The 64,153-nt window shown below is 45.2% G+C and overlaps 1 protein-coding gene across 1 annotated transcript; it reads left to right on the top strand.

The window, feature by feature from the left end:
- Window positions 1-4,214: 4,214 nt before the first annotated feature.
- Window positions 4,215-60,583, top strand: AP2S1 (adaptor related protein complex 2 subunit sigma 1). The gene is made up of 5 exons (XM_053688810.1): window positions 4,215-4,287; window positions 14,356-14,505; window positions 35,035-35,148; window positions 35,544-35,603; window positions 60,000-60,583. The coding sequence occupies exons 1-5, from the start codon at window positions 4,285-4,287 to the stop codon at window positions 60,099-60,101; spliced, it is 429 nt and encodes a 142-aa protein (XP_053544785.1). The 5' UTR covers window positions 4,215-4,284; the 3' UTR covers window positions 60,102-60,583.
- Window positions 60,584-64,153: the final 3,570 nt, after the last annotated feature.

Below are 64,153 nucleotides of genomic sequence, written 5' to 3' on the forward strand. Positions count from 1 at the left end.
ATTGACCAGCTTCAGAAATGTCCCAAATAGGACATGGGTGCATGATGACCGATGTGAAAATTCCAAGTTGAAAAACTGGAATGCGCTTCCTAAAATTAAGGCCTTTTAGCCCCCAGAGAACCCGACACACCTATACATGGGTGGTATCACTGTACTCAGGAGATGTTGTTGAACACATATTGAGGTTTTTTTTGGCAGTAACACATAACAGGAACTGAGAATCCATGCCTAAAGTACAATGTGTGTGAAAAATAACACAAAATAATGACTACCCAAAAGTTTGACAAAGACTGGTGGTTGAATTAGTGCATGGAAAGTGTTAAAATACAAGCATTTGAAATACCCTAGGGTGTCTACTTTTCAAAAATATATGGTTTGATGGGGGTAAATTCCATTGACCAGCTTCAGAAATGTCCCAAATAGGACATGGGTGCATGATGACCGATGTGAAAATTCCAAGTTGAAAAACTGGAATGCGCTTCCTAAAATTAAGGCCTTTTAGCCCCCAGAGAACCCGACACACCTATACATGGGTGGTATCACTGTACTCAGGAGATGTTGTTGAACACATATTGAGGTTTTTTTTGGCAGTAACACATAACAGGAACTGAGAATCCATGCCTAAAATACAATGTGTGTGAAAAATAACACAAAATAATGACTACCCAAAAGTTTGACAAAGACTGGTGGTTGAATTAGTGCATGGAAAGTGTTAAAATACAAGCATTTGAAATACCCTAGGGTGTCTACTTTTCAAAAATATATGGTTTGATGGGGGTAAATTCCATTGACCAGCTTCAGAAATGTCCCAAATAGGACATGGGTGCATGATGACCGATGTGAAAATTCCAAGTTGAAAAACTGGAATGCGCTTCCTAAAATTAAGGCCTTTTAGCCCCCAGAGAACCCGACACACCTATACATGGGTGGTATCACTGTACTCAGGAGATGTTGTTGAACACATATTGAGGTTTTTTTGGCAGTAACACATAACAGGAACTGAGAATCCATGCCTAAAGTACAATGTGTGTGAAAAATAACACAAAATAATGACTACCCAAAAGTTTGACAAAGACTGGTGGTTGAATTAGTGCATGGAAAGTGTTAAAATACAAGCATTTGAAATACCCTAGGGTGTCTACTTTTCAAAAATATATGGTTTGATGGGGGTAAATTCCATTGACCAGCTTCAGAAATGTCCCAAATAGGACATGGGTGCATGATGACCGATGTGAAAATTCCAAGTTGAAAAACTGGAATGCGCTTCCTAAAATTAAGGCCTTTTAGCCCCCAGAGAACCCGACACACCTATACATGGGTGGTATCACTGTACTCAGGAGATGTTGTTGAACACATATTGAGGTGCTTTTTGGCAGTAACACATAACAGGAACTGAGAATCCATGCCTAAAGTACAATGTGTGTGAAAAATAACACAAAATAATGACTACCCAAAAGTTTGACAAAGACTGGTGGTTGAATTAGTGCATGGAAAGTGTTAAAATACAAGCATTTGAAATACCCTAGGGTGTCTACTTTTCAAAAATATATGGTTTGATGGGGGTAAATTCCATTGACCAGCTTCAGAAATGTCCCAAATAGGACATGGGTGCATGATGACCGATGTGAAAATTCCAAGTTGAAAAACTGGAATGCGCTTCCTAAAATTAAGGCCTTTTAGCCCCCAGAGAACCCGACACACCTATACATGGGTGGTATCACTGTACTCAGGAGATGTTGTTGAACACATATTGAGGTTTTTTTTGGTAGTAACACATAACAGGAAATGAGAATCCATGCCTAAAGTACAATGTGTGTGAAAAATAACACAAAATAATGACTACCCAAAAGTTTGACAAAGACTGGTGGTTGAATTAGTGCATGGAAAGTGTTAAAATACAAGCATTTGAAATACCCTAGGGTGTCTACTTTTCAAAAATATATGGTTTGATGGGGGTAAATTCCATTGACCAGCTTCAGAAATGTCCCAAATAGGACATGGGTGCATGATGACCGATGTGAAAATTCCAAGTTGAAAAACTGGAATGCGCTTCCTAAAAATAAGGCCTTCTAGCCCCCAGAGAACCCAACACACCTATACATAGGTGGTATCGCTGTACTCAGGAGATGTTGTTGAACACATATTGAGGTGCTTTTTGGCAGTAACACATAACAGGAACTGAGAATCCATGCCTAAAATACAATGTGTGTGAAAAATAACACAAAAAAATGACTACCCAAAAGTTTGACAAAGACTGGTGGTTGAATTAGTGCATGGAAAGTGTTAAAATACCAGCATTTGAAATACCCTAGGGTGTCTACTTTTCAAAAATATATGGTTTGATGGGGGTAAATTCCATTGACCAGCTTCAGAAATGTCCCAAATAGGACATGGGTGCATGATGACCGATGTGAAAATTCCAAGTTGAAAAACTGGAATGCGCTCCCTAAAAATAAGAGCTTTTAGCCCCCCGAGAACCCGACACACCTATACATGGGTGGTATCACTGTACCCAGGAGATGCTGCTGAAGACATATGAGGGTGTTATTTGGCAGTAACCCTTAATATTATCAGTAAATGTATTCTTAAATTGCTATTTTGTCAAAAAATCAAATTATTTTTTTTCCCCCCCCAAACTTTGGCATAGATTGGTGGTAAAATGGTTGCATGAAAAAAGTCAAAATACCCCAAGTTTAATACCTTAGGTTGTCTTCTTTTAAAAAATATATACATTTGAAGGGTTATTCAGGGATTCATGACAGATATTGGTGTTACAATGTAACTATCGCCAATTTTGAAAAAACATGGTTTTGAAATAGCAAAGTGCTACTTGTACTTATTGCCCTATAACTTGCAAAAAAAGCAAAGAACATGTAAACATTGGGTATTTATAAACTCAGGACAAAATTTAGAAACTGTTTAGCATTGTTATTTTATGTTGGTTGTAGATGTGTAAGAGATTTTGGGGCTCAAAGTTAGAAAAAGTGCATTTTTTTTCATTTTTTCCTCATATTTTATATTTTTTTTTATAGTAAATTATAAGATATGATGAAAAAAATGGTATCTTTAGAAAGTCCATTTAATGGCGAGAAAAACAGTATATAATATGTGTGGGTACAGTAAATGAGTAAGAGGAAAATTACAGTTAAATACAAACATCGCAGAAATGCAAAAATAGCCTTGGTCCCAGATGGTCAACAAATTGAAAAGTGGTCTGGTCACTAAGGGGTTAAACGGATACTGAATCCCAATTTTTTTATTTCACGATTCAGATAGAGCAGCAATTTTAAGCAACTTTATAATTTACTTCTATTATCAGTTTGTCTTCGTTCTCTTGGTATCTTTATTTTAAAAAGCAGGAATGTAAGCTTAGCAGCCGGCCCATTTTTAGTCGAGCACACTGGATAATGCTTGCTGATTGGTGGCTATATCTAGCCAGGTGCGAAGCCAAAGTTGGGTCGGCTCGTAAGCTTTTATTTCTGCTTTTTCAAATAAAGATACCAAGAGATTAAAGACACATTTATAATAGTAAATTAGAAAGTTGCTTAAAATTGTATGTTCTGTATAATGCATGAATATCTCAATATCACTTTACTGTCCCTTTAATATTTCATTTAATAATACAATACTGACATTCATTTTCACTTAACATATATATTGGTGTAAAATGATATAAAGTGTATTAGTTAAATGCATAATACTAACAATAAATAATAGTGTTATTGGTTTATAATAATAACATATATTATATAAAATAACAATAATAATAATAATAATAATAATAATAATAATACTAAATAATAATCATAATACTAAATAATAATAATAATAATAATAAATAATAATACTACTACTAAATAATAATAATAATAATACTCAATAATAATAATTATACAAAATAATAATAATTATAATACTAAATAATAATTACAATTGTAATAATAATACTAAATAATAATAATACAAATAGAAATTGCTATTTAGTAGAACTGTTGTTGGTATAAATAAAGTTGTTCCCATCATATAACAAATAATAAGAATCATATTACAATATAAAAGATAAATATGAGTCATCCAAGGGAAAACTCAAGCAGTACCTATCTAATATTATTTGCAGTTCCTGTATATTCCAATAATAACGGTAGTAACTAAAATCTCGGTCACGCCCACTGGCATTGATAGTCTTCCTGTATGACGTCCCACAGCACTCTGGGTATTGTAGTTCTTAGTACGGAAATCCTGTGCTTGTGACCGGAAGTGAAGGAAAAGGGAGAGACTAGAACCATGGTGAGTCTATAATGTAATTATAGAGCGGCAAATAGCGGTAATAATGTGATGTACCTGTGCATATGACATGTGACACTGCGTATAGTGTGTGTGACATTGTGTATAGTGACACCTGGTGATGTGTGTGTTACTAGCTAATATACTAATACTATAGGGTATATATATGTACTATACAGGGTGTACAGTGTGTGTATAATGTGTGTGACACTGTGTATAGTGACACCTGGTGATGTGTGTGTAACTAGCTAATATACTAATACTACAGGGTATATGTATGTACTATACAGGGTGTGTAGTGTGTGTGACACTGTGTATAGTGATACCTGGTGATGTGTGTGTAACTAGCTAATATACTGATACTACAGGGTATATATATGTACTATACAGGGTGTACAGTGTGTGTATAATGTGTGTGACACTGTGTATAGTGATACCTGGTGATGTGTGTGTTACTAGCTAATATACTAATACTACAGGGTATATGTATGTACTATACAGGGTGTACAGTGTGTGTATAATGTATGTGACACTGTGTATAGTGACACCTGGTGATGTGTGTGTAACTAGCTAATATACTGATACTACAGGGTATATGTATGTACTATACAGGGTGTGTAGTGTGTGTGACACTGTGTATAGTGATACCTGGTGATGTGTGTGTAACTAGCTAATATACTGATACTACAGGGTATATGTATGTACTATACAGGGTGTGCAGTGTGTGTATAATGTGTGTGTGACACTGTGTATAGTGATACCTGGTGATGTGTGTGTGTAACTAGCTAATATACTGATACTACAGGGTATATGTATGTACTATACAGGGTGTGTAGTGTGTGTGACACTGTGTATAGTGATACCTGGTGATGTGTGTGTAACTAGCTAATATACTGATACTACAGGGTATATGTATGTACTATACAGGGTGTATAATGTGTGTGTGTGTATGACACTGTGTATAGTGATACCTGGTGATGTGTGTGTAACTAGCTAATATACTGATACTACAGGGTATATGTATGTACTATACAGGGTGTATAATGTGTGTGTGTGTGTATGACACTGTGTATAGTGATACCTGGTGATGTGTGTGTGTGTGTGTAACTAGCTAATATACTGATACTACAGGGTATATGTATGTACTATACAGGGTGTGCAGTGTGTGTATAATGTGTGTGTGTGACACTGTGTATAGTGATACCTGGTGATGTGTGTGTAACTAGCTAATATACTGATACTACAGGGTATATGCATGTACTATACAGGGTGTACAGTGTGTGTATAATGTATGTGTGACACTGTGTATAGTGACACCTGGTGATGTGTGTGTGTAACTAGCTAATATACTGATACTACAGGGTATATGTATGTACTATACAGGGTGTACAGTGTGTGTATAATGTATGTGTGACACTGTGTATAGTGATACCTGGTGATGTGTGTGTAACTAGCTAATATACTGATACTACAGGGTATATGTATGTACTATACAGGGTGTACAGTGTGTGTATGACACTGTGTATAGTGATACCTGGTGATGTGTGTGTAACTAGCTAATATACTGATACTACAGGGTATATGTATGTACTATACAGGGTGTACAGTGTGTGTATAATGTGTGTGTGTGACACTGTGTATAGTGATACCTGGTGATGTGTGTGTAACTAGCTAATATACTAATACTACAGGGTATATGTATGTACTATACAGGGTGTATAATGTGTGTGACACTGTGTATAGTGACACCTGGTGATGTGTGTAGCTAATATACTGATACTACAGGGTATATGTATGTACTATACAGGGTGTACAGTGTGTGTATAATGTGTGTGTGTGACACTGTGTATAGTGATACCTGGTGATGTGTGTGTAACTAGCTAATATACTGATACTACAGGGTATATGTATGTACTATACAGGGTGTACAGTGTGTGTGACACTGTGTATAGTGATACCTGGTGATGTGTGTGTAACTAGTTAATATACTGATACTACAGGGTATATGTATGTACTATACAGGGTGTGTAGTGTGTGTGACACTGTGTATAGTGACACCTGGTGATGTGTGTGTAACTAGCTAATATACTAATACTACAGGGTATATGTATGTATTATACAGGGTGTACAGTGTGTGTACAGTGTGTGTATAATGTGTGTGACACTGTGTATAGTGACACCTGGTGATGTGTGTGTAACTAGCTAATATACTAATACTACAGGGTATATGTATGTACTATACAGGGTGTACAGTGTGTGTATAATGTGTGTGACACTGTGTATAGTGATACCTGGTGATGTGTGTGTTACTAGCTAATATACTAATACTACAGGGTATATGTATGTACTATACAGGGTGTATAATGTGTGTATGACACTGTGTATAGTGATACCTGGTGATGTGTGTGTAACTAGCTAATATACTGATACTACAGGGTATATGTATGTACTATACAGGGTTTACAGTGTGTGTGACACTGTGTATAGTGATACCTGGTGATGTGTGTGTAACTAGCTAATATACTGATACTACAGGGTATATGTATGTACTATACAGGGTGTGTAGTGTGTGTGACACTGTGTATAGTGACACCTGGTGATGTGTGTGTAACTAGCTAATATACTAATACTACAGGGTATATGTATGTATTATACAGGGTGTACAGTGTGTGTATAATGTGTGTGTGTGACACTGTGTATAGTGACACCTGGTGATGTGTGTGTAACTAGCTAATATACTAATACTACAGGGTATATGTATGTACTATACAGGGTGTACAGTGTGTGTATAATGTGTGTGACACTGTGTATAGTGATACCTGGTGATGTGTGTGTAACTAGCTAATATACGGATACTACAGGGTATATGTATGTACTATACAGGGTGTACAGTGTGTGTATAATGTGTGTGACACTGTGTATATTGATACCTGGTGATGTGTGTGTAACTAGCTAATATACTGATACTACAGGGTATATGTATGTACTATACAGGGTGTACAGTGTGTGTGACACTGTGTATAGTGATACCTGGTGATACGTGTGTAACTAGCTAATATACTGATACTACAGGGTATATGCATGTACTATACAGGGTGTACAGTGTGTGTGACACTGTGTATAGTGACACCTGGTGATGTGTGTGTAACTAGCTAATATACTAATACTACAGGGTATATGTATGTACTATACAGGGTGTACAGTGTGTGTATAATGTGTGTGACACTGTGTATAGTGACACCTGGTGATGTGTGTGTAACTAGCTAATATACTGATACTACAGGGTATATGTGTGTACTATACAGGGTGTACAGTGTGTGTGACACTGTGTATAGTGATACCTGGTGATGTGTGTGTGTGTGTAACTAGCTAATATACTAATACTACAGGGTATATGTATGTACTATACAGGGTGTACAGTGTGTGTGACACTGTGTATAGTGATACCTGGTGATGTGTGTGTAACTAGCTAATATACTAATACTACAGGGTATATGTATGTACTATACAGGGTGTACAGTGTGTGTATAATGTGTGTGACACTGTGTATAGTGACACCTGGTGATGTGTGTGTAACTAGCTAATATACTGATACTACAGGGTATATGTATGTACTATACAGGGTGTACAGTGTGTGTGACACTGTGTATAGTGATACCTGGTGATGTGTGTGTAACTAGCTAATATACTGATACTACAGGGTATATGTATGTACTATACAGGGTGTACAGTGTGTGTGACACTGTGTATAGTGATACCTGGTGATGTGTGTGTAACTAGCTAATATACTGATACTACAGGGTATATGTGTGTACTATACAGGGTGTACAGTGTGTGTATAGTGATACCTGGTGATGTGTGTGTAACTAGCTAATATACTGATACTACAGGGTATATGTATGTACTATACAGGGTGTACAGTGTGTGTGACACTGTGTATAGTGATACCTGGTGATGTGTGTGTAACTAGCTAATATACTGATACTACAGGGTATATGTATGTACTATACAGGGTGTACAGTGTGTGTGACACTGTATAGTGATACCTGGTGATAAGTGTGTAACTAGCTAATATACTGATACTACAAGGTATATGTATGTACTATACAGGGTGTACAGTGTGTGTGACACTGTGTATAGTGATACGTGTGTAACTAGCTAATATAATGATACTACAGGGTATATGTATGTACTATACAGGGTGTACAGTGTGTGTATAATGTGTATGACACTGTGTATAGTGACACCTGGTGATGTGTGTGTAACTAGCTAATATACTGATACTACAGGGTATATGTATGTACTATACAGGGTGTACAGTGTGTGTATAATGTGTGTGACACTGTGTATAGTGATACCTGGTGATGTGTGTGTAACTAGCTAATATACTGATACTACAGGGTATATGTATGTACTATACAGGGTGTACAGTGTGTGTATAATGTGTATGACACTGTGTATAGTGACACCTGGTGATGTGTGTGTAACTAGCTAATATACTGATACTACAGGGTATATGTATGTACTATACAGGGTGTACAGTGTGTGTATAATGTGTGTGTGACACTGTGTATAGTGATACCTGGTGATGTGTGTGTAACTAGCTAATATACTGATACTACAGGGTATATGTATGTACTATACACGGTGTACAGTGTGTGTGTGACACTGTGTATAGTGACACCTGGTGATGTGTGTGTAACTAGCTAATATACTGATACTACAGGGTATATGTATGTACTATACAGGGTGTACAGTGTGTGTATAATGTGTGTGACACTGTGTATAGTGATACCTGGTGATGTGTGTGTAACTAGCTAATATACTGATACTACAGGGTATATGTATGTACTATACAGAGTGTACAGTGTATGTGACACTGTGTATAGTGACACCTGGTGATGTGTGTGTAACTAGCTAATATACTGATACTACAGGGTATATGTATGTACTATACAGGGTGTACAGTGTGTGTATAATGTGTGTGTGTGACACTGTGTATAGTGACACCTGGTGATGTGTTTAACTAGCTAATATACTGATACTACAGGGTATATGTATGTACTATACAGGGTGTACAGTGTGTGTATAGTGTGTGTGTGTGACACTGTGTATAGTGATACCTGGTGATGTGTGTGTAACTAGCTAATATACTGATACTACAGGGTATATGTATGTACTATACAGGGTGTACAGTGTGTGTATAATGTGTGTGACACTGTGTGTGTAACTAGCTAATATACTGATACTACAGGGTATATGTATGTACTATACATGGTGTACAGTGTGTGTATAATATGTGTGTGTGACACTGTGTATAGTGATACCTGGTGATGTGTGTGTAACTAGCTAATATACTGATACTACAGGGTATATGTATGTACTATACAGGGTGTACAGTGTGTGTATAATGTGTGTGTGACACTGTGTATAGTGATACCTGGTGATGTGTGTAACTAGCTAATATACTGATACTACAGGGTATATGTATGTACTATACAGGGTGTACAGTGTGTGTATAATGTGTGTGACACTGTGTGTGTAACTAGCTAATATACTGATACTACAGGGTATATGTATGTATTATACAGGGTGTATAATGTGTGTGTGTGTGTATGACACTGTGTATAGTGATACCTGGTGATGTGTGTGTAACTAGCTAATATACTGATACTACAGGGTATATGTATGTACTATACAGGGTGTGCAGTGTGTGTATAATGTGTGTGTGTGTGTGTGTGACACTGTGTATAGTGACACCTGGTGATGTGTGTGTAACTAGCTAATATACTGATACTACAGGGTATATGTATGTACTATACAGGGTGTGCAGTGTGTTTATAATGTGTGTGTGACACTGTGTATAGTGACACCTGGTGATGTGTGTGTAACTAGCTAATATACTTATACTACAGGGTATATGTATGTACTATACATATACAGGGTGTGCAGTGTGTTTATAATGTGTGTGTGACACTGTGTATAGTGACACCTGATGTGTGTGTGTGTAACTAGCTAATATACTGATACTACAGGGTATATGTATGTACTATACAGGGTGTACAGGGTGTGTATAATGTGTGTATGTGACACTGTGTATAGTGACACCTGGTGATGTGTGTGTAACTAGCTAATATACTGATACTACAGGGTATATGTATGTACTATACAGGGTGTGTAGTGTGTGTATAATACTGTGTATAGTGATACCTGGTGATGTGTGTAACTAGCTAATATACTGATACTATAGGGTATATGTATGTACTATACAGGGTGTACAGTGTGTATAATGTGTGTGTGTGTGACACTGTGTATAGTGATACCTGGTGATGTGTGTGTGTGTAACTAGCTAATATACTGATACTACAGGGTATATGTATGTACTATACAGGGTGTACAGTGTGTGTATAATGTGTGTGACACTGTGTATAGTGACACCTGGTGATGTGTGTAACTAGCTAATATACTGATACTACAGGGTATATGTATGTACTATACAGGGTGTATAGTGTGTGTGTGTGTGACACTGTGTATAGTGACACCTGGTGTGTGTGTGTAACTAGCTAATATACTGATACTACAGGGTATATGTATGTACTATACAGGGTGTACAGTGTGTGTATAGTGTGTGTTTGTGACACTGTGTATGTGTGTAGCTAGCTAATATACTGATACTACAGGGTATATGTATGTACTATACAGGGTGTGTAGTGTGTGTATAATGTGTGTGTGACACTGTGTATAGTGACACCTGGTGATGTGTGTGTAACTAGCTAATATACTGATACTACAGGGTATATGTATGTACTATACAGGGTGTGCAGTGTGTGACACTGTGTATAGTGACACCTGGTGATGTGTGTAACTAGCTAATATACTGATACTACAGGGTATATGTATGTACTATACAGGGTGTAGAGTGTGTGTATAATGTGTGTGTGACACCTGGTGATGTGTGTGTAACTAGCTAATATACTGATACTACAGGGTATATGTATGCACTATACAGGGTGTACAGTGTGTGTATAATGTGTGTGTGACACTGTGTATAGTGACACCTGGTGATGTGTGTGTAACTAGCTAATATACTGATATTACAGGGTATATGTATGCACTATACAGGGTGTACAGTGTGTGTGACACTGTGTATAGTGATACCTGGTGATGTGTGTGTAACTAGCTAATATACTGATTCTACAGGGTATATGTATGTACTATACAGGGTGTACAGTGTGTGTATAATGTGTGTGTGACACTGTGTATAGTGACACCTGGTGATATGTGTGTAACTAGCTAATATACTGATACTACAGGGTATATCTATGTACTATACAGGGTGTACAGTGTGTGTGTGTGACACTGTGTATAGTGACACCTGGTGATGTGTGTGCGTGTAGCTAATATACTGATACTACAGGGTATATGTATGTACTATACAGGGTGTACAGTGTGTATAATGTGTGTGACACTGTGTATAGTGACACCTGGTGATGTGTGTGTAACTAGCTAATATACTGATACTACAGGGTATATGTATGTACTATTCAGGGTGTGTAGTGTGTATAATGTGTGTGACACTGTGTATAGTGATACCTTGTGATGTGTGTCTAACTAGCTAATATACTGATACTACAGGGTATATGTATGTACTATACAGGGTGTGTAGTGTGTATAATGTGTGTGACACTGTGTATAGTGACACCTGGTGATGTGTGTAACTAGCTAATATACTGATACTACAGGGTATATGTATGTACTATACAAGGTGTACAGTGTGTGTTTATAATGTGTGTGACACTGTGTATAGTGACACCTGGTGATGTGTCTAACTAGCTGATATACTGATACTACAGGGTATATGTATGTACTATACAGGGTGTACAGTGTGTATAGTGTGTGTGTGTGACACTGTGTATAGTGACACCTGGTGATGTGTGTGTAACTAGCTAATATACTGATACTACAGGGTATATGTATGTACTATACAGGGTGTACAGTGTGTATAATGTGTGTGACACTGTGTATAGTGACACCTGGTGATGTGTGTAGCTAATATACTGATACTACAGGGTATATGTATGTACTATACAGGGTGTGTAGTGTGTATAATGTGTGTGTGACACTGTGTATAGTGACACCTGGTGATGTGTGTAACTAGCTAATATACTGATACTACAGGGTATATGTATGTACTATGCAGGGTGTACAGTGTGTGTATAATGTGTATGTGACATTTTGTATAGTGACACCTGGTGATGTGTGTGTAACTAGCTAATATACTGATACTACAGGGTATATGTATGTACTATACAGGGTGTACAGTGTGTATAATGTGTGTGTGTGTGACACTGTATAGTGATACCTGGTGATGTGTGTGTAACTAGCTAATATACTGATACTACAGGGTATATGTATGTACTATACAGGGTGTACAGTGTGTATAATGTGTGTGACACTGTGTATAGTGACACCTGGTGATGTGTGTGTGTGTGTAACTAGCTAATATACTGATACTACAGGGTATATGTATGTACTATACAGGGTGTACAGTGTGTGTATAATGTGTGTGTGACATTTTGTATAGTGACACCTGGTGATGTGTGTGTAGCTAATATACTGATACTACAGGGTATATGTATGTATTATACAGGGTGTGCAGTGTGTGTATAATGTGTGTGTGACACTGTGTATAGTGACACCTGGTGATGTGTGTAACTAGCTAATATACTGATACTACAGGGTATATGTATGTACTATACAGGGTGTATAGTGTGTGTGGCACTGTGTATAGTGACTCCTGGTTATGTGTGTGTAACTAGCTAATATACTGATACTACAGGGTATATGTATGTACTATACAGGGTGTATAATGTGTGTGACACTGTGTATAGTGATACCTGGTGATGTGTGTGTGTAACTAGCTGATATACTGATACTACAGGGTATATGTATGTACTATACAGTGTGTATAATGTGTGTGACACTGTGTATAGTGATACCTGGTGATGTGTGTGTATCTAGCTAATATACTGATACTACAGGGTATATGTATGTACTATACAGGGTGTACAGTGTGTGTGTATGATGTGTGTGTGACTCTGTGTATAGTGACACCTGGTGATGTGTGTGTGTGTGTGTGTGTGTGTAACTAGCTAATATACTGATACTACAGGGTATATGTATGTACTATACAGGGTGTACAGTGTGTATAATGTGTGTGTGTGTGACACTGTGTATAGTGACACCTGGTGATGTGTGTGTAACTAGCTAATATACTGATACTACAGGGTATATGTATGTACTATACAGGGTGTGCAGTGTGTTTATAATGTGTGTGACACTGTGTATATTGACACCTGGTGATGTGTGTGTAACTAGCTAATATACTGATACTACAGGGTATATGTATGTACTATACATGGTGTGCAGTAGTGATACCTGGTGATGACTGCTCCTGTTAAGCCTTTCTGTCACGGAAGGGGTTGGCGACTGCTCCTGTGAAGCCTGTCTGTCAGGGAAGGGGTTGGCGACTGCTCCTGTTAAGCCTTTCTGTCAGGGAAGGGGTTGACGACTGCTCCTGTTAAGCCTGTCTGTCAGGGAAGGGGTTGGTGACTGCTCCTGTTAAGCCTGTCTGTCAGGGAAGGGGTTGACGACTGCTCCTGTTAAGCCTTTCTGTCAGGGTAGGGGTTGGTGACTGCTCCTGTTAAGCCTTTCTGTCAGGGAAGGGGTTGGTGACTGCTCCTGTTAAGCCTGTCTGTCAGGGAAGGGGTTGGTGACTGTTCCTGTTAAGCCTGTCTGTCAGGGAAGGGGTTGGCGACTGCTCCTGTTAAGCTTGTCTGTCAGGGAAGGGGTTGGCGACTGCTCCTGTTAACCCTGTCTGTCAGGGAAGGGGTTGGCGACTGCTCCTTTTAAGCCTGTCTGTCAGGGAAGGGGTTGGCGACTGCTCTATCTATTCTTGATGTGCTTTGTACCTCGCATTGGTGGGTTCTGTGTTTGACAATAAAACAGTTTATTGTGTTAGATTTCTACTGGCAAACACAAATACCAATATAATTTTCCCGGCATTTCTAGATCCGTTTCATACTCATTCAGAACCGTGCCGGTAAGACCCGCCTTGCCAAGTGGTACATGCAGTTTGACGATGACGAGAAGCAGAAGCTGATTGAAGAGGTTCATGCTGTGGTAACCGTGAGGGATGCCAAACATACAAACTTTGTGGAGGTACACACCTTGTCTGTGCCAACTCATAAGCACCACAAGCTTGTGCCGACTTATAACCACCAGAACGGTGTGCCAACCTATATTTATGACTCCCACATATATGGGCCAACTCACACTAATAACTCCCTTGTGTGTCTGCAACCTGTTATTTACCTACATCCTATACATATCCTGCTCCCTCGTGTTATTTACGTACATCCTATACATATCCCGCTCCCTCGTGTGTCTGTAACCTGTGTTATTTACCTACATCCTATACATATCCTGCTCCCTCGTGTATCTGTAACCTATTATTTACCTACATCCTATACATATCCCACTCCCTCGTGTTATTTACCTACATCCTATACATATCCCACTCCCTCGTGTGTCTGTAACCTGTTATTTAACTACATCCTATACATATCTCGCTCCCTTGTGTATCTGTAACCTGTTGTTTACCTACATCCTCTACATATCCCGCTCCCTTGTGTGTCTGTAACCTGTTATTTACCTACATCCTATACATATCCTGCTCCCTCGTGTTATTTACCTACATCCTATACATATCCCACTCCCTCATATTATTTACCTACATCCTATACATATCCTGCTCCCTTGTGTATCTGTAACCTGTTATTTACCTACATCCTATACATATCCTGCTCCCTCGTGTTATTTACCTACATCCTATACATATCCCACTCCCTCATATTATTTACCTACATCCTATACATATCCTGCTCCCTTGTGTATCTGTAACCTGTTATTTACCTACATCCTATACATATTCCGCTCCCTTCTGTGTCTAACCTGTGTTATTTACCTACATCCTATACATATCCCACTCCCTCGTGTGTTTGTAACCTGTGTTATTTACCTACATCCTATACATATCCCACTCCCTCGTGTGTTTGTAACCTGTGTTATTTACCTACATCCTATACATATCCCACTCCCTTGTGTGTTTGTAACCTGTGTTATTTACCTACATCATATACATATCCCGCTCCCTTGTGTGTCTGTAACCTGTTATTTACCTACATCCTATACATATCCCGCTCCCTTCTGTGTCTAACCTGTGTTATTTACCTACATCCTATACATATCCCACTCCCTTGTGTGTTTGTAACCTGTGTTATTTACCTACATCCTATACATATCCTGCTCCCTTGTGTATCTGTAACCTGTTATTTACCTACATCCTATACATATTCCGCTCCCTTCTGTGTCTAACCTGTGTTATTTACCTACATCCTATACATATTCCGCTTCCTCGTGTGTCTAACCTGTGTTATTTACCTACATCCTATACATATCCCACTCCCTCGTGTGTTTGTAACCTGTGTTATTTACCTACATCCTATACATATCCCACTCCCTTGTGTGTTTGTAACCTGTGTTATTTACCTACATCATATACATATCCCGCTCCCTTGTGTGTCTGTAACCTGTTATTTACCTACATCCTATACATATCCCGCTCCCTTGTGTGTCTGTAACCTGTTATTTACCTACATCCTATACATATCCCACTCCCTTGTGTGTCTATCCTGTGTTATTTACCTACAACCTATACATATCCTACTCCCTCGTGTGTGTGTAACCTGTGTTATATACCTACAACCTATACATATCCTACTCCCTCGTGTGTCTGTAACCTGTGTTATTTACCTACATCCTATACATATCCTGCTCCCTCGTGTTATTTACCTACATCCTATACATATCCCGCTCCCTCGTGTGTCTGTAACCTGTGGTATTTACCTACATCCTATACATATCCTGCTCTCTCGTGTTATTTACCTACATCCTATACATATCCTGCTCCCTCGTGTTATTTACCTACATCCTACACATATCCCGCTCCCTCGTGTATCTGTAACCTGTGTTGTTTACCTACATCCTATACATATCCCACTTCCTCGTGTGTCTGTAACCTGTGTCATTTACCTACATCCTATACATATCCCGCTCCCTCGTGTGTCTGTAACCTGTGTCATTTACCTACATCCTATACATATCCTGCTCCCTTGTGTGTCTGTAACCTATTATTTACCTACATCCTATACATATCCCACTCCCTCGTGTTATTTACCTACATCCTATACATATCCTGTTCCCTCGTGTGTCTGTAACCTGTGTTATTTATCTACATCCTATACATATCCCGCTCCCTCGTGTTATTTACCTACATCCTATACATATCCTGCTCTCTCGTGTTATTTACCTACATCCTATACATATCCTGCTCCCTCGTGTATCTGTAACCTGTGTTATTTGTCTAAATCCTATACATATCCCGCTCCCTCGTGTTATTTACCTACATCCTATACATATCCTGCTCTCTCGTGTTATTTACCTACATCCTACACATATCCCGCTCCCTCGTGTATCTGTAACCTATTATTTACCTACATCCTATACATATCCCACTCCCTCGTGTTATTTACCTACATCCTATACATATCCTGTTCCCTCGTGTGTCTGTAACCTATTATTTACCTACATCCTATACATATCCCACTCCCTTGTGTGTCTGTAACCTATTATTTACCTACATCCTATACATATCCTGCTCCCTCGTGTTATTTACGTACATCCTATACATATCCCGCTCCCTCGTGTGTCTGTAACCTGTGTTATTTACCTACATCCTATACATATCCTGCTCCCTCGTGTATCTGTAACCTATTATTTACCTACATCCTATACATATCCCACTCCCTCGTGTTATTTACCTACATCCTATACATATCCCACTCCCTCGTGTGTCTGTAACCTGTTATTTAACTACATCCTATACATATCTCGCTCCCTTGTGTATCTGTAACCTGTTGTTTACCTACATCCTCTACATATCCCGCTCCCTTGTGTGTCTGTAACCTGTTATTTACCTACATCCTATACATATCCTGCTCCCTCGTGTTATTTACCTACATCCTATACATATCCCACTCCCTCATATTATTTACCTACATCCTATACATATCCTGCTCCCTTGTGTATCTGTAACCTGTTATTTACCTACATCCTATACATATCCTGCTCCCTCGTGTTATTTACCTACATCCTATACATATCCCACTCCCTCATATTATTTACCTACATCCTATACATATTCCGCTCCCTTCTGTGTCTAACCTGTGTTATTTACCTACATCCTATACATATCCCACTCCCTCGTGTGTTTGTAACCTGTGTTATTTACCTACATCCTATACATATCCCACTCCCTTGTGTGTTTGTAACCTGTGTTATTTACCTACATCATATACATATCCCGCTCCCTCGTGTATCTGTAACCTGTGTTATTTACCTACATCCTATACATATCCCGCTCCCTTGTGTGTCTGTAACCTGTGTTATTTACCTACATCCTATACATATCCCACTCCCTTGTGTGTCTGTAACCTGTTATTTACCTACATCCTATACATATCCCGCTCCCTTGTGTGTCGGTAACCTGTTATTTACCTACATCCTATACATATCCCACTCCCTCGTGTGTCTAACCTGTGTTATTTACCTACAACCTATACATATCCTACTCCCTCGTGTGTCTAACCTGTGTTATTTACCTACAACCTATACATATCCTACTCCCTCGTGTGTGTGTAACCTGTGTTATATACCTACAACCTATACATATCCTACTCCCTCGTGTGTCTAACCTGTGTTATTTACCTACATCCTATACATATCCCACTCCCTCGTGTGTTTGTAACCTGTGTTATTTACCTACATCCTATACATATCCCACTCCCTCGTGTGTTTGTAACCTGTGTTATTTACCTACATCCTATAATATCCCGCTCCCTTGTGTGTCTGTAACCTGTTATTTACCTACATCCTATACATATCCTGCTCCCTCGTGTATCTGTAACCTGTTATTTACCTACATCCTATACATATCCCGCTCCCTCGTGTGTCTGTAACCTGTTATTTACCTACATCCTATACATATCCCGCTCCCTTGTGTGTCTGTAACCTGTTATTTACCTACATCCTCTACATATCCCGCTCCCTTGTGTGTCTGTAACCTGTGGTATTTACCTACATCCTATACATATCCCGCTCTCTCGTGTTATTTACCTACATCCTATACATATCCTGCTCCCTCGTGTTATTTACCTACATCCTATACATATCCCGCTCCCTCGTGTGTCTGTAACCTGTGGTATTTACCTACATCCTATACATATCCTGCTCCCTCGTGTATCTGTAACCTGTTATTTACCTACATCCTATACATATCCCGCTCCCTTGTGTGTCTGTAACCTGTTATTTACCTACATCCTATACATATCCCGCTCCCTTGTGTGTCTGTAACCTGTTATTTACCTACATCCTATACATATCCCGCTCCCTTGTGTTTCTGTAACCTGTGGTATTTACCTACATCCTATACATATCCCGCTCCCTCGTGTGTCTGTAACCTGTGTTATTTACCTACATCCTATACATATCCTGCTCCCTCGTGTGTCTGTAACCTGTTATTTACCTACATCCTCTACATATCCCGCTCCCTTGTGTGTCTGTAACCTGTGGTATTTACCTACATCCTATACATATCCCGCTCCCTCGTGTTATTTACCTACATCCTATACATATCCTGCTCCCTCGTGTTATTTACCTACATCCTATACATATCCCGCTCCCTCGTGTGTCTGTAACCTGTGGTATTTACCTACATCCTATACATATCCTGCTCCCTCGTGTTATTTACGTACATCCTATACATATCCCGCTCCCTCGTGTGTCTGTAACCTGTGTTATTTACCTACATCCTATACATATCCTGCTCTCTCGTGTTATTTACCTACATCCTATACATATCCTGCTCCCTCGTGTATCTGTAACCTATTATTTACCTACATCCTATACATATCCCACTCCCTCGTGTTATTTACCTACATCCTATACATATCCCACTCCCTCGTGTGTCTGTAACCTGTTATTTAACTACATCCTATACATATCTCGCTCCCTTGTGTATCTGTAACCTGTTGTTTACCTACATCCTCTACATATCCCGCTCCCTTGTGTGTCTGTAACCTGTTATTTACCTACATCCTATACATATCCTGCTCCCTCGTGTTATTTACCTACATCCTATACATATCCCACTCCCTCATATTATTTACCTACATCCTATACATATCCTGCTCCCTTGTGTATCTGTAACCTGTTATTTACCTACATCCTATACATATCCTGCTCCCTCGTGTTATTTACCTACATCCTATACATATCCCACTCCCTCATATTATTTACCTACATCCTATACATATTCCGCTCCCTTCTGTGTCTAACCTGTGTTATTTACCTACATCCTATACATATCCCACTCCCTCGTGTGTTTGTAACCTGTGTTATTTACCTACATCCTATACATATCCCACTCCCTTGTGTGTTTGTAACCTGTGTTATTTACCTACATCATATACATATCCCGCTCCCTCGTGTATCTGTAACCTGTGTTATTTACCTACATCCTATACATATCCCGCTCCCTTGTGTGTCTGTAACCTGTGTTATTTACCTACATCCTATACATATCCCACTCCCTTGTGTGTCTGTAACCTGTTATTTACCTACATCCTATACATATCCCGCTCCCTTGTGTGTCGGTAACCTGTTATTTACCTACATCCTATACATATCCCACTCCCTCGTGTGTCTAACCTGTGTTATTTACCTACAACCTATACATATCCTACTCCCTCGTGTGTCTAACCTGTGTTATATACCTACAACCTATACATATCCTACTCCCTCGTGTGTCTAACCTGTGTTATTTACCTACATCCTATACATATCCCACTCCCTCGTGTGTTTGTAACCTGTGTTATTTACCTACATCCTATACATATCCCACTCCCTCGTGTGTTTGTAACCTGTGTTATTTACCTACATCCTATAATATCCCGCTCCCTTGTGTGTCTGTAACCTGTTATTTACCTACATCCTATACATATCCCGCTCCCTTTTGTGTCTGTAACCTGTTATTTACCTACATCCTATACATATCCTGCTCCCTCGTGTATCTGTAACCTGTTATTTACCTACATCCTATACATATCCCGCTCCCTCGTGTGTCTGTAACCTGTTATTTACCTACATCCTATACATATCCCGCTCCCTTGTGTGTCTGTAACCTGTTATTTACCTACATCCTCTACATATCCCGCTCCCTTGTGTGTCTGTAACCTGTGGTATTTACCTACATCCTATACATATCCCGCTCTCTCGTGTTATTTACCTACATCCTATACATATCCTGCTCCCTCGTGTTATTTACCTACATCCTATACATATCCCGCTCCCTCGTGTGTCTGTAACCTGTGGTATTTACCTACATCCTATACATATCCTGCTCCCTCGTGTATCTGTAACCTGTTATTTACCTACATCCTATACATATCCCGCTCCCTCGTGTGTCTGTAACCTGTTATTTACCTACATCCTATACATATCCCGCTCCCTCGTGTGTCTGTAACCTGTTATTTACCTACATCCTCTACATATCCCGCTCCCTTGTGTGTCTGTAACCTGTGGTATTTACCTACATCCTATACATATCCCGCTCCCTCGTGTTATTTACCTACATCCTATACATATCCTGCTCCCTCGTGTTATTTACCTACATCCTATACATATCCCGCTCCCTCGTGTGTCTGTAACCTGTGGTATTTACCTACATCCTATACATATCCCGCTCTCTCGTGTTATTTACCTACATCCTATACATATCCTGCTCCCTCGTGTTATTTACCTACATCCTACACATATCCCGCTCCCTCGTGTATCTGTAACCTGTGTTGTTTACCTACATCCTATACATATCCCACTTCCTCGTGTGTCTGTAACCTGTGTCATTTACCTACATCCTATACATATCCCGCTCCCTCGTGTGTCTGTAACCTGTGTCATTTACCTACATCCTATACATATCCTGCTCCCTCATGTTATTTACCTACATCCTATACATATCCTGCTCCCTTGTGTGTCTGTAACCTATTATTTACCTACATCCTATACATATCCTGTTCCCTCGTGTGTCTGTAACCTGTGTTATTTATCTACATCCTATACATATCCCGCTCCCTCGTGTTATTTACCTACATCCTATACATATCCTGCTCTCTCGTGTTATTTACCTACATCCTATACATATCCTGCTCCCTCGTGTATCTGTAACCTGTGTTATTTATCTACATCCTATACATATCCCGCTCCCTCGTGTTATTTACCTACATCCTATACATATCCTGCTCTCTCGTGTTATTTACCTACATCCTACACATATCCCGCTCCCTCGTGTATCTGTAACCTATTATTTACCTACATCCTATACATATCCCACTCCCTCGTGTTATTTACCTACATCCTATACATATCCTGTTCCCTCGTGTGTCTGTAACCTGTGTTATTTATCTACATCCTATACATATCCTGCTCTCTCGTGTTATTTACCTACATCCTATACATATCCTGCTCCCTCGTGTTATTTACCTACATCCTGTACATATCCTGCTCCCTCGTGTGTATTTAACCTTTATTTACCTACATCCTATACATATCCCGCTCCCTTGTGTGTCTGTAACCTATTATTTACCTACATCCTATACATATCCGCTCCTTCGCTTAATTTACCTACATCTTATACACATCCCGCTCCCTCGTGTGTATTTAACCTTTATTTACCTACATCCTATACATATCCCGCTCCCTTGTGTGTCTGTAACCTGTGGTATTTACCTACATCATATACATATCCTGCTCCCTCGTGTTATTTACCTACATCCTATACATATCCCGCTCCCTTGTGTGTCTGTAACCTATTATTTACCTACATCCTATACATATCCCACTCCCTTGTGTGTCTGTAACCTATTATTTACCTACATCCTATACATATCCTGCTCCCTCGTGTGTCTGTAACCTGTTATTTATCTACATCCTATAATATCCCGCTCCCTCGTGTTATTTATCTACATCCTATATATATCCCGCTCCCTCGTGTTATTTACCTACATCCTATACATATCCTGCTCCCTCGTGTTATTTACCTACATCCTATACATAGCCGCTCCTTCGCTTAATTTACCTACATCTTATACACATCCCGCTCCCTCGTGTGTCTTTAACCTTTATTTACCTACATCCTATACATATCCCGCTCCCTCGTGTGTCTGTAACCTGTTATTTACCTGCATCCTATACATATCCTGCTCCCTCATGTTATTTACCTACATCCTATACATATCCTGCTCCCTCGTGTTATTTACCTACATCCTATACATATCCTGCTCCCTCGTGTATCTGTAACCTATTATTTACCTACATCCTATACATATCCCGCTCCCTCGTGTGTCTTTAACCTTTATTTACCTACATCCTATACATATCCCGCTCCCTCATGTGTCTGTAACCTGTGTTATTTACCTACACCCTATACGTATCCTGCTCCCTCATGTTATTTACCTACATCCTATACATATCCTGCTCCCTCGTGTTATTTACCTACATCCTATACATATCCCGCTCCCTCGTGTATCTGTAACCTGTGTTATTTACCTTCATCCTATACATATCCTGCTCTCTCGTGTTATTTACCTACATCCTATACATATCCTGCTCCCTCGTGTTATTTACCTACATCCTATACATATCCCACTCCCTTGTGTGTCTGTAACCTATTATTTACCTACATCCTATACATATCCCGCTCCCTCGTGTTATTTACCTACATCCTATACATATCCTGCTCTCTCGTGTTATTTACCTACATCCTATACATATCCGCTCCTTCGCTTAATTTACCTACATCTTATACACATCCCGCTCCCTCGTGTGTATTTAACCTTTATTTACCTACATCCTATACATATCCCGCTCCCTTGTGTGTCTGTAACCTATTATTTACCTACATCCTATACATATCCCGCTCCCTTGTGTGTCTGTAACCTATTATTTACCTACATCCTATACATATCCCACTCCCTCGTGTTATTTACCTACATCCTATACATATCCTCCTCCCTCGTGTGTCTGTAACCTGTGTTATTTATCTACATCCTATATATATCCCGCTCCCTCGTGTTATTTACCTACATCCTATACATATCCTGCTCTCTCGTGTTATTTACCTACATCCTATACATATCCTGCTCCCTCGTGTGTCTGTAACCTGTTATTTACCTACATCCTCTACATATCCCGCTCCCTTGTGTGTCTGTAACCTGTGGTATTTACCTACATCCTATACATATCCCGCTCCCTCGTGTTATTTACCTACATCCTATACATATCCTGCTCCCTCGTGTTATTTACCTACATCCTATACATATCCCGCTCCCTCGTGTGTCTGTAACCTGTGGTATTTACCTACATCCTATACATATCCCGCTCTCTCGTGTTATTTACCTACATCCTATACATATCCTGCTCCCTCGTGTTATTTACCTACATCCTACACATATCCCGCTCCCTCGTGTATCTGTAACCTGTGTTGTTTACCTACATCCTATACATATCCCACTTCCTCGTGTGTCTGTAACCTGTGTCATTTACCTACATCCTATACATATCCCGCTCCCTCGTGTGTCTGTAACCTGTGTCATTTACCTACATCCTATACATATCCTGCTCCCTCATGTTATTTACCTACATCCTATACATATCCTGCTCCCTTGTGTGTCTGTAACCTATTATTTACCTACATCCTATACATATCCTGTTCCCTCGTGTGTCTGTAACCTGTGTTATTTATCTACATCCTATACATATCCCGCTCCCTCGTGTTATTTACCTACATCCTATACATATCCTGCTCTCTCGTGTTATTTACCTACATCCTACACATATCCCGCTCCCTCGTGTATCTGTAACCTATTATTTACCTACATCCTATACATATCCCACTCCCTCGTGTTATTTACCTACATCCTATACATATCCTGTTCCCTCGTGTGTCTGTAACCTGTGTTATTTATCTACATCCTATACATATCCTGCTCTCTCGTGTTATTTACCTACATCCTATACATATCCTGCTCCCTCGTGTTATTTACCTACATCCTGTACATATCCTGCTCCCTCGTGTGTATTTAACCTTTATTTACCTACATCCTATACATATCCCGCTCCCTTGTGTGTCTGTAACCTATTATTTACCTACATCCTATACATATCCGCTCCTTCGCTTAATTTACCTACATCTTATACACATCCCGCTCCCTCGTGTGTATTTAACCTTTATTTACCTACATCCTATACATATCCCGCTCCCTTGTGTGTCTGTAACCTGTGGTATTTACCTACATCATATACATATCCTGCTCCCTCGTGTTATTTACCTACATCCTATACATATCCCGCTCCCTTGTGTGTCTGTAACCTATTATTTACCTACATCCTATACATATCCCACTCCCTTGTGTGTCTGTAACCTATTATTTACCTACATCCTATACATATCCTGCTCCCTCGTGTGTCTGTAACCTGTTATTTATCTACATCCTATAATATCCCGCTCCCTCGTGTTATTTATCTACATCCTATATATATCCCGCTCCCTCGTGTTATTTACCTACATCCTATACATATCCTGCTCCCTCGTGTTATTTACCTACATCCTATACATAGCCGCTCCTTCGCTTAATTTACCTACATCTTATACACATCCCGCTCCCTCGTGTGTCTTTAACCTTTATTTACCTACATCCTATACATATCCCGCTCCCTCGTGTGTCTGTAACCTGTTATTTACCTGCATCCTATACATATCCTGCTCCCTCATGTTATTTACCTACATCCTATACATATCCTGCTCCCTCATGTTATTTACCTACATCCTATACATATCCTGCTCCCTCGTGTTATTTACCTACATCCTATACATATCCTGCTCCCTCGTGTATCTGTAACCTATTATTTACCTACATCCTATACATATCCCGCTCCCTCGTGTGTCTTTAACCTTTATTTACCTACATCCTATACATATCCCGCTCCCTCATGTGTCTGTAACCTGTGTTATTTACCTACACCCTATACGTATCCTGCTCCCTCATGTTATTTACCTACATCCTATACATATCCTGCTCCCTCGTGTTATTTACCTACATCCTATACATATCCCGCTCCCTCGTGTATCTGTAACCTGTGTTATTTACCTTCATCCTATACATATCCTGCTCTCTCGTGTTATTTACCTACATCCTATACATATCCTGCTCCCTCGTGTTATTTACCTACATCCTATACATATCCCACTCCCTTGTGTGTCTGTAACCTATTATTTACCTACATCCTATACATATCCCGCTCCCTCGTGTTATTTACCTACATCCTATACATATCCTGCTCTCTCGTGTTATTTACCTACATCCTATACATATCCGCTCCTTCGCTTAATTTACCTACATCTTATACACATCCCGCTCCCTCGTGTGTATTTAACCTTTATTTACCTACATCCTATACATATCCCGCTCCCTTGTGTGTCTGTAACCTATTATTTACCTACATCCTATACATATCCCGCTCCCTTGTGTGTCTGTAACCTATTATTTACCTACATCCTATACATATCCCACTCCCTCGTGTTATTTACCTACATCCTATACATATCCTCCTCCCTCGTGTGTCTGTAACCTGTGTTATTTATCTACATCCTATATATATCCCGCTCCCTCGTGTTATTTACCTACATCCTATACATATCCTGCTCTCTCGTGTTATTTACCTACATCCTATACATATCCTGCTCCCTCGTGTGTCTGTAACCTGTGTTTATTTACCTACATCCTATACATATCCCGCTCCCTCGTGTTATTTACCTACGTCCTATACATATCCCGCTCCCACATGTTATTTACCTACATCCTATACATATACACCTCCCTCGTGTGTCTGTAACCTGTGTTTATTTACCTACATCCTATACATATCCCACTCCCTCATGTGTCTGTAACCTGTTATTTACCTACATCTTATACATATCCCGCTCCCTCGTGTGTCTGTAACCTGTGTTATTTACCTACATCCTATACATATCCCACTCCCTCGTGTATCTGTAACCTGTTATTTACCTACATCCTATACATATCCAGCTGCCTTGTGTATCTGTAACCTGTGTTATTTACCTACATCCTATACATATCCCGCTCCCTCGTGTTTCTGTAACCTGTTATTTACCTACATCCTATACATATCCCGCTCCCTCGTGTATCTGTAACCACCTACATCCTATACATATCCTGCTCCCTCGTGTTATTTACCTACATCCTATACATATCCCGCTCACTCGTGTGTCTGTAACCTGTGTTTATTTACCTACATCCTATACATATCCTGCTCCCTCATGTTATTTACCTACATCCTATACATATCCCGCTCCCTTGTGTGTCTGTAATCTATTATTTACCTACATCCTATACATATCCTGCTCCCTCGTGTTATTTACCTACATCCTATACATATCCTGCTCCCTCGTGTTATTTACCTACATCCTATACATATCCTGCTCCCTCGTGTTATTTACCTGCATCCTATACATATCCTGCTCCCTTGTGTGTCTGTAACCTGTGTTATTTACCTACATCCTATACATATCCTGCTCCCTCGTGTTATTTACCTACATCCTATACATATCCTGCTCCCTCGTGTCTGTAACCTGTTATTTACCTACATCCTATACATATCCCGCTCCCTCGTGTGTCTGTAACCTGTGTTATTTACCTACATCCTATACATATACAGCTCCCTCATGTTATTTACCTACATCCTATACATATCCTGCTCCCTAGTGTGTCTGTAACCTGTGTTATTTATCTACATCCTATACATATCCTGCTCCCTCGTGTGTCTGTAACCTGTTATTTACCTACATCCTATACATATCCTGCTCCCTAGTGTGTCTGTAACCTGTGTTATTTATCTACATCCTATACATATCCTGCTCCCTCGTGTGTCTGTAACCTGTGTTATTTACCTACATCCTATAAATATCCTGCTCCCTCATGTTATTTACCTACATCCTATTCATATCCTGCTCCCTCGTGGTATTTACCTACATCCTATACATATGCCGCTCCCTCGTGTTATTTACCTACATCCTATACATATCCTGCTCCCTCGTGTTATTTACCTACATCCTATACATATCCTGCTCCCTCGTGTTATTTACCTACATCCTATACATAGCCGCTCCTTCGCTTAATTTACCTACATCTTATACACATCCCGCTCCCTCGTGTGTCTTTAACCTTTATTTACCTACATCCTATACATATCCCGCTCCCTCGTGTGTCTGTAACCTGTTATTTACCTGCATCCTATACATATCCTGCTCCCTCATGTTATTTACCTACATCCTATACATATCCTGCTCCCTCATGTTATTTACCTACATCCTATACATATCCTGCTCCCTCGTGTTATTTACCTACATCCTATACATATCCTGCTCCCTCGTGTATCTGTAACCTATTATTTACCTACATCCTATACATATCCCGCTCCCTCGTGTGTCTTTAACCTTTATTTACCTACATCCTATACATATCCCGCTCCCTCATGTGTCTGTAACCTGTGTTATTTACCTACACCCTATACGTATCCTGCTCCCTCATGTTATTTACCTACATCCTATACATATCCTGCTCCCTCGTGTTATTTACCTACATCCTATACATATCCCGCTCCCTCGTGTATCTGTAACCTGTGTTATTTACCTTCATCCTATACATATCCTGCTCTCTCGTGTTATTTACCTACATCCTATACATATCCTGCTCCCTCGTGTTATTTACCTACATCCTATACATATCCCACTCCCTTGTGTGTCTGTAACCTATTATTTACCTACATCCTATACATATCCCGCTCCCTCGTGTTATTTACCTACATCCTATACATATCCTGCTCTCTCGTGTTATTTACCTACATCCTATACATATCCGCTCCTTCGCTTAATTTACCTACATCTTATACACATCCCGCTCCCTCGTGTGTATTTAACCTTTATTTACCTACATCCTATACATATCCCGCTCCCTTGTGTGTCTGTAACCTATTATTTACCTACATCCTATACATATCCCGCTCCCTTGTGTGTCTGTAACCTATTATTTACCTACATCCTATACATATCCCACTCCCTCGTGTTATTTACCTACATCCTATACATATCCTCCTCCCTCGTGTGTCTGTAACCTGTGTTATTTATCTACATCCTATATATATCCCGCTCCCTCGTGTTATTTACCTACATCCTATACATATCCTGCTCTCTCGTGTTATTTACCTACATCCTATACATATCCTGCTCCCTCGTGTGTCTGTAACCTGTGTTTATTTACCTACATCCTATACATATCCCGCTCCCTCGTGTTATTTACCTACGTCCTATACATATCCCGCTCCCACATGTTATTTACCTACATCCTATACATATACACCTCCCTCGTGTGTCTGTAACCTGTGTTTATTTACCTACATCCTATACATATCCCACTCCCTCATGTGTCTGTAACCTGTTATTTACCTACATCTTATACATATCCCGCTCCCTCGTGTGTCTGTAACCTGTGTTATTTACCTACATCCTATACATATCCCACTCCCTCGTGTATCTGTAACCTGTTATTTACCTACATCCTATACATATCCAGCTGCCTTGTGTATCTGTAACCTGTGTTATTTACCTACATCCTATACATATCCCGCTCCCTCGTGTTTCTGTAACCTGTTATTTACCTACATCCTATACATATCCCGCTCCCTCGTGTATCTGTAACCACCTACATCCTATACATATCCTGCTCCCTCGTGTTATTTACCTACATCCTATACATATCCCGCTCACTCGTGTGTCTGTAACCTGTGTTTATTTACCTACATCCTATACATATCCTGCTCCCTCATGTTATTTACCTACATCCTATACATATCCCGCTCCCTTGTGTGTCTGTAATCTATTATTTACCTACATCCTATACATATCCTGCTCCCTCGTGTTATTTACCTACATCCTATACATATCCTGCTCCCTCGTGTTATTTACCTACATCCTATACATATCCTGCTCCCTCGTGTTATTTACCTGCATCCTATACATATCCTGCTCCCTTGTGTGTCTGTAACCTGTGTTATTTACCTACATCCTATACATATCCTGCTCCCTCGTGTTATTTACCTACATCCTATACATATCCTGCTCCCTCGTGTCTGTAACCTGTTATTTACCTACATCCTATACATATCCCGCTCCCTCGTGTGTCTGTAACCTGTGTTATTTACCTACATCCTATACATATACAGCTCCCTCATGTTATTTACCTACATCCTATACATATCCTGCTCCCTAGTGTGTCTGTAACCTGTGTTATTTATCTACATCCTATACATATCCTGCTCCCTCGTGTGTCTGTAACCTGTTATTTACCTACATCCTATACATATCCTGCTCCCTAGTGTGTCTGTAACCTGTGTTATTTATCTACATCCTATACATATCCTGCTCCCTCGTGTGTCTGTAACCTGTGTTATTTACCTACATCCTATAAATATCCTGCTCCCTCATGTTATTTACCTACATCCTATTCATATCCTGCTCCCTCGTGGTATTTACCTACATCCTATACATATGCCGCTCCCTCGTGTTATTTACCTACATCCTATACATATGCCGCTCCCTCATGTTATTTACCTACATCCTATACATATCCTGCTCCCTCGTGGTATTTACCTACATCCTATACATATCCTGCTCCCTCGTGGTATTTACCTACATCCTATACATATGCCGCTCCCTCGTGTAATTTACCTACATCCTATACATATCCTGCTCCCTCGTGTTATTTACCTACATCCTATACATATCCCGCTCCCTCGTGTGTCGGTAACCTGTGGTATTTACCTACATCCTATACATATCCCGCTCCCTCGTGTGTCTGTAACCTGTGTTATTTATCTACATCCTATACATATCCTGCTCCCTCGTGTGTCTGTAACCTGTGTTATTTACCTACATCCTATAAATATCCTGCTCCCTCATGTTATTTACCTACATCCTATACATATCCTGCTCCCTCGTGGTATTTACCTACATCCTATACATATGCCGCTCCCTCGTGTTATTTACCTACATCCTATACATATCCTGCTCCCTCGTGTGTCTGTAACCTGTGTTATTTATCTACATCCTATACATATCCCGCTCCCTCGTGTTATTTACCTACATCCTATACATATCCCACTCCCTCGTGTTATTTACCTACATCCTATACATATCCTGCTCCCTCGTGGTATTTACCTACATCCTATACATATGCCGCTCCCTCGTGTTATTTACCTACATCCTATACATATGCCGCTCCCTCGTGTTATTTACCTACATCCTATACATATGCCGCTCCCTCATGTTATTTACCTACATCCTATACATATCCTGCTCCCTCGTGGTATTTACCTACATCCTATAAATATCCTGCTCCCTCATGTTATTTACCTACATCCTATACATATCCCTCTCCCTCGTGTATCTGTAACCTATTATTTACCTACATCCTATACATATCCCGCTCCCTCGTGGTATTTACCTACATCCTACACATATCCCTCTCCCTCGTGTATCTGTAACCTATTATTTACCTACATCCTATACATATCCCTCTCCCTCGTGTATTTGTAACCTGTGTTATTTATCTACATCCTATACATATCCTGCTCCCTCTTGTGTCTGTAACCTGTGTTATTTACCTACATCCTATACATATCCCGCTCCCTCGTGTTATTTACCTACATCCTATACATATCCTGCTCCCTCGTGTTATTTACCTACATCCTATACATATCCTTCTCCCTCGTGTTATTTACCTACATCCTATACACACTTCTACTCCATCACAAGTCTGATTTATGCCTCTGCACATTTTGCCGGGATCCCTATGGTTAAGCTGATCTTATCTGTCTCATATCTACACTGTGACTCAGTACCCAGCTCCTTTATGTTATAGTATAACATCTGGTCAGCATTCCCCAGCATAAATAGAAGGCTTCCTTAGACCATGTGCCATTTCTATTTGTGTTCTCAAATGTTCAGAAATAACTTTACACGAGACAACCAACCTCACACTTAATCCAACTTCAATGCCTTTTTCTTCTTTGCTCTCTTAGTTCAGGAATTTCAAGATCATCTACCGCCGATACGCCGTCTGTAACCTGTGTTATTTACCTACGTTCTATACATATCCCGCTCCCTCGTGTTATTTACCTACATCCTATACATATCCCGCTCCCTCGTGTTATTTACCTACATCCTATACATATGCCACTCCCTCGTGTTATTTACCTACATCCTATACATATCCCGCTCCCTCGTGGTATTTACCTACATCCTATATATATCCTGCTCCCTTGTGTTATTTACCTACATCCTATATATATCCTGCTCCCTCGTGTTATTTACCTACATCCTATACATATCCTGCTCCCTTGTGTTATTTACCTACATCCTATACATATCCCGCTCCCTCGTGCTATTTACCTACATCCTATACATATCCTGCTCCCTCGTGTTATTTACCTATGTCCTATACATATCCCGCTCCCTCATGTTATTTACCTATGTCCTATACATATCCCGCTCCCTCATGTTATTTACCTATGTCCTATACATATCCCGCTCCCTCATGTTATTTACCTATGTCCTATACATATCCCGCTCCCTCATGTTATTTACCTATGTCCTATACATATCCCGCTCCCTCATGTTATTTACCTATGTCCTATACATATCCCGCTCCCTCGTGCTATTTACCTACATCCTATACATATCCCGCTCCCTCGTGCTATTTACCTACATCCTATACATATCCCGCTCCCTCATGTTATTTACCTACATCCTATACATATCCTGCTCCCTCGTGTTATTTACCTATGTCCTATACATATGCCACTCCCTCGTGTTATTTACCTACACCCTATACATATCCTGCTCCCTCGTGTTATTTACCTACATCCTATACATATCCTGCTCCCTCGTGTTATTTACCTACATCCTATACATATCCTGCTCCCTCGTGTTATTTACCTACATCCTATACATATCCCGCTCCCTCGTGTGTCTGTAACCTGTGGTATTTACCTACATCCTATACATATCCCGCTCCCTCGTGTGTCTGTAACCTGTGGTATTTACCTACATCCTATATATATCCTGCTCCCTCGTGTTATTTACCTACATCCTATACATATCCTGCTCCCTTGTGTTATTTACCTACATCCTATACATATCCCGCTCCCTCGTGCTATTTACCTACATCCTATACATATCCTGCTCCCTCGTGTTATTTACCTATGTCCTATACATATCCCGCTCCCTCATGTTATTTACCTATGTCCTATACATATCCCGCTCCCTCATGTTATTTACCTATGTCCTATACATATCCCGCTCCCTCATGTTATTTACCTATGTCCTATACATATCCCGCTCCCTCATGTTATTTACCTATGTCCTATACATATCCCGCTCCCTCATGTTATTTACCTATGTCCTATACATATCCCGCTCCCTCGTGCTATTTACCTACATCCTATACATATCCCGCTCCCTCGTGCTATTTACCTACATCCTATACATATCCCGCTCCCTCATGTTATTTACCTACATCCTATACATATCCTGCTCCCTCGTGTTATTTACCTATGTCCTATACATATGCCACTCCCTCGTGTTATTTACCTACACCCTATACATATCCTGCTCCCTCGTGTTATTTACCTACATCCTATACATATCCTGCTCCCTCGTGTTATTTACCTACATCCTATACATATCCTGCTCCCTCGTGTTATTTACCTACATCCTATACATATCCCGCTCCCTCGTGTGTCTGTAACCTGTGGTATTTACCTACATCCTATACATATCCCGCTCCCTCGTGTGTCTGTAACCTGTGGTATTTACCTACATCCTATACATATCCCGCTCCCTCGTGTGTCTGTAACCTGTGGTATTTACCTACATCCTATACATATCCCGCTCCCTCGTGTGTCTGTAACCTGTGGTATTTACCTACATCCTATACATATCCCGCTCCCTCGTGTGTCTGTAACCTGTGGTATTTACCTACATCCTATACATATCCCGCTCCCTCGTGTGTCTGTAACCTGTGGTATTTACCTACATCCTATACATATCCCGCTCCCTCGTGTGTCTGTAACCTGTGGTATTTACCTACATCCTATACATATCCCGCTCCCTCGTGTGTCTGTAACCTGTGGTATTTACCTACATCCTATACATATCCCACTCCCTCGTGTGTCTGTAACCTGTGGTATTTACCTACATCCTATACATATCCCACTCCCTCGTGTGTCTGTAACCTGTGGTATTTACCTACATCCTATACATATCCCGCTCCCTTGTGTGTCTGTAACCTGTGGTATTTACCTACATCCTATACATATCCCGCTCCCTCGTGTTATTTACCTACATCCTATACATATCCCGCTCCCTCGTGTTATTTACCTACATCCTATACATATCCCGCTCCCTCGTGTTATTTACCTACATCCTATACATATCCTGCTCCCTCGTGTGTCTGTAACCTGTGTTATTTACCTACATCCTATACATATCCCGCTCCCTCGTGTGTCTGTAACCTGTGTTATTTACCTACATCCTATACATATCCCGCTCCCTCGTGTTATTTACCTACATCCTATACATATCCCACTCCCTCGTGTGTCTGTAACCTGTGGTATTTACCTACATCCTATACATATCCCGCTCCCTCGTGTTATTTACCTACATCCTATACATATCCCACTCCCTCGTGTGTCTGTAACCTGTGTTATTTACCTACATCCTATACATATCCTGCTCCCTCGTGTTATTTACCTACATCCTATACATATCCCGCTCCCTCGTGTATCTGTAACCTGTTATTTGCCTACATCCTATACATATCCTGCTCCCGCGTGTTATTTACCTACATCCTATACATATCCCACTCCCTCGTGTGTCTGTAACCTGTGTTATTTACCTACATCCTATACATATCCACCTCCCTTTTGTTATTTACCTACATCCTATACATATCCCACTCCCTCGTGTGTCTGTAACCTGTGTTATTTACCTACATCCTATACATATCCCACTTCCTCGTGTGTCTGTAACCTGTTATTTACCTACATCCTATACATATCCTTCTCCCTCGTGTTATTTACCTACATCCTATACACACTTCTACTCCATCACAAGTCTGATTTATGCCTCTGCACATTTTGCCAGGATCCCTATGGTTAAGCTGATCTTATCTGTCTCATATCTACACTGTGACTCAGTACCCAGCTCCTTTATGTGACAGTATAACATCTGGTCAACATTCCCCAGCATAAATAGAAGGCTTCCTTAGACCATGTGCCATTTCTATTTGTGTTCTCAAATGTTCAGAAATAACTTTACACGAGACAACCAACCTCACACTTAATCCATCTTCAATGCCTTTTTCTTCTTTGCTCTCTTAGTTCAGGAATTTCAAGATCATCTACCGCCGATACGCCGGGCTGTACTTCTGTATCTGTGTAGATGTGACAGACAATAACCTGGCTTACCTGGAAGCCATACACAACTTTGTGGAGGTGAGAAACCCGTGAAGTAGGCGCACGCGCAGAGTAGCCACTGATATGCAGGGAGGAGTCACTTGTAGGGTATAGTGGGGATCAGGTGGGATCAGGTAACGTTTTGTGCACAAGGCAGTAAAGATGGTGGTGCCTATGTGTACAATGACGCAATATACTCTTTATGCCCAGAGTATCAGCTAAGGTACCAGGGGATGTCTTGGTTTTACATAAACACACAGATCAAGAGAAAAGTGAATATTTTATATCTGATCTTATTTTAAAACTCAAGAAAAAGTGCTAATCTGAGCTTGGCTTTTATCATGTAGTGTTGATTTCATCTCTCCTGAGCCGCGGCGTAATGTTCAGTGTCTTGCTGACCATGGTTTATTTATTGTTTGTTTGTGCATCCTCAGGTCCTGAATGAATATTTCCATAATGTGTGCGAGTTAGATCTAGTATTCAACTTCTACAAGGTAATGACTGCTCATGACCTCTTGCTGTCTCTCCTCCGTGTTCTGTAGACTTCCTGCTGTCTCTCCTCTGTGTTCTGTAGACCTCCCGCTGTCTCTCCTCTGTGTTCTGTAGACTTCCTGCTGTCTCTCCCCTGTGTTCTGTAGACTTCCTGCTGTCTCTCCTCTGTGTTCTGTAGACTTCCTGCTGTCTCTCCTCTGTGTTCTGTAGACTTCCTGCTGTCTCTCCTCTGTGTTCTGTAGACTTCCTGCTGTCTCTCTCCTGTGTTCTGTAGACTTCCCGCTGTCTCTCCTCTGTGTTCTGTAGACTTCCTGCTGTCTCTCCTCTGTGTTCTGTAGACTTCCCGCTGTCTCTCCTCTGTGTTCTGTAGACTTCCTGCTGTCTCTCCTCTGTGTTCTGTAGACTTCCTGCTGTCTCTCCTCTGTGTTCTGTAGACTTCCCGCTGTCTCTCCCCTGTGTTCTGTAGACTTCCTGCTGTCTCTCCTCTGTGTTCTGTAGACTTCCTGCTGTCTCTCCCTGTGTTCTGTAGACTTCCTGCTGTCTCTCTCCTGTGTTCTGTAGACTTCCTGCTGTCTCTCCCCTGTGTTCTATAGACTTCCTGCTGTCTCTCCCCTGTGTTCTGTAGACTTCCTGCTGTCTCTCCTCTGTGTTCTGTAGACTTCCTGCTGTCTCTCCTCTGTGTTCTGTAGACTTCCTGCTGTCTCTCCCCTGTGTTCTGTAGACTTCCTGCTGTCTCTCCTCTGTGTTCTGTAGACTTCCTGCTGTCTCTCCCCTGTGTTCTGTAGACTTCCTGCTGTCTCTCTCCTGTAGACTTCCTGCTGTCTCTCCCCTGTGTTCTGTAGACTTCCTGCTGTCTCTCCCCTGTGTTCTGTAGACTTCCTGCTGTCTCTCCCTGTGTTCTGTAGACTTCCTGCTGTCTCTCCCCTGTGTTCTGTAGACTTCCCGCTGTCTCTCCCCTGTGTTCTGTATACTTCCTGCTGTCTCTCTCCTGTGTTCTGTAGACTTCCTGCTGTCTCTCCCCTGTGTTCTGTAGACTTCCTGCTGTCTCTCCTCTGTGTTCTGTAGACTTCCTGCTGTCTCTCCCTGTGTTCTGTAGACTTCCTGCTGTCTCTCCTCTGTGTTCTGTAGACTTCCCGCTGTCTCTCCTCTGTGTTCTGTAGACTTCCCGCTGTCTCTCCTCTGTGTTCTGTAGACTTCCTGCTGTCTCTCCTCTGTGTTCTGTAGACTTCCTGCTGTCTCTCCTCTGTGTTCTGTAGACTTCCTGCTGTCTCTCCTCTGTGTTCTGTAGACTTCCCGCTGTCTCTCCTCTGTGTTCTGTAGACTTCCCGCTGTCTCTCCTCTGTGTTCTGTAGACTTCCTGCTGTCTCTCCCCTGTGTTCTGTAGACTTCCTGCTGTCTCTCCTCTGTGTTCTGTAGACTTCCTGCTGTCTCTCCTCTGTGTTCTGTAGACTTCCTGCTGTCTCTCCTCTGTGTTCTGTAGACTTCCTGCTGTCTCTCTCCTGTGTTCTGTAGACTTCCTGCTGTCTCTCTCCTGTAGACTTCCCGATGTCTCTCCCCTGTGTTCTGTAGACTTCCTGCTGTCTCTCCTCTGTGTTCTGTAGACTTCCTGCTGTCTCTCCTCTGTGTTCTGTAGACTTCCTGCTGTCTCTCCCCTGTGTTCTGTAGACTTCCCGCTGTCTCTCTCCTGTGTTCTGTAGACTTCCTGCTGTCTCTCCCCTGTGTTCTGTAGACTTCCCGCTGTCTCTCCTCTGTGTTCTGTAGACTTCCTGCTGTCTCTCCCCTGTGTTCTGTAGACTTCCCGATGTCTCTCCCCTGTGTTCTGTAGACTTCCTGCTGTCTCTCCTCTGTGTTCTGTAGACTTCCTGCTGTCTCTCCTCTGTGTTCTGTAGACTTCCCGCTGTCTCTCCTCTGTGTTCTGTAGACTTCCTGCTGTCTCTCCCCTGTGTTCTGTAGACTTCCTGCTGTCTCTCCTCTGTGTTCTGTAGACTTCCTGCTGTCTCTCCTCTGTGTTCTGTAGACTTCCCGCTGTCTCTCCTCTGTGTTCTGTAGACTTCCTGCTGTCTCTCCCCTGTGTTCTGTAGACTTCCCGCTGTCTCTCCCCTGTGTTCTGTATACTTCCTGCTGTCTCTCTCCTGTGTTCTGTAGACTTCCCGCTGTCTCTCCCCTGTGTTCTGTAGACTTCCTGCTGTCTCTCCTCTGTGTTCTGTAGACTTCCTGCTGTCTCTCCCCTGTGTTCTGTAGACTTCCTGCTGTCTCTCCTCTGTGTTCTGTAGACTTCCTGCTGTCTCTCCCCTGTGTTCTGTAGACTTCCTGCTGTCTCTCCTCTGTGTTCTGTAGACTTCCTGCTGTCTCTCCCCTGTGTTCTGTAGACTTCCCGCTGTCTCTCCCCTGTGTTCTGTAGACTTCCTGCTGTCTCTCCTCTGTGTTCTGTAGACTTCCTGCTGTCTCTCCTCTGTGTTCTGTAGACTTCCTGCTGTCTCTCCTCTGTGTTCTGTAGACTTCCCGCTGTCTCTCCTCTGTGTTCTGTAGACTTCCTGCTGTCTCCCCTGTGTTCTGTAGACTTCCTGTTGTTTCTCCTCTGTGTTCTGTAGACTTCCTGCTGTCTCTCCTCTGTGTTCTGTAGACTTCCCGCTGTCTCTCCTCCTGTGTTCTGTAGACTTCCCGCTGTCTCTCCTCTGTGTTCTGTAGACTTCCGCTGTCTCTCCTCCTGTGTTCTGTAGACTTCCCTGCTGTCTCTCCTCTGTGTTCTGTAGACTTCCCGCTGTCTCTCCCTCTGTGTTCTGTAGACTTCCCGCTGTCTCTCCCCTGTGTTCTGTAGACTTCCTGCTGTCTCTCCTCTGTGTTCTGTAGACTTCCTGCTGTCTCTCCTCTGTGTTCTGTAGACTTCCTGCTGTCTCTCCTCTGTGTTCTGTAGACTTCCCGCTGTCTCTCCTCTGTGTTCTGTAGACTTCCTGCTGTCTCTCCTCTGTGTTCTGTAGACTTCCTGCTGTCTCTCCTCCTGTGTTCTGTAGACTTCCTGCTGTCTCTCCTCTGTGTTCTGTAGACTTCCTGCTGTCTCTCCTCTGTGTTCTGTAGACTTCCTGCTGTCTCTCCTCTGTGTTCTGTAGACTTCCCGCTGTCTCTCCTCTGTGTTCTGTAGACTTCCTGCTGTCTCTCCCCTGTGTTCTGTAGACTTCCTGCTGTCTCTCCCCTGTGTTCTGTAGACTTCCTGCTGTCTCTCCCCTGTGTTCTGTAGACTTCCCGCTGTCTCTCCCCTGTGTTCTGTAGACTTCCTGCTGTCTCTCTCCTGTGTTCTGTAGACTTCCTGCTGTCTCTCCTCTGTGTTCTGTAGACTTCCTGCTGTCTCTCCTCTGTGTTCTGTAGACTTCCCGCTGTCTCTCCTCTGTGTTCTGTAGACTTCCCGCTGTCTCTCCTCTGTGTTCTGTAGACTTCCTGCTGTCTCTCCTCTGTGTTCTGTAGACTTCCCGCTGTCTCTCCCCTGTGTTCTGTAGACTTCCCGCTGTCTCTCCTCTGTGTTCTGTAGACTTCCCGCTGTCTCTCCTCTGTGTTCTGTAGACTTCCCGCTGTCTCTCCTCCGTGTTCTGTAGACTTCCCTCTGTGTTCTGTAGACTTCCTGCTGTCTCTCCCCTGTGTTCTGTAGACTTCCCGCTGTCTCTCCTCCGTGTTCTGTAGACTTCCCTCTGTGTTCTGTAGACTTCCCTCTGTGTTCTGTAGACTTCCTGCTGTCTCTCCTCTGTGTTCTGTAGACTTCCCGCTGTCTCTCCTCTGTGTTCTGTAGACTTCCCGCTGTCTCTCCTCCGTGTTCTGTAGACTTCCCTCTGTGTTCTGTAGACTTCCCGCTGTCTCTCCTCTGTGTTCTGTAGACTTCCCGCTGTCTCTCCTCCGTGTTCTGTAGACTTCCCTCTGTGTTCTGTAGACTTCCCGCTGTCTCTCCTCCGTGTTCTGTAGACTTCCTGCTGTCTCTCCTCTGTGTTCTGTAGACTTCCCGCTGTCTCTCCTCTGTGTTCTGTAGACTTCCTGCTGTCTCTCCTCTGTGTTCTGTAGGACTTTCCTGCTGTCTCTCCTCTGTGTTCTGTAGACTTCCTGCTGTCTCTCCTCCGTGTTCTGTAGACTTCCGCTGTCTCTCCTCTGTGTTCTGTAGGACTTCCTGCTGTCTCTCCTCTGTGTTCTGTAGACTTCCTGCTGTCTCTCCTCTGTGTTCTGTAGACTTCCCGCTGTCTCTACCTCTGTGTTCTATAGACTTCCTGCTGTCTCTCCCCTGTGTTCTGTAGACTTACTGCTGTCTCTCCTCTGTGTTCTGTAGACTTCCTGCTGTCTCTCCTCTGTGTTCTGTAGACTTCCTGCTGTCTCTCCTCTGTGTTCTGTAGACTTCCTGCTGTCTCTCCTCTGTGTTCTGTAGACTTCCCGCTGTCTCTCCCCTGTGTTCTGTAGACTTCCCGCTGTCTCTCCTCCGTGTTCTGTAGACTTCCCTCTGTGTTCTGTAGACTTCCTGCTGTCTCTCCCCTGTGTTCTGTAGACTTCCCGCTGTCTCTCCTCTGTGTTCTGTAGACTTCCTGCTGTCTCTCCTCTGTGTTCTGTAGACTTCCTGCTGTCTCTCCTCTGTGTTCTGTAGACTTCCTGCTGTCTCTCCCCTGTGTTCTGTAGACTTCCTGCTGTCTCTCCCCTGTGTTCTGTAGACTTCCTGCTGTCTCTCCTCTGTGTTCTGTAGACTTCCTGCTGTCTCTCCCCTGTGTTCTGTAGACTTCCTGCTGTCTCTCCCCTGTGTTCTGTAGACTTCCTGCTGTCTCTCCTCTGTGTTCTGTAGACTTCCTGCTGTCTCTCCTCTGTGTTCTGTAGACTTCCTGCTGTCTCTCCCCTGTGTTCTGTAGACTTCCTGCTGTCTCTCCTCTGTGTTCTGTAGACTTCCTGCTGTCTCTCCCCTGTGTTCTGTAGACTTCCTGCTGTCTCTCCTCTGTGTTCTGTAGACTTCCCGCTGTCTCTCCTCTGTGTTCTGTAGACTTCCTGCTGTCTCTCCTCCGTGTTCTGTAGACTTCCTGCTGTCTCTCCTCTGTGTTCTGTAGACTTCCTGCTGTCTCTCCTCTGTGTTCTGTAGACTTCCTGCTGTCTCTCCTCTGTGTTCTGTAGACTTCCTGCTGTCTCTCCTCTGTGTTCTGTAGACTTCCTGCTGTCTCTCCTCTGTGTTCTGTAGACTTCCTGCTGTCTCTTCTCTGTGTTCTGTAGACTTCCTGCTGTCTCTCCCCTGTGTTCTGTAGACTTCCCGCTGTCTCTCCTCTGTGTTCTGTAGACTTCCCGCTGTCTCTCCTCTGTGTTCTGTAGACTTCCTGCTGTCTCTCTCCTGTGTTCTGTAGACTTCCTGCTGTCTCTCCTCTGTGTTCTGTAGACTTCCTGCTGTCTCTCCTCTGTGTTCTGTAGACTTCCTGCTGTCTCTCCTCCTCCGTGTTCTGTAGACTTCCTGCTGTCTCTCCTCTGTGTTCTGTAGACTTCCTGCTGTCTCTCCTCCGTGTTCTGTAGACTTCCTGCTGTCTCTCCTCTGTGTTCTGTAGACTTCCTGCTGTCTCTCTCCTGTGTTCTGTAGACTTCCTGCTGTCTCTCCCCTGTGTTCTGTATACTTCCTGCTGTCTCTCCCCTGTGTTCTGTAGACTTCCTGCTGTCTCTCTCCTCTGTGTTCTGTAGACTTCCTGCTGTCTCTCCTCTGTGTTCTGTAGACTTCCTGCTGTCTCTCCTCTGTGTTCTGTAGACTTCCCGCTGTCTCTCCCCTGTGTTCTGTAGACTTCCCGCTGTCTCTCCCCTGTGTTCTGTAGACTTCCCGCTGTCTCTCCTCTGTGTTCTGTAGACTTCCCGCTGTCTCTCCCCTGTGTTCTGTAGACTTCCTGCTGTCTCTCCCCTGTGTTCTGTAGACTTCCTGCTGTCTCTCCTCTGTGTTCTGTAGACTTCCCGCTGTCTCTCCCCTGTGTTCTGTAGACTTCCTGCTGTCTCTCCTCCGTGTTCTGTAGACTTCCTGCTGTCTCTCCCCTGTGTTCTGTAGACTTCCTGCTGTCTCTCCTCTGTGTTCTGTAGACTTCCTGCTGTCTCTCCCCTGTGTTCTGTAGACTTCCTGCTGTCTCTCCCCTGTGTTCTATAGACTTCCTGCTGTCTCTCCCCTGTGTTCTGTAGACTTCCTGCTGTCTCTCCCCTGTGTTCTGTAGACTTCCTGCTGTCTCTCCCCTGTGTTCTGTAGACTTCCTGCTGTCTCTCCTCTGTGTTCTGTAGACTTCCTGCTGTCTCTCCTCTGTGTTCTGTAGACTTCCTGCTGTCTCTCCTCTGTGTTCTGTAGACTTCCTGCTGTCTCTCCTCTGTGTTCTGTAGACTTCCCGCTGTCTCTCCTCTGTGTTCTGTAGACTTCCTGCTGTCTCTCCTCTGTGTTCTGTAGACTTCCTGTTGTCTCTCCCCTGTAGACTTCCTGCTGTCTCTCCTCTGTGTTCTGTAGACTTCCTGCTGTCTCTCTCCTGTGTTCTGTAGACTTCCTGCTGTCTCTCCTCTGTGTTCTGTAGACTTCCTGTTGTCTCTCCTCTGTGTTCTGTAGACTTCCTGCTGTCTCTCCCCTGTGTTCTGTAGACTTCCTGCTGTCTCTCCTCTGTGTTCTGTAGACTTCCTGCTGTCTCTCTCCTGTGTTCTGTAGACTTCCTGCTGTCTCTCCTCTGTGTTCTGTAGACTTCCTGCTGTCTCCCCTGTGTTCTGTAGACTTCCCGCTGTCTCTCCTCTGTGTTCTGTAGACTTCCTGCTGTCTCTCCTCTGTGTTCTGTAGACTTCCTGCTGTCTCTCCTCTGTGTTCTGTAGACTTCCTGCTGTCTCTCCTCTGTGTTCTGTAGACTTCCCGCTGTCTCTCCCCTGTGTTCTGTATACTTCCTGCTGTCTCTCCCCTGTGTTCTGTAGACTTCCCGCTGTCTCTCCCCTGTGTTCTGTAGACTTCCCGCTGTCTCTCCCCTGTGTTCTGTAGACTTCCTGCTGTCTCTCCTCTGTGTTCTGTAGACTTCCCGCTGTCTCTCCCCTGTGTTCTGTAGACTTCCTGCTGTCTCCCCTGTGTTCTGTAGACTTCCTGCTGTCTCCCCTGTGTTCTGTAGACTTCCTGCTGTCTCTCCTCTGTGTTCTGTAGACTTCCTGCTGTCTCTCCTCTGTGTTCTGTAGACTTCCCGCTGTCTCTCCTCTGTGTTCTGTAGACTTCCTGCTGTCTCTCCTCTGTGTTCTGTAGACTTCCTGCTGTCTCTCCTCTGTGTTCTGTAGACTTCCTGCTGTCTCTTCTCTGTGTTCTGTAGACTTCCTGCTGTCTCTCCTCTGTGTTCTGTAGACTTCCCGCTGTCTCTTCTCTGTGTTCTGTAGACTTCCTGCTGTCTCTCCTCTGTGTTCTGTAGACTTCCTGCTGTCTCTCCTCCGTGTTCTGTAGACTTCCCGCTGTCTCTCCTCTGTGTTCTGTAGACTTCCCGCTGTCTCTCCTCTGTGTTCTGTAGACTTCCTGCTGTCTCTCCCCTGTGTTCTGTAGACTTCCCGCTGTCTCTCCTCTGTGTTCTGTAGACTTCCTGCTGTCTCTCCCCTGTGTTCTGTAGACTTCCCGCTGTCTCTCCCCTGTGTTCTGTAGACTTCCTGCTGTCTCTCCCCTGTGTTCTGTAGACTTCCTGCTGTCTCTCCCCTGTGTTCTGTAGACTTCCCGCTGTCTCTCCCCTGTGTTCTGTAGACTTCCCGCTGTCTCTCCTCTGTGTTCTGTAGACTTCCTGCTGTCTCTCCTCTGTGTTCTGTAGACTTCCTGCTGTCTCTCCTCTGTGTTCTGTAGACTTCCCGCTGTCTCTCCCCTGTGTTCTGTAGACTTCCTGCTGTCTCTCCCCTGTGTTCTGTAGACTTCCTGCTGTCTCTCCCCTGTGTTCTGTAGACTTCCTGCTGTCTCTCCTCTGTGTTCTGTAGACTTCCTGCTGTCTCTCCTCTGTGTTCTGTAGACTTCCTGCTGTCTCTCCTCTGTGTTCTGTAGACTTCCTGCTGTCTCTCCTCTGTGTTCTGTAGACTTCCCGCTGTCTCTCCTCTGTGTTCTGTAGACTTCCTGCTGTCTCTTCTCTGTGTTCTGTAGACTTCCTGCTGTCTCTCCTCTGTGTTCTGTAGACTTCCCGCTGTCTCTCCCCTGTGTTCTGTAGACTTCCTGCTGTCTCTCATCTGTGTTCTGTAGACTTCCTGCTGTCTCTCCTCCGTGTTCTGTAGACTTCCTGCTGTCTCTCCTCTGTGTTCTGTAGACTTCCTGCTGTCTCTCCTCTGTGTTCTGTAGACTTCCTGCTGTCTCTCCTCTGTGTTCTGTAGACTTCCTGCTGTCTCTCCCCTGTGTTCTGTAGACTTCCTGCTGTCTCTCCTCTGTGTTCTGTAGACTTCCTGCTGTTTCTCCCCTGTGTTCTGTAGACTTCCTGCTGTCTCTCCCCTGTAGACTTCCTGCTGTCTCTCTCCTGTGTTCTGTAGACTTCCTGCTGTCTCTCCCCTGTGTTCTGTAGACTTCCCGCTGTCTCTCCTCTGTGTTCTGTAGACTTCCTGCTGTCTCTCTCCTGTGTTCTGTAGACTTCCCGCTGTCTCTCCCCTGTGTTCTGTAGACTTCCTGCTGTCTCCCCTGTGTTCTGTAGACTTCCTGCTGTCTCTCCTCTGTGTTCTGTAGACTTCCTGCTGTCTCCCCTGTGTTCTGTAGACTTCCTGCTGTCTCTCCTCTGTGTTCTGTAGACTTCCTGCTGTCTCTCCTCCTGTGTTCTGTATACTTCCTGCCCCTGTCTCTCATCTGTGTTCTGTAGACTTCCGCTGTCTCTCCTCCGTGGTTTCTGTAGACTTTCCTGCTGTCTCTCCCCTGTGTTCTGTAGACTTCCTGCTGTCTCTCCCTCTGTGTTCTGTAGACTTCCCGCTGTCTCTCCCTTGTGTTCTGTAGACTTCCTGCTGTCCTCTCCTCGTGTTCTGTAGACTTCCTGCTGTCCTCTCCCTCTGTGTTCTGTAGACTTCCCGGCTGTCTCTCCTCTGTGTTCTGTAGACTTCCTGCTGTCTCTCCTCTGTGTTCTGTAGACTTCCTGCTGTCTCTCCTCCTGTGTTCTGTAGACTTCCTGCTGTCCTCTCCTCCAGTGTTCTGTATACTTCCTGCTGTCTCTCCCTGTGTCTGTAGACTTCCTGCTGTCTCTCCCTCTGTGTTCTGTAGACTTCCTGCTGTCTCTCCTCCTGTGTTCTGTAGACTTCCCCGCTGTCTCTCCTCTGTGTTCTGTAGACTTCCTGCTGTCTCTCCTCCTGTTTTCTGTAGACTTCCAGCTGTCTCTCCTCTGTGTTCTGTAGACTTCCTGCTGTCTCTCCTCTGTGTTCTGTAGACTTCCTGCTGTCTCTCCTCTGTGTTCTGTAGACTTCCTGCTGTCTCTCCTCTGTGTTCTGGTAGACTTCGCTGTCTCTCCCTCTGTGTTCTGTAGACTTCCTGCTGTCTCTCCTCTGTGTTCTGTAGACTTCCTGCTGTCTCTCCCCTGTGTTCTGTAGACTTCCTGCTGTCTCTCCTCTGTGTTCTGTAGACTTCCTGCTGTCTCTCCTCTGTGTTCTGTAGACTTCCTGCTGTCTCTCCTCTGTGTTCTGTAGACTTCCTGCTGTCTCTCCTCTGTGTTCTGTAGACTTCCTGCTGTTTCTCCCCTGTGTTCTGTAGACTTCCTGCTGTCTCTCCCCTGTAGACTTCCTGCTGTCTCTCCTCTGTGTTCTGTAGACTTCCTGCTGTCTCTCCTCTGTGTTCTGTAGACTTCCTGCTGTTTCTCCCCTGTGTTCTGTAGACTTCCTGCTGTCTCTCCCCTGTAGACTTCCTGCTGTCTCTCCCCTGTGTTCTGTAGACTTCCCGCTGTCTCTCCCCTGTGTTCTGTAGACTTCCTGCTGTCTCTCCCCTGTGTTCTGTAGACTTCCTGCTGTCTCTCCTCTGTGTTCTGTAGACTTCCCGCTGTCTCTCTCCTGTGTTCTGTAGACTTCCTGCTGTCTCCCCTGTGTTCTGTAGACTTCCTGCTGTCTCTCCTCTGTGTTCTGTAGACTTCCTGCTGTCTCTCCTCTGTGTTCTGTAGACTTCCTGCTGTCTCTCCTCTGTGTTCTGTAGACTTCCTGCTGTCTCTCCTCTGTGTTCTGTAGACTTCCTGCTGTCTCTCCTCTGTGTTCTGTAGACTTCCTGCTGTCTCTCCTCTGTGTTCTGTAGACTTCCTGCTGTCTCTCCTCTGTGTTCTGTAGACTTCCTGCTGTCTCTCTCCTGTGTTCTGTAGACTTCCCGCTGTCTCTCTCCTGTGTTCTGTAGACTTCCTGCTGTCTCTCCCCTGTGTTCTGTAGACTTCCTGCTGTCTCTCCCCTGTGTTCTGTAGACTTCCTGCTGTCTCTCTCCTCTGTGTTCTGTAGACTTCCCGCTGTCTCTCCTCTGTGTTCTGTAGACTTCCTGCTGTCTCTCCTCTGTGTTCTGTAGACTTCCTGCTGTCTCTCCTCTGTGTTCTGTAGACTTCCTGCTGTCTCTCCTCTGTGTTCTGTAGACTTCCTGCTGTCTCTCCTCTGTGTTCTGTAGACTTCCCGCTGTCTCTCCTCTGTGTTCTGTAGACTTCCCGCTGTCTCTCCTCCGTGTTCTGTAGACTTCCTGCTGTCTCTCCTCTGTGTTCTGTAGACTTCCTGATGTCTCTCATCTGTGTTCTGTAGACTTCCTGCTGTCTCTCCTCTGTGTTCTGTAGACTTCCTGTTGTCTCTCCTCTGTGTTCTGTAGACTTCCTGCTGTCTCTCCCCTGTGTTCTGTAGACTTCCTGCTGTCTCTCCCTTGTGTTCTGTATACCTCCTGCTGTCTCTCCTCTGTGTTCTGTAGACTTCCTGCTGTCTCTCCTCTGTGTTCTGTAGACTTCCTGCTGTCTCTCCCCTGTGTTCTGTAGACTTCCTGCTGTCTCTCCCCTGTGTTCTGTAGACTTCCTGCTGTCTCTCCTCTGTGTTCTGTAGACTTCCTGCTGTCTCTCCTCTGTGTTCTGTAGACTTCCTGCTGTCTCTCCCCTGTGTTCTGTAGACTTCCTGCTGTCTCTCCCTTGTGTTCTGTAGACTTCCTGCTGTCTCTCCTCTGTGTTCTGTAGACTTCCCGCTGTCTCTCCTCTGTGTTCTGTAGACTTCCCGCTGTCTCTCCTCTGTGTTCTGTATACCTCCCGCTGTCTCTCCCCTGTGTTCTGTAGACTTCCTGCTGTCTCTCCTCTGTGTTCTGTAGACTTCCCGCTGTCTCTCCTCTGTGTTCTGTAGACTTCCTGCTGTCTCTCATCTGTGTTCTGTAGACTTCCCGCTGTCTCTCCCCTGTGTTCTGTAGACTTCCTGCTGTCTCTCCTCCGTGTTCTGTAGACTTCCTGCTGTCTCTCCTCTGTGTTCTGTAGACTTCCTGCTGTCTCTCCTCCGTGTTCTGTAGACTTCCTGCTGTCTCTCCTCCGTGTTCTGTAGACTTCCTGCTGTCTCTCCTCCGTGTTCTGTAGACTTCCTGCTGTCTCTCCCCTGTGTTCTGTAGACTTCCTGCTGTCTCTCCTCCGTGTTCTGTAGACTTCCTGCTGTCTCTCCCCTGTGTTCTGTAGACTTCCTGCTGTCTCTCCCCTGTAGACTTCCTGCTGTCTCTCCCCTGTGTTCTGTAGACTTCCTGCTGTCTCTCCCCTGTAGACTTCCTGCTGTCTCTCCTCTGTGTTCTGTAGACTTCCTGCTGTCTCTCCCCTGTGTTCTGTAGACTTCCTGCTGTCTCCCCTGTGTTCTGTAGACTTCCTGCTGTCTCTCCTCTGTGTTCTGTAGACTTCCTGCTGTCTCTCCTGTGTTCTGTATACTTCCTGCTGTCTCCCCTGTGTTCTGTAGACTTCCTGCTGTCTCTCCTCTGTGTTCTGTAGACTTCCTGCTGTCTCTCATCTGTGTTCTGTAGACTTCCTGCTGTCTCTCCTCTGTGTTCTGTAGACTTCCCGCTGTCTCTCCTCCGTGTTCTGTAGACTTCCTGCTGTCTCTCCCCTGTGTTCTGTAGACTTCCTGCTGTCTCTCATCTGTGTTCTGTAGACTTCCCGCTGTCTCTCCTCCGTGTTCTGTAGACTTCCTGCTGTCTCTCCTCTGTGTTCTGTAGACTTCCTGCTGTCTCTCCTCTGTGTTCTGTAGACTTCCTGCTGTCTCTCCTCTGTGTTCTGTAGACTTCCTGCTGTCTCTCCTCTGTGTTCTGTAGACTTCCTGCTGTCTCTCCTCTGTGTTCTGTAGACTTCCTGCTGTCTCTCCTCCGTGTTCTGTATACTTCCTGCTGTCTCTCCCCTGTGTTCTGTAGACTTCCCGCTGTCTCTCCTCTGTGTTCTGTAGACTTCCTGCTGTCTCCCCTGTGTTCTGTAGACTTCCTGCTGTCTCTCCCCTGTGTTCTGTAGACTTCCTGCTGTCTCTCCTCTGTGTTCTGTAGACTTCCCGCTGTCTCTCCTCTGTGTTCTGTAGACTTCCTGCTGTCTCTCCTCTGTGTTCTGTAGACTTCCCGCTGTCTCTCCTCTGTGTTCTGTAGACTTCCTGCTGTCTCTCCTCCGTGTTCTGTAGACTTCCTGCTGTCTCTCCTCCGTGTTCTGTAGACTTCCTGCTCTCTCCCCTCCGTGTTCTGTAGACTTCCTGCTGTCTCTCCTCCGTGTTCTGTAGACTTCCTGCTGTCTCTCCCCTGTGTTCTGTAGACTTCCTGCTGTCTCTCCCCTGTGTTCTGTAGACTTCCTGCTGTCTCTCCCCTGTGTTCTGTAGACTTCCTGCTGTCTCTCCCCTGTAGACTTCCTGCTGTCTCTCCTCTGTGTTCTGTAGACTTCCTGCTGTCTCTCCCCTGTGTTCTGTAGACTTCCTGCTGTCTCTCCTCTGTGTTCTGTAGACTTCCTGCTGTCTCTCCTCTGTGTTCTGTAGACTTCCTGCTGTCTCTCCTCTGTGTTCTGTAGACTTCCTGCTGTCTCTCCCCTGTGTTCTGTAGACTTCCTGCTGTCTCTCCTCTGTGTTCTGTAGACTTCCTGCTGTCTCTCCCCTGTGTTCTGTAGACTTCCTGCTGTCTCCCCTGTGTTCTGTAGACTTCCTGCTGTCTCTCCTCTGTGTTCTGTAGACTTCCTGTTGTCTCTCCTCTGTGTTCTGTAGACTTCCTGCTGTCTCTCCTCTGTGTTCTGTAGACTTCCTGCTGTCTCTCCTCTGTGTTCTGTAGACTTCCCGCTGTCTCTCCCCTGTGTTCTGTAGACTTCCTGCTGTCTCTCCTCTGTGTTCTGTAGACTTCCCGCTGTCTCTCCCCTGTGTTCTGTAGACTTCCTGCTGTCTCTCCTCTGTGTTCTGTAGACTTCCTGCTGTCTCTCCTCTGTGTTCTGTAGACTTCCTGCTGTCTCTCCTCTGTGTTCTGTAGACTTCCCGCTGTTTCTCCTCTGTGTTCTGTAGACTTCCTGCTGTCTCTCTCCTGTGTTCTGTAGGCTTCCTGCTGTCTCCCCTGTGTTCTGTAGACTTCCTGCTGTCTCTCCTCCGTGTTCTGTAGACTTCCTGCTGTCTCTCCTCTGTGTTCTGTAGACTTCCTGCTGTCTCTCCCCTGTGTTCTGTAGACTTCCTGCTGTCTCTCCTCTGTGTTCTGTAGACTTCCTGCTGTCTCTCCTCTGTGTTCTGTAGACTTCCTGCTGTCTCTCTCCTGTGTTCTGTAGACTTCCCGCTGTCTCTCCTCTGTGTTCTGTATACTTCCTGCTGTCTCTCTCCTGTGTTCTGTAGACTTCCCGCTGTCTCTCCCCTGTGTTCTGTATACTTCCTGCTGTCTCTCTCCTGTGTTCTGTAGACTTCCCGCTGTCTCTCCCCTGTGTTCTGTAGACTTCCTGCTGTCTCTCCTCTGTGTTCTGTAGACTTCCTGCTGTCTCTCCCCTGTGTTCTGTAGACTTCCTGCTGTCTCTCCTCTGTGTTCTGTAGACTTCCTGCTGTCTCTCCCCTGTGTTCTGTAGACTTCCTGCTGTCTCTCCCCTGTGTTCTGTAGACTTCCTGCTGTCTCTCCTCTGTGTTCTGTAGACTTCCTGCTGTCTCTCCCCTGTGTTCTGTAGACTTCCTGCTGTCTCTCCTCTGTGTTCTGTAGACTTCCTGCTGTCTCTCCCCTGTGTTCTGTAGACTTCCTTTTGTTTCTCCCCTGTGTTCTGTAGACTTCCTGCTGTCTCTCCTCTGTGTTCTGTAGACTTCCTGTTGTTTCTCCCCTGTGTTCTGTAGACTTCCTGCTGTCTCTCCTCTGTGTTCTGTAGACTTCCTGCTGTCTCTCCTCTGTGTTCTGTAGACTTCCTGCTGTCTCTCCCCTGTGTTCTGTAGACTTCCTGCTGTCTCTCCCCTGTGTTCTGTAGACTTCCTGCTGTCTCTCCTCTGTGTTCTGTAGACTTCCTGCTGTCTCTCTCCTGTGTTCTGTAGACTTCCTGCTGTCTCTCTCCTGTGTTCTGTAGACTTCCTGCTGTCTCTCCCCTGTGTTCTGTAGACTTCCTGCTGTCTCTCCTCTGTGTTCTGTAGACTTCCTGCTGTCTCTCTCCTGTGTTCTGTAGACTTCCTGCTGTCTCTCCTCTGTGTTCTGTAGACTTCCTGCTGTCTCTCCTCCGTGTTCTGTAGACTTCCTGTTGTTTCTCCCCTGTGTTCTGTAGACTTCCCGCTGTCTCTCCCCTGTAGACTTCCTGCTGTCTCTCCCCTGTGTTCTGTAGACTTCCTGCTGTCTCTCCCCTGTAGACTTCCTGCTGTTTCTCCTCTGTGTTCTGTAGACTTCCTGCTGTCTCCCCTGTGTTCTGTAGACTTCCTGCTGTCTCTCCTCTGTGTTCTGTAGACTTCCTGCTGTCTCTCCTGTGTTCTGTATACTTCCTGCTGTCTCTCTCCTGTGTTCTGTAGACTTCCTGCTGTCTCTCCTCTGTGTTCTGTAGACTTCCTGCTGTCTCTCCCCTGTAGACTTCCTGCTGTCTCTCCCCTGTGTTCTGTAGACTTCCTGCTGTCTCTCCCCTGTAGACTTCCTGCTGTCTCTCCTCTGTGTTCTGTAGACTTCCTGCTGTCTCCCCTGTGTTCTGTAGACTTCCTGCTGTCTCTCCCCTGTGTTCTGTAGACTTCCTGCTGTCTCTCCTGTGTTCTGTATACTTCCTGCTGTCTCTCTCCTGTGTTCTGTATACTTCCTGCTGTCTCTCTCCTGTGTTCTGTAGACTTCCTGCTGTCTCTCCCCTGTGTTCTGTAGACTTCCTGCTGTCTCTCCCCTGTGTTCTGTAGACTTCCTGCTGTCTCTCCTCTGTGTTCTGTAGACTTCCTGCTGTCTCTCCTCTGTGTTCTGTAGACTTCCTGCTGTCTCTCCCCTGTGTTCTGTAGACTTCCCGCTGTCTCTCCCCTGTGTTCTATAGACTTCCTGCTGTCTCTCCCCTGTGTTCTGTAGACTTCCTGCTGTCTCTCCTCTGTGTTCTGTAGACTTCCTGCTGTCTCTCCCCTGTGTTCTGTAGACTTCCTGCTGTCTCTCCCCTGTGTTCTATAGACTTCCTGCTGTCTCTCCCCTGTGTTCTATAGACTTCCTGCTGTCTCTCCCCTGTGTTCTGTAGACTTCCTGCTGTCTCTCCCCTGTGTTCTGTAGACTTCCTGCTGTCTCTCCCCTGTGTTCTGTAGACTTCCTGCTGTCTCTCCCCTGTGTTCTGTAGACTTCCTGCTGTCTCTCCTCTGTGTTCTGTAGACTTCCTGCTGTCTCTCCCCTGTAGACTTCCTGCTGTCTCTCCCCTGTGTTCTGTAGACTTCCTGCTGTCTCTCCTCTGTGTTCTGTAGACTTCCTGCTGTCTCTCCTCTGTGTTCTGTAGACTTCCTGCTGTCTCTCCCCTGTGTTCTGTAGACTTCCTGCTGTCTCTCCTCTGTGTTCTGTAGACTTCCTGCTGTCTCTCCTCTGTGTTCTGTAGACTTCCTGCTGTCTCTCCCCTGTGTTCTATAGACTTCCTGCTGTCTCTCCCCTGTGTTCTGTAGACTTCCTGCTGTCTCTCCTCTGTGTTCTGTAGACTTCCTGCTGTCTCTCCTCTGTGTTCTGTAGACTTCCTGCTGTCTCTTCTCTGTGTTCTGTAGACTTCCTGCTGTCTCTCCACTGTGTTCTGTAGACTTCCTGCTGTCTCTCCCCTGTGTTCTGTAGACTTCCTGCTGTCTCTCCCCTGTGTTCTGTAGACTTCCTGCTGTCTCTCCCCTGTGTTCTGTAGACTTCCTGCTGTCTCTCCTCTGTGTTCTGTAGACTTCCTGCTGTCTCTCCTCTGTGTTCTGTAGACTTCCTGCTGTCTCTCCTCCGTGTTCTGTAGACTTCCTGCTGTCTCTCCTCTGTGTTCTGTAGACTTCCCGCTGTCTCTCCTCTGTGTTCTGTAGACTTCCTGCTGTCTCTCCTCTGTGTTCTGTAGACTTCCCGCTGTCTCTCCTCTGTGTTCTGTAGACTTCCTGCTGTCTCTCCTCTGTGTTCTGTAGACTTCCTGCTGTCTCTCCTCTGTGTTCTGTAGACTTCCCGCTGTCTCTCCTCTGTGTTCTGTAGACTTCCCGCTGTCTCTCCTCTGTGTTCTGTAGACTTCCCGCTGTCTCTCCTCCGTGTTCTGTAGACTTCCCGCTGTCTCTCCTCTGTGTTCTGTAGACTTCCTGCTGTCTCTCCCCTGTGTTCTGTAGACTTCCTGCTGTCTCTCCTCTGTGTTCTGTAGACTTCCCGCTGTCTCTCCCCTGTGTTCTGTAGACTTCCTGCTGTCTCTCCTCCGTGTTCTGTAGACTTCCCGCTGTCTCTCCCCTGTGTTCTGTAGACTTCCTGCTGTCTCTCCCTGTGTTCTGTAGACTTCCCGCTGTCTCTCCCCTGTGTTCTGTAGACTTCCTGCTGTCTCTCCCCTGTGTTCTGTAGACTTCCCGCTGTCTCTCCCCTGTGTTCTGTAGACTTCCTGCTGTCTCTCCTCTGTGTTCTGTATACTTCCTGCTGTCTCTCCTCCGTGTTCTGTAGACTTCCCGCTGTCTCTCCCCTGTGTTCTGTAGACTTCCTGCTGTCTCTCCTCTGTGTTCTGTAGACTTCCTGCTGTCTCTCCTCTGTGTTCTGTAGACTTCCCGCTGTCTCTCCCCTGTGTTCTGTAGACTTCCTGCTGTCTCTCCCCTGTGTTCTGTAGACTTCCTGCTGTCTCTCCTCTGTGTTCTGTATACTTCCTGCTGTCTCTCCCCTGTGTTCTGTATACTTCCTGCTGTCTCTCCTCCGTGTTCTGTAGACTTCCCGCTGTCTCTCCCCTGTGTTCTGTAGACTTCCCGCTGTCTCTCCTCTGTGTTCTGTAGACTTCCCGCTGTCTCTCCTTTGTGTTCTGTAGACTTCCTGCTGTCTCTCCTCCGTGTTCTGTAGACTTCCTGCTGTCTCTCCTCTGTGTTCTGTAGACTTCCCGCTGTCTCTCCTCTGTGTTCTGTAGACTTCCCGCTGTCTCTCCTCTGTGTTCTGTAGACTTCCTGCTGTCCCTCCTGCGTGTTCTGTAGACTTCCTGCTGTCTCTCCTCTGTGTTCTGTAGACTTCCTGCTGTCTCTCCTCCTGTGTTCTGTAGACTTCCTGCTGTCTCTCCCTGTGTTCCTGTAGACTTCCTGCTGTCTCTCCTCTGTGTTCTGTAGACTTCCCTACTGTTCTCTCCCTCTGTGTTCTGTAGACTTCCTGCTGTCTCTCCTCTGTGTTCTGTAGACTTCCGCTGTCTCTCCTCCTGTGTTCTGTAGACTTCCTGCTGTCTCTCCTCTGTGTTCTGTAGACTTCCTGCTGTCTCTCCTCTGTGTTCTGTAGACTTCCTGCTGTCTCTCCTCTGTGTTCTGTAGACTTCCCGCTGTCTCTTCCCCTGTGTTCTGTAGACTTCCTGCTGTCTCTCCTCCTGTGTTCTGTAGACTTTCCGCTGTCTCTCCCCTGTGTTCTGTAGACTTCCTGCTGTCTCTCCTCTGTGTTCTGTAGACTTCCTGCTGTCTCTCCCCTGTGTTCTGTAGACTTCCTGCTGTCTCTCCTCTGTGTTCTGTAGACTTCCCGCTGTCTCTCCTCTGTGTTCTGTAGACTTCCCGCTGTCTCTCCCCTGTGTTCTGTAGACTTCCTGCTGTCTCTCCCCTGTGTTCTGTAGACTTCCCGCTGTCTCTCCCCTGTGTTCTGTAGACTTCCCGCTGTCTCTCCCCTGTGTTCTGTAGACTTCCCGCTGTCTCTCCCCTGTGTTCTGTAGACTTCCTGCTGTCTCTCCTCCGTGTTCTGTAGACTTCCCGCTGTCTCTCCCCTGTGTTCTGTAGACTTCCCGCTGTCTCTCCCCTGTGTTCTGTAGACTTCCTGCTGTCTCTCCCCTGTGTTCTGTAGACTTCCCGCTGTCTCTCCCCTGTGTTCTGTAGACTTCCCGCTGTCTCTCCCCTGTGTTCTGTAGACTTCCCGCTGTCTCTCCCCTGTGTTCTGTAGACTTCCTGCTGTCTCCCCTGTGTTCTGTAGACTTCCTGCTGTCTCTCCCCTGTGTTCTGTAGACTTCCTGCTGTCTCTCCTGTGTTCTGTATACTTCCTGCTGTCTCTCTCCTGTGTTCTGTATACTTCCTGCTGTCTCTCTCCTGTGTTCTGTAGACTTCCTGCTGTCTCTCCCCTGTGTTCTGTAGACTTCCTGCTGTCTCTCCCCTGTGTTCTGTAGACTTCCTGCTGTCTCTCCTCTGTGTTCTGTAGACTTCCTGCTGTCTCTCCTCTGTGTTCTGTAGACTTCCTGCTGTCTCTCCCCTGTGTTCTGTAGACTTCCCGCTGTCTCTCCCCTGTGTTCTATAGACTTCCTGCTGTCTCTCCCCTGTGTTCTGTAGACTTCCTGCTGTCTCTCCTCTGTGTTCTGTAGACTTCCTGCTGTCTCTCCCCTGTGTTCTGTAGACTTCCTGCTGTCTCTCCCCTGTGTTCTATAGACTTCCTGCTGTCTCTCCCCTGTGTTCTATAGACTTCCTGCTGTCTCTCCCCTGTGTTCTGTAGACTTCCTGCTGTCTCTCCCCTGTGTTCTGTAGACTTCCTGCTGTCTCTCCCCTGTGTTCTGTAGACTTCCTGCTGTCTCTCCCCTGTGTTCTGTAGACTTCCTGCTGTCTCTCCTCTGTGTTCTGTAGACTTCCTGCTGTCTCTCCCCTGTGTTCTGTAGACTTCCTGCTGTCTCTCCCCTGTGTTCTGTAGACTTCCTGCTGTCTCTCCTCTGTGTTCTGTAGACTTCCTGCTGTCTCTCCTCTGTGTTCTGTAGACTTCCTGCTGTCTCTCCCCTGTGTTCTGTAGACTTCCTGCTGTCTCTCCTCTGTGTTCTGTAGACTTCCTGCTGTCTCTCCTCTGTGTTCTGTAGACTTCCTGCTGTCTCTCCCCTGTGTTCTGTAGACTTCCTGCTGTCTCTCCCCTGTGTTCTGTAGACTTCCTGCTGTCTCTCCTCTGTGTTCTGTAGACTTCCTGCTGTCTCTCCTCTGTGTTCTGTAGACTTCCTGCTGTCTCTTCTCTGTGTTCTGTAGACTTCCTGCTGTCTCTCCACTGTGTTCTGTAGACTTCCTGCTGTCTCTCCCCTGTGTTCTGTAGACTTCCTGCTGTCTCTCCCCTGTGTTCTGTAGACTTCCTGCTGTCTCTCCCCTGTGTTCTGTAGACTTCCTGCTGTCTCTCCTCTGTGTTCTGTAGACTTCCTGCTGTCTCTCCTCTGTGTTCTGTAGACTTCCTGCTGTCTCTCCTCCGTGTTCTGTAGACTTCCTGCTGTCTCTCCTCTGTGTTCTGTAGACTTCCCGCTGTCTCTCCTCTGTGTTCTGTAGACTTCCTGCTGTCTCTCCTCTGTGTTCTGTAGACTTCCCGCTGTCTCTCCTCTGTGTTCTGTAGACTTCCTGCTGTCTCTCCTTTGTGTTCTGTAGACTTCCTGCTGTCTCTCCTCTGTGTTCTGTAGACTTCCCGCTGTCTCTCCTCTGTGTTCTGTAGACTTCCCGCTGTCTCTCCTCTGTGTTCTGTAGACTTCCCGCTGTCTCTCCTCCGTGTTCTGTAGACTTCCCGCTGTCTCTCCTCTGTGTTCTGTAGACTTCCTGCTGTCTCTCCCCTGTGTTCTGTAGACTTCCTGCTGTCTCTCCTCTGTGTTCTGTAGACTTCCCGCTGTCTCTCCCCTGTGTTCTGTAGACTTCCTGCTGTCTCTCCTCCGTGTTCTGTAGACTTCCCGCTGTCTCTCCCCTGTGTTCTGTAGACTTCCTGCTGTCTCTCCCTGTGTTCTGTAGACTTCCCGCTGTCTCTCCCCTGTGTTCTGTAGACTTCCTGCTGTCTCTCCCCTGTGTTCTGTAGACTTCCCGCTGTCTCTCCCCTGTGTTCTGTAGACTTCCTGCTGTCTCTCCTCTGTGTTCTGTATACTTCCTGCTGTCTCTCCTCCGTGTTCTGTAGACTTCCCGCTGTCTCTCCCCTGTGTTCTGTAGACTTCCTGCTGTCTCTCCTCTGTGTTCTGTAGACTTCCTGCTGTCTCTCCTCTGTGTTCTGTAGACTTCCCGCTGTCTCTCCCCTGTGTTCTGTAGACTTCCTGCTGTCTCTCCCCTGTGTTCTGTAGACTTCCTGCTGTCTCTCCTCTGTGTTCTGTATACTTCCTGCTGTCTCTCCCCTGTGTTCTGTATACTTCCTGCTGTCTCTCCTCCGTGTTCTGTAGACTTCCCGCTGTCTCTCCCCTGTGTTCTGTAGACTTCCCGCTGTCTCTCCTCTGTGTTCTGTAGACTTCCCGCTGTCTCTCCTTTGTGTTCTGTAGACTTCCTGCTGTCTCTCCTCCGTGTTCTGTAGACTTCCTGCTGTCTCTCCTCTGTGTTCTGTAGACTTCCCGCTGTCTCTCCTCTGTGTTCTGTAGACTTCCCGCTGTCTCTCCTCTGTGTTCTGTAGACTTCCTGCTGTCCCTCCTGCGTGTTCTGTAGACTTCCCGCTGTCTCTCCTCTGTGTTCTGTAGACTTCCCGCTGTCTCTCCCCTGTGTTCTGTAGACTTCCTGCTGTCTCTCCTTTGTGTTCTGTAGACTTCCTGCTGTCTCTCCTCTGTGTTCTGTAGACTTCCCGCTGTCTCTCCTCTGTGTTCTGTAGACTTCCCGCTGTCTCTCCTCTGTGTTCTGTAGACTTCCCGCTGTCTCTCCTCCGTGTTCTGTAGACTTCCCGCTGTCTCTCCTCTGTGTTCTGTAGACTTCCTGCTGTCTCTCCCCTGTGTTCTGTAGACTTCCTGCTGTCTCTCCTCTGTGTTCTGTAGACTTCCCGCTGTCTCTCCCCTGTGTTCTGTAGACTTCCTGCTGTCTCTCCTCCGTGTTCTGTAGACTTCCCGCTGTCTCTCCCCTGTGTTCTGTAGACTTCCCGCTGTCTCTCCTCCGTGTTCTGTAGACTTCCCGCTGTCTCTCCTCTGTGTTCTGTAGACTTCCTGCTGTCCCTCCTGCGTGTTCTGTAGACTTCCCGCTGTCTCTCCTCTGTGTTCTGTAGACTTCCCGCTGTCTCTCCCCTGTGTTCTGTAGACTTCCTGCTGTCTCTCCCCTGTGTTCTGTAGACTTCCCGCTGTCTCTCCCCTGTGTTCTGTAGACTTCCCGCTGTCTCTCCCCTGTGTTCTGTAGACTTCCCGCTGTCTCTCCCCTGTGTTCTGTAGACTTCCTGCTGTCTCTCCTCCGTGTTCTGTAGACTTCCCGCTGTCTCTCCCCTGTGTTCTGTAGACTTCCCGCTGTCTCTCCCCTGTGTTCTGTAGACTTCCTGCTGTCTCTCCCCTGTGTTCTGTAGACTTCCCGCTGTCTCTCCCCTGTGTTCTGTAGACTTCCCGCTGTCTCTCCCCTGTGTTCTGTAGACTTCCCGCTGTCTCTCCCCTGTGTTCTGTAGACTTCCTGCTGTCTCTCCTCCGTGTTCTGTAGACTTCCCGCTGTCTCTCCTCTGTGTTCTGTAGACTTCCTGCTGTCCCTCCTGCGTGTTCTGTAGACTTCCCGCTGTCTCTCCTCTGTGTTCTGTAGACTTCCCGCTGTCTCTCCCCTGTGTTCTGTAGACTTCCTGCTGTCTCTCCTCCGTGTTCTGTAGACTTCCTGCTGTCCCTCCTGCGTGTTCTGTAGACTTCCTGCTGTCCCTCCTGCGTGTTCTGTAGACTTCCCGCTGTCTCTCCTCTGTGTTCTGTAGACTTCCCGCTGTCTCTCCCCTGTGTTCTGTAGACTTCCTGCTGTCTCTCCTCCGTGTTCTGTAGACTTCCTGCTGTCCCTCCTGCGTGTTCTGTAGACTTCCCGCTGTCTCTCCCCTGTGTTCTGTAGACTTCCTGCTGTCTCTCCTTTGTGTTCTGTAGACTTCCCGCTGTCTCTCCTCTGTGTTCTGTAGACTTCCCGCTGTCTCTCCTCTGTGTTCTGTAGACTTCCCGCTGTCTCTCCTCTGTGTTCTGTAGACTTCCTGCTGTCTCTCCTCTGTGTTCTGTAGACTTCCTGCTGTCTCTCCTCTGTGTTCTGTAGACTTCCTGCTGTCTCTCCCCTGTGTTCTGTAGACTTCCTGCTGTCTCTCCTCTGTGTTCTGTAGACTTCCTGCTGTTTCTCCTCTGTGTTCTGTAGACTTCCCGCTGTCTCTCCCCTGTGTTCTGTAGACTTCCCGCTGTCTCTCCTCTGTGTTCTGTAGACTTCCTGCTGTCTCTCCTCTGTGTTCTGTAGACTTCCTGCTGTCTCTCCTCTGTGTTCTGTAGACTTCCTGCTGTCTCTCCTCTGTGTTCTGTAGACTTCCCGCTGTCTCTCCCCTGTGTTCTGTAGACTTCCCGCTGTCTCTCCCCTGTGTTCTGTAGACTTCCCGCTGTCTCTCCCCTGTGTTCTGTAGACTTCCCGCTGTCTCTCCCCTGTGTTCTGTAGACTTCCTGCTGTCTCTCCTCCGTGTTCTGTAGACTTCCCGCTGTCTCTCCCCTGTGTTCTGTAGACTTCCCGCTGTCTCTTCTCCGTGTTCTGTAGACTTCCCGCTGTCTCTCCTCTGTGTTCTGTAGACTTCCCGCTGTCTCTCCCCTGTGTTCTGTAGACTTCCTGCTGTCTCTCCTCCGTGTTCTGTAGACTTCCCGCTGTCTCTCCCCTGTGTTCTGTAGACTTCCCGCTGTCTCTCCTCTGTGTTCTGTAGACTTCCCGCTGTCTCTCCTCTGTGTTCTGTAGACTTCCTGCTGTCTCTCCTCTGTGTTCTGTAGACTTCCTGCTGTCTCTCCTCTGTGTTCTGTAGACTTCCTGCTGTCTCTCCTCCGTGTTCTGTAGACTTCCCGCTGTCTCTCCTCTGTGTTCTGTAGACTTCCCGCTGTCTCTCCTCTGTGTTCTGTATACTTCCTGCAGTCTCTCCTCTGTGTTCTGTAGACTTCATGCTGTCTCTCCTCAGTGTTTGTATACTTCCTACTGTCTCTCCGTATACTTCCTCTCTTCCCTTCCTTGTGCTCTATGGTTCCCCTCTCTTCCCTCCCTTGTGCTCTATGGTTCCCCTCTCTTCCCTCCCTTGTGCTCTATGGTTCCCCTCTCTTGTGCTCTATGGTTTTCATCTCTTTCCTCCCTTGTGCTCTATGGTTCCCCCTCTCTTTCCTCCCTTGTGCTCTATTGGTTCCCTCTTTAACCTCCCTTGTGCTCTATGATTTTCCTCTTTTCCCTCCCTTGTGCTCTATGGTTCCCCTCCCTTGTGCTCTATGGTTCCCCTCTCTTCCCTCCCTTGTGAGCTATGGTTTTCCTCTCTTCCCTCCCTTGTGCTCTATGGTTTTCCTATCTTTCCTCCCTTGTGCTCTATGGTTTTCCTCTCTTCCCTCCCTTGTGCTCTATGGTTCCCCTCTCTTCCCTCTCTTGTGCTCTATGGTTCCCCTCTCTCTTCCCTCCCTTGTGCTCTATGGTTCCCCTCTCTTCCCTCCCTTGTGCTCTATTGGTTCCTTCTTTAACTTCCCTTGTGCTCTATGGTTTTCCTCTTTTCCCTCCTTTGTGCTCTATGGTTCCCCTCTTTTACCTCCTTTGTGCTCTATGGTTCCCCTCTCTTCCTTCCCTTGTGCTCTATGGTTCCCCATTTTTCCCTCCCTTGTGCTCTATGGTTCCCCTCTCTTCCCTCCCTTGGGATCTATGGTTTTCCTCTCTTCCCTCCCTTGTGCTCTATGGTTCCCCTATCTTTCCTCCCTTGGGATCTATGGTTCCCCTCTCTTCCCGCCCTTGTGCTCTATGGTTCCCCTCTCTTCCCTCCCTTGTGATCTATGGTTTTCCTCTCTTCCCTCCCTTGTGCTCTATGGTTCCCCTATCTTTCCTCCCTTGTGCTCTATGGTTTTCCTATCTTTCCTCCCTTGTGCTCTATGGTTCCCCTCTCTTCCCTCCCTTGTGCTCTATGGTTCCCCTTTCTTTCCTCCCTTGTGCTCTATGGTTCCCCTCCCTTGTGCTCTGTGGTTCCCCTCTATTCCCTCCCTTGCACACTTGTTCTGCTTCATTTATTGTTGTTTCCTCACTAGCTGTCAGTCTCATGCCTCATACTTCCTGTATCTCCCATGTGTCAGGTTTACACAGTGGTGGATGAGATGTTCCTGGCTGGTGAAATTCGTGAAACGAGCCAAACGAAGGTTCTTAAGCAGCTGCTTATGTTGCAGTCTCTGGAATAAGGGAAGCTAACTGGTTTACCTGCGTATTACAGATTCTGGTCTCAACATTCCAACCCAGGACTCAAAGCACTCTCCGAACCATCCCCTTATTTGTCCTTCCCCATCTCTAGAAACTGACCACTACCCCTTTCTGTGCTCCTTGTCCCTTCATCCTTCTCTTCTGTCCCCACCATTCTGTGACCTCTCCTTGTCTCCTGTCCCCTCCATCCTGTGACCTCTCCTCTACTGTCCCCTCCATCCTGTGACCTCTTCTTCTCTCCTGTTCCCTCCATCCTGTGACCTATTCTCTCCCCGTCCCCTCCATCCTGTGACCTCTCCTCTCCCCGTCCCCAAGTGTCATATTCTCCTTGCACCCAACTCTCTGATAAACTTGTTCTCTATTTCTCTCTGTCTTCTTTCTTCCGTTCGGGTCAGTCATGTATTGCCTTTTTTAAGTTTAAAATGTGAAGGAAATATAAAAATAAATATATGTATGAAATAAACAGACTTTGTCCATTATTTGTGCGAGGGTGGAACTATGGCTGGGAAAAAGAATTCAAGGGTGGTAGACAAGTCAAAGTACTGGTAGGAGGAAGAAAGGACTACATACAAATATACCCCTATCAGCGGTAGGGGTGCAGACAAATGCGTCAGCGGTAGGGGTGCAGACGAATGCTGTGAGTGGTAGGGTGCAGACGAATGCTGTGAGTGGTAGGGTGCAGACAAATGCTGTGAGTGGTAGGGGTGCAGACGAATGCCGTGAGTGGTAGGGGTGCAGACAAATGCTGTGAGTGGTAGGGATGCAGACAAATGCCATGAGTGGTAGGTGTGCAGACAAATGCCATGAGTGGTAGGGGTTCAGACAAATGCTGTGAGTGGTAGGGTGCAGACAAATGCTGTGAGTGGTAGGGATGCAGACAAATGCTGTGAGCGGTAGGGATGCAGACAAATGCTGTGAGCGGTAGGGATGCAGACAAATGCTGTGAGTGGTAGGGAGCAGACAAATGCTGTGAGCGGTAGGGATGCAGACAAATGCTGTGAGTGGTAGGGGAGCAGACAAATGCCATGAGTGGTAGGGTGCAGACAAATGCTGTGAGTGGTAGGGGTGCAGACGAATGCCGTGAGTGGTAGGGGTGCAGACAAATGCTGTGAGTGGTAGGTGTGCAGACAAATGCCATGAGTGGTAGGTGTGCAGACAAATGCCATGAGTGGTAGGGGTTCAGACAAATGCTGTGAGTGGTAGGGTGCAGACAAATGCTGTGAGTGGTAGGGATGCAGACAAATGCTGTGAGCGGTAGGGATGCAGACAAATGCTGTGAGCGGTAGGGATGCAGACAAATGCTGTGAGTGGTAGGGAGCAGACAAATGCTGTGAGCGGTAGGGATGCAGACAAATGCTGTGAGTGGTAGGGGAGCAGACAAATGCCATGAGTGGTAGGGTGCAGACAAATGCTGTGAGTGGTAGGGGTGCAGATGAATGCCGTGAGTGGTAGGGGTGCAGACAAATGCCATGAGTGGTAGGTGTGCAGACAAATGCCATGAGTGGTAGGGGTTCAGACAAATGCTGTGAGTGGTAGGGTGCAGACAAATGCTGTGAGTGGTAGGGATGCAGACAAATGCTGTGAGTGGTAGGGGTGCAGACAAATGCCGAGAGTGGTAGGGGTGCAGACGAATGCTGTGAGTGGTAGGGGTGCAGACGAATGCTGTGAGTGGTAGGGGTGCAGACGAATGCTGTGAGTGGTAGGGGTGCAGACGAATGCCGTGAGTGGTAGGGGTGCAGACGAATGCCGTCAGTGGTAGGGGTGCAGACGAATGCTGTGAGTGGTAGGGGTGCAGACTGTGACAGACCCCTCTGTCAGTACTGGAAGGGTTAACTTTGTTCAGTTTTGAGAAACTATTTTCTGAAGACAGGTTTCCTGGCATCAGCTATTGTTTACTGTAATTAAGTTTGTGATAAGCGTTCACATTGTTTAATCACCTCCAGAGTGCAGACTGCCAGGTGCCAAAAAGGACTCCATTGTTTTCTTGTGTTTAATTGTTTATTTGGTTAAGTAATGTAATTCTATTGTATCCTGTAAAAGGGCGTCTTTCCTCTATCTAATGTACAATACTCTTCCAACCCCCCATCTGGTTTCCTAGGGGAGTTCTGCATAAATACTGGGTATATAGCCCTCAATAAACTACATTCTTCTGTTTTACCCTCAAGATGGAGCTTGGTCTCATGTTTGGGGGAATTATCTGGGTTTGTGTGTTGCTGATTCCATATTCAGGATATCTTTCATCTGGTATTAACCCTTGATATCGGGTGATACTATAACAACTGGTGGCAAGCGACGGGATGGTCCTCATCGCCCAGAAGAGCAACTACACATCTGGACCTAATGGGAATACCGTATGAAAGGCTGAAAAGAGCCACCCTTAAAGACCTGCTAGAAAAACGGGGCCGACAAGCCAGTAACCTCAGGAAGAGGGAGATTATTACAATACTGACCGAGATGGACGGAGTACTAGGGACTGAAGGAACCAATGAGCCTAGCATATCAGACAGAACCCCCGAAGAAGCAAGCTTTGACTGGGCGGTTAAAATAAGACTGGCACATTATGGCCCCAACCCGTCTGACAAAATTATCGACCGGGTCATAGCAGCTGTGGAGGCCAACCTACTTCGCCAAAGCGGCTCTGCAGCAGCCCAAGTCACAGCAACCCCAGTGGAAAAGAGAAAAGTACATTTTGCAGCTTTTAAAAACTTCCTGGAAACAGAAGGAGAGATTGATGGGTACCTTGCGGATTTTGAGAGGCAATGTGCCCTACACAAGGTACCCGCAGAGGACTGGGTCACGATATTATCCGGAAAATTATCCGGCCGGGCCAGCGAGGATTTTCGGGCCATTCCAGATGAGGAAGTCGGGGATTATAATGCTGTAAAAGAGGCTCTGCTCTCCAGGTATGCAGTTACACCGGAGGCATACAGGAGGCGGTTCAGAGACACTGTTAAACTAGCTGGAGATTCCTACATTGAGTGGGCATGTAAGGTGCGGTGCACAGCAGCTCACTGGATGGCGGGGTGCCAAGCCGTATCCGGGGAAGAGGTGCTGCAGCTATTCCTGTTGGAACATTGCTTTGACAAATTATCAGCAGGAGTTAGAGGGTGGGTTCGGGACCGTAAACCCTCCACCCTGCATGAAGCTGCTTGCCTGGCAGATGAGTATACGGATGCCCGCAAACTGGACACTGCTACCACTAATCCCCCTGCCAGAGTGGAGTACCGACCCACAGTCACCCCAGCAGCTACCAGTTACCAACCCCCGGCGCACCGCTCTACCACACGGCCTCCAGCCACAAACTATCCTCAGACAGCCCGGTTCAACTCACGGGACTACTAACAACCTATTCGGTGCTTTGGATGTAAGCAACTAGGGCAGAAAAGACCAGAGTGTCCCCTAAACACAGCGAACCAAGCACAGTCCTGGAGGAGACCCGCCGGCGGAAACCCACGTAAGCCTCAGCCTGCTGCCCACTGCATAGAGGAGGAAGAATGCTGGGGCATCCTACATGAAGCAGACCCCGTGCAAGCTGCCCACCGGGATAACCGGCAACTGGTTAAAGTGAATGGGAGGGAGGTCAGTGGTCTACGGGATACTGGTGCTACCATGACCTTGCTCTCAAAGAACTTGGTGTCTGAGAAACAGCACACCAGAGACACTGTGGCTGTGAGGGTAGCAGGGGGCGCTGTGTTCCGCCTACCTGTTGCCCGGGTACATTTGGATTGGGGAGTGGGCTCTAGACATGTGAATGTGGGGGTCATGAAGGACTTACCAGCTGATGTTCTCCTTGGAAATGACTTGGCCCCCCTTGTTTCTGCCTACGCTCCCATGGGTCCCGCCGATGTTAACCCTGTGACTACCCGTGCCCAGATCCGTGCCGCCGAGACCGACCCACCTGCTGCTAAGCCCCAGGACGCTGAGCTCAGTAAATCTCTATCCGCTATTGATACGTGGAAGTCCCGTTACAACACGCTGATGAACAAGAAGAGGATGAAATGGTCACGTTAAACAATCACGTAATGGTGCTTGC

Source organism: Bombina bombina, chromosome 7 (assembly GCF_027579735.1).
Source record: "Bombina bombina isolate aBomBom1 chromosome 7, aBomBom1.pri, whole genome shotgun sequence".
NCBI lineage: Eukaryota > Metazoa > Chordata > Amphibia > Anura > Bombinatoridae > Bombina > Bombina bombina.

Bases quoted from the DNA above. Each gene is read 5' to 3' on its own strand.
- AP2S1 (XM_053688810.1), top strand. The intron at 14,506-35,034 runs GTACACACCTTG...TTGCTCTCTTAG, and splicing joins AACATACAAACTTTGTGGAG to TTCAGGAATTTCAAGATCAT. The intron at 35,149-35,543 runs GTGAGAAACCCG...GTGCATCCTCAG, and splicing joins CCATACACAACTTTGTGGAG to GTCCTGAATGAATATTTCCA.